The sequence below is a fragment of the Cajanus cajan genome, chromosome 9 (genome assembly GCF_000230855.2).
Source record: "Cajanus cajan strain Asha chromosome 9, NIPB_CcT2T_4, whole genome shotgun sequence".
Taxonomy (NCBI): domain Eukaryota; kingdom Viridiplantae; phylum Streptophyta; class Magnoliopsida; order Fabales; family Fabaceae; genus Cajanus; species Cajanus cajan.
This window is the reverse complement of record NC_138525.1, coordinates 6532667-6596460: the sequence shown is the minus strand read 5'-3', so window position 1 is coordinate 6596460 and position 63794 is coordinate 6532667. Positions and strand designations below refer to the sequence as shown.

General features: G+C 28.4%; 3 protein-coding genes and 1 long non-coding RNA gene across 15 annotated transcripts; 2 read left to right on the top strand and 2 right to left on the bottom strand.

Moving 5' to 3' along the window:
• The first annotated feature begins 25216 nt into the window (after window positions 1–25216).
• On the top strand, window positions 25217–30141 carry CPD (Cytochrome P450 superfamily protein). Its single transcript, XM_020350048.3, has 8 exons — window positions 25217–25879; window positions 26417–26566; window positions 27065–27310; window positions 28742–28831; window positions 29003–29081; window positions 29201–29307; window positions 29413–29543; window positions 29785–30141. The coding sequence occupies exons 1-8, from the start codon at window positions 25361–25363 to the stop codon at window positions 29897–29899; spliced, it is 1437 nt and encodes a 478-aa protein (XP_020205637.1). The 5' UTR covers window positions 25217–25360; the 3' UTR covers window positions 29900–30141.
• Window positions 30142–30267: 126 nt separating this feature from the next.
• Window positions 30268–36315, bottom strand: LOC109790812 (uncharacterized). Of its 4 annotated transcripts, none has more exons than XR_003803216.2 (4): window positions 35871–36314; window positions 35465–35724; window positions 31827–31976; window positions 30268–30989 (listed from the first exon to the last, which is right to left on the bottom strand). XR_003803216.2 is itself a non-coding variant. In XM_029269734.2 (3 exons), the coding sequence occupies exons 1-3, from the start codon at window positions 36127–36129 to the stop codon at window positions 30987–30989; spliced, it is 522 nt and encodes a 173-aa protein (XP_029125567.1). In that variant the 5' UTR covers window positions 36130–36315; the 3' UTR covers window positions 30268–30986. The 4 variants fall into 4 exon arrangements, 2 of the variants coding, with proteins under 2 accessions (XP_029125567.1, XP_020205639.1); XR_002238965.3 differs by lacking the exon at window positions 30268–30989 and adding an exon at window positions 31335–31643 and having other exon boundaries at window positions 35871–36313; XM_029269734.2 differs by lacking the exon at window positions 31827–31976 and having other exon boundaries at window positions 35871–36315.
• A 15086-nt stretch (window positions 36316–51401) lies between these two features.
• On the bottom strand, window positions 51402–57393 carry LOC109790809 (uncharacterized). Of its 7 annotated transcripts, none has more exons than XR_014429871.1 (5): window positions 56915–57393; window positions 56647–56794; window positions 55576–55635; window positions 55364–55453; window positions 51402–54587 (listed from the first exon to the last, which is right to left on the bottom strand). It is a non-coding gene; the product is annotated as an uncharacterized LOC109790809 (long non-coding RNA). The 7 variants fall into 7 exon arrangements; XR_014429869.1 differs by having other exon boundaries at window positions 55364–55481; window positions 56915–57392; XR_014429868.1 differs by having other exon boundaries at window positions 55364–55481; window positions 55576–55623; window positions 56915–57391.
• A 342-nt stretch (window positions 57394–57735) lies between these two features.
• Window positions 57736–63530, top strand: LOC109790807 (phosphoinositide phospholipase C 6). 3 transcript variants are annotated; one of them, XM_020350044.3, is made up of 10 exons: window positions 57736–57934; window positions 58021–58397; window positions 58722–58918; window positions 59061–59196; window positions 59305–59556; window positions 59800–60026; window positions 60160–60277; window positions 60580–60735; window positions 60822–60908; window positions 63130–63530. In XM_020350044.3, exons 2-10 carry the CDS (start codon window positions 58044–58046, stop codon window positions 63418–63420), a joined length of 1818 nt encoding a protein of 605 aa, XP_020205633.2. In that variant the 5' UTR covers window positions 57736–57934; window positions 58021–58043; the 3' UTR covers window positions 63421–63530. The 3 variants fall into 3 exon arrangements, with proteins under 3 accessions (XP_020205633.2, XP_020205632.2, XP_020205634.2); XM_020350043.3 differs by having other exon boundaries at window positions 57736–58397; XM_020350045.3 differs by having other exon boundaries at window positions 57740–58397; window positions 59803–60026.
• Window positions 63531–63794: the final 264 nt, after the last annotated feature.

Sequence of the window (63794 nt, the reverse complement as noted above, 5' to 3'; positions counted from 1 at the left end):
TTTTCACAAAACTAACTTCTTGTATTATATTTAATCTTACTTGGGGTCGTGTGTAGAAAATTTAAGATTTAAGATAATTCTTTTAAGATAAACTTATAACTTATTAACTTTTATATTAATTTTATAATTTTTTGAGTTACTAAATCATTCATTCTATAATAAAGTAGTTCTAACATTTTACTCTCTATAAATAAGATGAATAATGCATTCAATCTATCTTATAATATTGTTAATTTTAACAATTTATTTTCTCTAAAATTGATTTAAAAAAATTTAATCATGAAAACTTTTCTCAATAACGACAACTAATAAAGGAATTATTAATTATATTTTCATATTTTATAAGTACTACCTGTATTTGGGAAAAAGTCTATTTTTTTCTTATATAATGTAATACTTCTACTGAAATGTTAATTTCTTATTTTCATACTTTTGTTAAAATTTTTAATTTTAAAAATAAATTAAGACCATCTTGTAATTTTTTTTTAATATTAATACTATTTTTTTTAATTCATCTTTACTCAATGATTTAAACTTTTTAGATTCAAAATAAACAAAAATACATAAAGAGAATAAATTTGCAAGTATTATAAATATAGAGAATAAATTTATATTCGTTACTCTTTATTTTCTCAAAATTTAGTAAGTAGTGCAACATTTAATAAGTGGTACAATGTTTTAAAATTTAATGTTACAATTCATATAACAAATACTAACACTTAAAAAACAGTAATAATTCAACAAAAAATAGAAGAAGAAGAAATTAAGAAATAGAAATGTTAAAAAAAAAAAAAACAAACTAATGGAATTAGGCATGGCAATCTAACCCGCCCCCGTGAGTACCCGTCCGAACCCGTCCTGATTTAGATGGGGAAAACCCGTGTTTATCGGGTTCGGGTTCGGATTCGAGTTTCCTCGATTGATAAGATCGGGGGCGAGGATGTTAATACTCACCCCGCTCCCACTCCCATACCCGCCCCCGCCCCCGCCCCGCTTAATAATATAATTAAAAAATTATTTTTATATATATAAACCAAAATTATAAATATTTATATGTAAAAATTTATATTATTTTACTTTTCTTTTATTTTTTTTTAAATTATTCATATTTATTTAAAAGAAAAAAAAAAATAGAAGCGGGAACGGGAACGGGCGGGGAAACCTGAACTCTACCAGAAACAGGAATAGAGACCTAAATTTTATCCATATCAAGGACGGAGATAGGAACAATTTAAATTTACAGGGCGGGGGTGGGGAACGTAAACCCCGCGCCCGCCCCGCCGGTTGCCATCATTGGGAATGATCATATACACAAAAACTGAATTGATGGATGGTTAAGACCTCAAGGATTTTAACTCTTCTAGTTGATATTATTATAAAAATAAAAATTAACAACTAATTATTAACCAAGATTCTAAAAAGTGTCATACCAAATATATTTGTAAAATTTGGGATTAAGTCACTTGTCTTACTGGTGGCGCCTTGTACATTATTACTATTGGTGGAATCAAGACAATTTCTACTTTTATTAAAGAAAAAATAAAAATAAAAATTAAATAATAAATATATATTAATTTAATTTTAATAAAAAATATTATTTTTAAAAAAAAGTTAAAATAAAAAAATAATGATTAATAAAATAATAACTAAAATAATTATATATCTTTTTATATATTAATATAGATTAATTTATTATTTTTATTATTATTATTTATTATTTTTTTTGGGTTTTACTAGCGGGTTACGGAATCAATCAATTTGTAAGTTTTTTTTTTTTTGGAAATTAAAATAAAATTATACAATAGAATATGTAGATATGGTTTGCAACAAATATTTATTTTATTCATTAACAATTATACAAAGGATACTGGTTAGCAGTTTTCTGATGAATGTTGTTTTTATTCTATGAACATCCTACATCCTCTGTCTACAGCCAGTGAGCCGCGAATTGGAATTTGGAAATAGAGCGGGCCTTAATAATTAGTTAGATTTTTAAGCAAAAATTGAGATAGGAGGTTATATGTTGAGTTTTTTTTATATTAATATATGTGATTTTTTATTCATAAAACAAACTTTAAAAACTAGTGACAGTCGGCTATTGTGATATACTGTAAGATTAGAAAATAATAAATTATTTTAAGTTTAACATTAATTGAGATAAGAGAGAGAAAGAGAGTGAGAAGAACTAAACAATCAAAGCATTTAAAAATGGTACGTGACATTTGTAAGTTTTCGAAAGAAAGAGCTTTCACGGGTATACTCTATCCAAGAAAAAAAGATATTCCACAAAACACAAATATGTCACTGCTCGTTTGTAATTCGATTTGGATCGGATTTTATATTTTAGACATTTTTTATTTGAATATGAAATAAATTATTATTATTATTATTTGATTTAGATATAAGTGATATATGCAACATAAAATATAGTTAACAAAATCTTACTATCTAGAAATAACTAATAATTATTTTTTTGTCCCGTAATTTATTATAATTCCAACTACATGAAAAGCATTTGATGTTCTGCTTGAGTACAATGATGCACGTGTGTGGATATGTATCACGCATATTTCATGCTAACGCAAATAACTTTTTTTTTTATTAGTTTAGGATTGAAAACCCAATAAAAGTAAAATAAATTAAAATATATAAACCTTCAAGATTATTTGGATTATGAAATGCAAAGATATATATATATATATATATATATATATATATATATATATATATTTTATTTTTTTTTTATCTATACTTATATATAAAAAGATTTTTTATTTTTTTATACACACATTATTGTTGATAATTTTTTTTTTCACTAACTTATGTATATTCAAGGTCTAGATCTCATCTCTAACATCATCAATATTATGATGAGTCTCATTTGCAATAATATATATATATATATATATATATATATATATATATAAGTAATACAAAAAATGGAAAATGAAAAATATTTCACCTTAAACATAGAATAAGGTCGAATAGTCAAACACTCACAACAATAATATACCATCATCATATACATATATAATTAAATCGTAACAAGATACGGTTACCACAAATATAATTCATCACCTCAATTGTCATATCACTTATCACACAATGCATATTCACACAATATGTAATGGACATAAACTATGATTTGTGTTAGTTAAAAATATATTGTAACATCCTAAAAATTTAATATTTGATATTTATTTAATTCATAAATATTATGTTACAAATTATAAAAAAAAATTGTTTTATTTGGTATAGGAAATTCTTTGTTCTGTTTACATGTATAATTTAAATTAATTTTTAAATATCTATGAATTTAATTATTTTAAGTTGTGAATTTTATGTTTTAGGAAATGAATTTAAATGTTTTATTATGAGAAAAATTAATTTTTATTTGAAAGAATATTTTCAATAAAATTTAAAATTTAGTTTCAAACAAAAAAAATTGACAATTAATTTAGTGCCGAGTATTTTATATTTATTTTGACAATAAATATAAATTTTTCCCTCCCTTAATTATTTTAATATGGCTATGTGATTCCAAGAAGAGATAAATAAATTAAAATCAAGATAATTAATAAAGAGAAAACAAAAACAAAATAAAAAATAGGAACACTATTCATTAATGTGACTTATTTTTGTCCTTTAAGTTAACATATATTTAGAAAACTAAAACTAAAACAAATCATTCTTTTCATTCTATTTTTTGTCTAGCAATTGTCAAGGAAGGAGAAAATCTCTTTATCTTCTTTATTTCTTCTTTTTCTCTAAAGTTTTTCTCTTTGTTTTACCCAAACCTAAGGTAAACCACATAGTTTTTGAACTTCCTACTTTATCTTCCTTTGATTATATTCTTCTATTTGTCTTTTAACTTACCTCAAGCTTGTTCTCCTTGGAAGAAATTTGTGCAAAAGCTTTTTTTTTTTTTTCATTTCACATTGTGAAAAACTTCCTTGAGGTAAAGGGAGTTAATTATGACATTTGAACTCTTACTTGTTGTATTGCTATTTTAACTTGCAAATATGTACAATATATTCATCATTGTTCTGTTTTGTTCTGTCATGTTTTGGTTTTCATTTGTAGATTTTGATAATAAAAAAGGATTTTTTATGTGTGAAAACTTTGGGTTTAATTCAAGAATCACTCAATACATAGTTTTGTAGCAAGAGATATGATTAAAACAAGTTTTGAGCACTTTTGTAAAAAAAAAAAATTTCTTGACTACAAAAATTATGTAATTTTTGGGGATAAATACCCTATTTTAATACTATTTTTAGTGTTTAAAATATTCTTAATAGGTGTGCAAATGTATGTTTACACATTAATTTTTGTGAAAAAAATGATTTATGAGCAATTTAACACTTATAATCAAGCTTTGGTACCTTTGATGCACCTATTGTTTTGTTTTCTGCAAATAGTTTATAACATGATTTAATTTTACTATTTTGACCTTAAAAATGAATATAGAACATGGATAACCTTTGTGAAAGCATTAAGGTTTATTTTAAATGCTTTTTATAGAAGAACTGAAAATAATACATACCAATCAATAAAACGGTAAATTTATGAATTTTCTACGCTTTGTATAGTTTAAAGAATCACAATGTATATTGTTTTCTAATTGTGATATGAAGTATTTACTTTGAAACCTATAATAATTTTTAAGTTGATAAGACCGTGAGAGTGTGAACTTTGACAATTTAACTGCGAAGTGCAAATTTATTTCTTATATCCATATATTGCATTGTGCGATTTAGTTAAGTTCGAGGGTATCCAACCTTTGACATATTGATTGTGATGAGTTTTGTAATGAAGTGGTTGGTTGGTTGATATGAATTGTTTGATTGCATTTTCCAAGATATGTGAGTTTATATTCGTTATGTTGTTTGTGTTTGTTTTTTGAAGTGGTTTCATGATCATTTATGGCATGGAAAATTAATAATAAGTTAAAAAGTTTGGTGCTATTACGTTTAGTGAGGTAAATGTTAGGTGGATATGTGGTTGCTTATATAGATACTATGGGGTACAAGAAAATTGAGGTGTGGTGACCTTGGAGAGTTGGAAACTGATGAATCTAACCGACATTTGATGTACACATTTAACGTGTTAGAAATCACGTCACATGATCCACTATGCTGATGCAAAACTATACTTTTAGCCAAGGGGTCGTATGTGCTAGCATTGTATTTGTCTGTAGTGTTGACCAACCAACGATCATCCACATGTGTGTAAGACCATCATAACTAAGGGGTTTTTTGATGGCAGTGATTGGGCCCAGGTATAGAGACCAGTATGTTAATGTTTCATTTAAGACATTTGTGAGTAATTTGTTAGAAAATCATGAGTAATTGTTAAGTAATTGTGTCTTTGTTGTATATTTGTATTTGTTTGGGGAATTTGAGGGATGGGGGAAACTCACCCTTACAAACCATATTTTAGGAGATGACAACACCCTTACGGGTCCTTTGTCTCGTCGAGTTTCATTGCAACTAAGAGGAAGCCTTTGAAGTAAGAAGCCATGTACAATTTAGTTATTATAATTTTTTAGTAAATACCATAGCAAAACAACCCCAACTGCTAGTCACCATAGAGGTGAGTGCAACTTCTATGATGCCTTTTGGGTGGAGACTATTATGTTTATGATTTAAGGATTAGTATTTAGGATTTACGATTCTATCACGTTTACTATGACACATAGAGACCTGCAAATGCATTGAGGTTTCTTCAGGAGCTCTTCAACCATGGTGCTTTTAGCAAACTTACTTGCCAGACTTTCCAACAACGCACTGGAGTTCAGGTGTATGTTGATAAGGGAGACTTTGACCTCAAAGACGTAGCTTTGGAAGAATGAGATTTATGTGATAGGTTGTTTGAGGAGGATTAGTCTGTATAGATTATTTGTTTTCCTATCTTATTTTGGGTAGATCGTTCTGAGTATAAGTTATTTTCTTTTTATCATATATTTGGGATGATAAATTTTCTATACTTTGTACATTATTACTTGGTGATGTAATTAACATATAACTACACCTCATATTTTGTTGAGAATTACATCTTCTACTTCTTTTTTGAGAAATAATTATGGATGTATATAACATATTTTATATGTATAAAGATATGACTTATCTTAGATTCATGTATATAAAGTTATATCTCTTTTAAATTATCATACTTCTTTAATTACACTTATTTCTTCAATAAAGATTCTATCTATCACTATATTTTGGAAAATGTAATTGAAACAATTTTATTTACATGCTTTAATATGCACTAATTTAAATACCATTGTGTTTATACATTTTTTTAAAAAATTTAATATTGATTTTCTTTTGCCAAAATTATTTTATTTAAATAAATCAAATATAAAAATATAAATATTTTAGTATTGATTTTGAGTGTCACATATATAACGTATATATGTATCGATTTTTTGATTAGCATGCATATGATGCATGTCATACAAGACTCAATGCAAATTATGTTATCTCTTATGACAATTTGTCAACATCAATTCGTTTGTTACACTTATCCATTACATCACAATTTCATATTCTAATTATCATATCAAGTTATATTCACCTATTAGCATTACAACTAATCAAGTCAATAACCATTAGCATACAAAATGAAGAAGTATCAAATTTGGAATGGCCCCCAACGACAATCATTTTGTGTTTGATGAGGTGCTCCCAAAGAATACACCTAACTCTTTAGATGACTTGCGTGACTCATCTCACACCAAGCGAGATAATAATTGAGAACTCTTTGGAACTCTCACACCAAATAATAAGTGACATAAAGAACAATTTTTACTCTTGACCATAACAACGTCTAATATTGTATCAGATATTAACAATTTGCAGAAAACACGAGTATAGGCGTATAAAATAAAAGAATGAAAGACTACCATAACCCTTTCCTAAACCCTAAAATAATTTATCCGTAGTTCTCATTTTCTTCCATCAAATAATTTAATAAAATAACTAATATAAAACCATATAATTATACACATATATCAATAATTAAAACATTTATTGAAAACTAATCCAATTTAATTATTAAAATAAATAATATAATGAATATTATTAGTAGAAACTTGGGTGTTACAAGAACAATTATCGATTTGCTCATTGCTTCTACTTTCTAATTTGTTATAGATCTGTATATGATAGTTTGGGTTTTCAGTTTATAATTTTCTGCCTAGTAATTGATTAATTGGTGTATCTACAGATCTACCAATAAAATGTTATACTCTACATGCCTCTAATCGCCATTCACCCGTCAAATTACATACTTTCATTCTTCATCTACTCATTGATCACGAAAATTATATTCTGTGCATAATAATGGCCCATTGAGCCCATTTGCCATGTAGCTAAACCATCGACAAGGTCAGAAAGATAGTCAATTAAATTTTATCTAACATAAAAGTCGTTCATGTATAATTTTTTTAACTATTTTATTAATGCAAAGTGTTCACCAACAAAACTAATAATATTTCACGCTATAATTACTAAAAAAATATTTATTACAAAAATCTAAATATTTAGCAAGATATATATATATTTTTTATGAAAGACGGACATTAATAAACAATCATACTCAAACTGAATAAAACAATTATAACAACGAAACTCTTTTAATGCAGTTAGTTAATTCGGTAGTATTATCTTACTATATCACATCACATTATATTAATTAATAAAATAAAATGATATTATAAAATAATTAAATCTTATTCATGTGTGTGTAAAAGTATTTTACATTTACAATATATATAAATTATAAGCCATGATAGATAACACGGAGCACAAAAGCAATGGTCTGAAATAAAACCGAAAGATGCAGTTATGATGGCATTGGCACATGTAATAGAATAGAGGTTAGCATCGCCATGTCCTGTTATGGCCCATTAGCATGTGTTTATTTGGATCATAGGATTGGGATATTATAAAAAGTTGATATGGATTGAATTATTAAAGGTAAACCACTTTCCAAACCCATTATTGTGCCCCCTAATAGGCTGTAAAGAGAGTAAGATGGTATTACTATTAGGCTCGAGTGAATTAGAAATTGCTTCTCATCAAGTGGGAACTGTGAGAGAGAAAAACCATTATTAACACATGTTGATGTTGGGGTATGTCCCTACAAATTTAAGGTCCCAAGGTTACGCCCAAATGGAATACTCCTATATAAGGCCGTCAATCATTATCATCAAACATGCAAAAGTCAATTGGAAAAGCTTCCCATAATACTTACACTACACATTAACTATCCTAATTTCCCAGGTGTAAGTGTGTGCATCTAATAATGATTTAACCTTGTAGCAAATCCCATAGTCCCCCACATTAATCATTACCAATATCTTCCAATTTATCACTACTTAGTTCTTGGAAATATATTTCCTCTATTTTTTATTATAAGATTTTTTTAAAATATAAATAAATTTAAGTATTTTTTTTATCATTTAATAATATTTTCTCTAAAATATTTCTCATTACTTTTTATGACATTTAAAATAAGAATAATTTTTAAAAAAAATCATAGAAATGATCAATTTAATACAAATAGTTAACTTTTTTAATATGTCTAAAATCATTTTTTTTACTTATAACTGAAAATATAGGAAGTATGTAAGTTCCAATTACCTTATTTACCTATGTTAAGGAAAGTAGTTAATTTAGTTGATAATAATAAACTTGTCCAATTTATATATATATATATATATATATATATTTATTCTTATATTATTATTCTTTTTTTATTAACACTCATATCTTTTCATCAATTAGAATATATGATTTATATTATTTTTCGTTCCTAATTAATATTTACTTTTCTCTTAACTAATTAGAATGTTAACTAATTAGAATGTGTGTTCTTTAAAGAGTTTACAATTAATGCATCTTATTAAATTAAGATAACACATTTTAATTAGAGGTATTTTAGATACAAAATTTAGGTACAATTTCTTAAGTACAATTATTTTTGTTCTTCAATCAAATTTAGAGTTTTAAGTACTCAATAGTATGCATAAATATATAGTAAGAAAACCTAGATTAAATGCAAATGTGAACTACTAAAGTAAAACTCCAACTTTAATTAGAGAACAACACTAACTATACCTAAAAAATTGTATCTAAATTTTATTCATATTTTAATCTAAAAATAATTAATATATAACACAATATGTATTAGATCTTATATATATGAACAAACAAATGTTTTAAGTTAGATCTTATAAATATGAATGGAAGTAGTAGTTTTTTTTCTCTCTATTATAAAAAAAAAAATTAGTTTCACACAAATTAAGAAAGTTAGTTATTTATACTAAATTTTACTAATTTTATAATATTTATTTTAAATTATTTTGTTATAAATGTCAAATAAAGTAGTATAATTAAAAGACTACATATTAAAGAAAAGATATTCTAGAAATTAAATAATTTAAAAATAATTAAAAATTATTTATATTTAATTTTTTTTCTTTTATTATGATATATAATGGTGGAAGTGCCCATTTTCCCTCATTAGGGTTAATCTTTTTGGCAATTGGAAATGTCGGATTTGCTTGTCGTCATTGCACGTGTGATATTCTTTGCTTGGCTCACACCGAAATCATAATCCAAATTCATTCAATTCCCTATTTCTACACTTAACTCTTCTCATTTTTCTTAATGTTAATAAAGATGTTTTTATTTGGTGTTAATTATATTACAGTGTCTGTGATTTGTCATTAATCAAATTGAGGGGCGTTGGCATTAATTTTAATCCACAAAGCTTAACTTTTCAATCCCTTATGAACCTAAGTCAGAGGATAACTAGTAAAAGTGTAAGCTTTTACCTTTTCTACTTTCAATCACTTTCTATCAATGAAAGGGAAATTAGAGAACCCACTTGATTCATTGGAGAGGAGAATAGTAAAGAGCTCGTCAAAAAGTGATTAGAAGTGGAAGAACATTTCAATGATTTGCAATGCTGTATCACTGGAGGAGAATTGGGAAATGTGTACATCATATTCTTTAATACAGTTTTTTTTTTCAAATTTAATTTATCAAAAATTACAAAAATACAAATATGATCTACAACATGTTTATATGTTAATGTTCCAAAAAACCATCTTCCCTAAAAACATAATCATAGAAAGGAGCTAATGGATGCCATAAAAATAGTGTCGTATCTAAAAGTAAAAGCTGAAGTGAAATGTGAAGGTAATTTCACCCAACAATGTTAACATGATAAGAATTAGGCTTATACATATTTTCATTCTCTACAAAATTATAAAATAACAAGTTTTGATTTTTTATTTTTATAATTTCTTAATTATTTTTCTCTAAAATTTAAAATTATTATTTTTGGTGTTTATTTTTATATGTAAAACAAAACTTATGTATAAATATAAATTGGACCCGATATTGTTGTTCTCTAGAGTATTACATTAAGAAATAAATATACAGAACTAAGAAGAAGAAATAATAATTTGAACTTCTTTGAATATATTTTATAGAATTTTTCATATAGAAACTTGAAAAAAAAAAAAGTTTGCAACCTTAAATTTATGTAGGAAGAGAGAAATGCATGAGATGTATGTGAATGAAATAAAGGCAATGAAAAGAAGTCGGAAGGTGTGACTCAGAAGATGAAGACAGGTGCAGAGGGATTATTGGAAGATGAAAGGGTTGCGAAAGAGCGAAAGAAGAAGATGATAAATAGTGGAAGGAAAATGTGGTTGCACGTGAACTGCTTTAGAAGGTGGGGCCCAATAGAGGAGAATATTTTGTTGAAAAATGAAAAAGAAAAAGAGGCACACGTGCAGCCACTGACATACCCATTCGTGCGGACAAATGGGTAGACATGGGAATGTGTGAGATCATACGTTTGGAGCAGACCTCGTGTTTCGTACCTCACCACTCACAATTATATTGACTTTTCTCCCACTCATCTCAAACCCCCAAAAAATTTAAATTTCTCTATAAAAAAAAATCATCTCAATGAATTTAAGACTGATGGATTATTCTAGGGTAGTTTTTAAAATTATTTATGTAAATTGGGTTGTTTTGAAACTATTTATATATTTGGGGTTGTTTTGTAAGTGTTGTTATGGATCAAAACGACATCCTTGTCACATGGCAATTTTTTTTAAATTGAGAATGACTTAAACTTAATCACGTAGAAATTGTTATAGTCTATAGTGACTTAACTAGTGTCGCTATAGGCTCCGAAACCATTTTAAATGGCTAAGTTTTATAATAAAAAAATAATTTTTTATAGAAATAAAATATTATTTAAAATATAATTCATTTAAATTTTGATGTTTAAAAATATATTAATAATTTTTGTACAAAAAAAAAATTAAAAAAAATTTATATATTTGTTAGAGGCGCTATGACCCATAACGACACAAAGTCGCTATGGGCCATAATGACCTCCTTTTTTTATTTTTATTTTTATTTTTTTAAATTTTTTCTAGATTTATTTTATATATTATTTTGAAAAATTATATTTTATTGTTATTTTTTTATGCATTTTTTTTTTGTTTTGTTTGTTCAGTTAATTTGATATTTGATATTTTTTCTTTTATTTTTTCCTTTTACAGATGTATTTTAATTAACTGAAGGAAAAAAAACACACAAAAAAAATATTTAAAAAAAATGCACACTAAAAAATAAAATTGAGGAAAGAAATATAAATAAAAAACGCACACACAAAAAGTGAAGGGAAAAAATGTAGAAAAATACAAAAAAAATAAATTACAAAATAAATTTTTTAAAAAAATTGGTAAAATAAATCTAGAGAAAAAAATGACCCAATAACCCAAAAAAAAATTTGAAGAAAAAAAAACTGAGGTCGCTATGAGCCATAACGACTTTTTGTCGTTATAGCCCATAGCGACTTTAGGTAGACCAAAAAAAATGAAAAACTAAAAAAAAAAGAAAGGCCATAGCAACACAAGCTTGCTATATCCCACAGCGACATCAATTTTTTTTTATTTATGTTTTTTTTTGTTTTTTTGGGTTATTGGATCATTTTTTTTTTCATATTTATTGTACTAGTTTTTTTTAAATTATTTTGTAATTCATGTTTTTTGTATTTTTTATTATTTCCATTTATATAAATAAATTTTGTCCCTAAATTTTTTTTTTCATTTTTTCTTATACACTATACACAATTTTTAAATAAAATATATCTGTTAAAAATTATTATATACTAAACGTTCCAGTAAATTATTTTACAAAAATTTATTTAATTTCAGTAAATTATTTATTTTATTTTATTTTATTCCTATTTATATTATCAAATTTTTTCAAATTGTAATTTTAAATTTCTGTTTTATTCCATTTTTTTATAAAATTTTTAATTTTATTTTATTTATTATATTTGTTACAAATTATTTTATAAAAAGTTATTTAATAAGTGGCACTATAGGCCATAGCGACAGTGTATCGCTATAGGCCATAGCACAGTGTGTCGCTATAGGCCATAGTGACTACCTTTTAAATTTTTTTTATTTTCTTTTATTTCATTTTATATTATTAATTTTTTTCATATTTTAATTTTAAATTTCTGTTTTATTCGTTTAATAATTTGAATTACTTTTAAATTTATTTTTTTATTAAAATTGTTACAAATTATTTTATAAAAAATTATTTAATAAGTGACGCTATAGGTCATAGCGACAGTGTGTCGCTATAGACCATAGTAACCACCTTTTAAATTTTTTTATTATTATTTTCTTTTATTTCATTTTATATTATTAATTTTTTTTTCATATTTTAATTTTAAATTTCTGTTTTATTCGTTTAATAATTTTAGATATTTTTAGTTTTATTTTTTTAAATTATATTTGTTAAAAATTTATTTTATAAATAAATATTTAATGGTTGGCGCTAATGATTACAGCGACTTCTCATGGCTTCAAAAAATACATGTGACATGTATGTCACTATGATCCATAACGACATTGTACAAAAGAGCCCTAAAGGTGTAAATAGTTTGAAAATAGTCCCATTTACGTAAATAATTTTAAAAATTACCCCAAATTAGTCAATCAGCCTGAACTTAAATATATTTTAAACTTTTATATAGATAACTAAATTTAATTATACATTTAGTAGATGTAGATATATGAACTGTTAAGTCTACCAAGGATGTGGATAACATATATATCTATATCTTAAAAATATTTATATCACTATAGCAATTTTTTTTATTCAACACATAAAACTTGCAAATTTTGTAAATTTAATTAATTCATGAACAGTACACAAGTTAGGTCGTTTAACAATGTTTCATGTTTGTTTTTAAAACATTTAAACACATTGATATTTAGATTTTTGATTTTTTAAGGTATAATTTTTTTGATATTTAGTTGGTGTATTTAGACTTTTGAATTTTTAAGATTCAGATTTTAATTTTTCTATTAGAATGTATAAATATTGATACGTTAAGAATTTGATATTTTGTTTAGAATTTTTGATTTTGTTACAAAAGTATTTATTTTTTATATTTTCATAACTTAATATAATAAAGAAAAAAGAAAAAGAAATAGCCTTGAATTTAATAATTTTTTTAAAATAATTTTTTATTGGAATCATAGATTGATCTATTTATTCACAAGTTTTAGAAGGTAGATAAGATAACAAATTTTAGACCTTTTTTACTAGATCAAACTTATTTGACTGATTAAGAATACAAATTTCACGATTTAGATCTTGAATGAATCAAATTAACTTGTATATCCACCCCTAATATTTTGAATAAGTACTATTAGTTAAATGTATAAAAAAACTAAATAGGTCAAATTATAGACTTTCATTTAAGATGTGATTTATTCTCATTTAAATTTTTGTAAGATTATTCAATTTACACTTTTACCTATCCCAAACCATAGTTATTAATTTTTTTCTCTCAAAATTTTAGTTATTTTAGTTTTCTTTTCTTTTGTCTCAAAATAATTGACCTTTTCCTATTTTAAAGTCAAGTTAATATTTTTTTAATTATATTTTTAATTAACACTTTCTCTACCACCTATTCACTTTTTTTTACAAAAATATTATAATGAGATAATTAACAATAACTTTTAGTCTGAATATATATATAATATTTCTCAATTCATATATATTATCATAGGGGCTAAAGATTCGGAATCTCCCGTGGAAAACAATTTGTATGTGTTTATGATAAATAAAAAAAAGAAGAAATTAATACAATACAAATTATATTTTTAACTTTATTTTTACAGTCATCTATAACAGTTAATGTGTAAAGAAAATGTGTTTTTGTTTCGTGCTCAGTTTCTTTTAGTCATATATACCTTTTTAATATATCTCAATCATTTTTCACTTGTGTGTACTAACTACTCATTTAGTTGCTTTGTTTCAACAAAAAGTAGGAAGTTTCTTTATTCATAAATCATAACAGGGTATTATAAATTAAATATAAATGGTACGAAGTTGCTGGATGAAATTCAGTGGTGGAATACTCTTGTTTAATTTAAAAGTTTTTTTTTTCTTTTCAATCTTTGTTTATCAAATTATGAAAGGAGGAGAGGGATGCAAATTAAAAAATTATACATGGTCCTCTCAGTACAATAAGATTTTACAGGTGCAAGATGAAATAAAATGGATGAAAGAATATTGCTTCCCCATAAATTAAAAAATGTGAGATTTTGATAAGATTGCGTGGTCCTTGTAAGGTTGAAAGACGCAAGTGCAATAACGTTGTGGTGCCACCCATGGAAATAAAAAGTAACAATGGGGAGTGGGGAGTGGGGACCTCACACATTGTTTTCTCATTAATAGAACAAACGAAACATGTTCATAAATTTTAGAAATGTACGTGTCCTACTACACACTTTCTTCTTTCACACTCATTTCTACGGAGAGGGGAGGAAAAACATAAATGTCTGCGCACAAATTATTTTCTCCACAGTTCTAAATTATTTTTTTTCAGCATTTCTTTTTATGGACATTACGCAGAACGAGGTGTGGTTTGTGGTTATTATACCATGTGTTTTTGGTCACAATGTGCTGTGGACTGTGGACTGTGGACTGTGGACTGTGGTGGACCTCATTACAGATATAGGGAACGAGTTTCGGTAACTCGAGAAGCTCAATTAATCTGAATTCATTCAAATATTATAATTTAGATTTTATTCTTGTTTCAAACCAATTTGTTATTGATTAGGTTTGTTCAGTTTAGTTTTGTTCACAAAAAACACGAGTAAATTCAACTCAACTGAAACCAAAATAAGTAAAATATTTTGATCGATTGAAAATAATGGGCAAGAGTTTTGTTCATATATAATGCAATAGTTATTGTTTCACCTTTCGGACACCACTAGTTTAGGATACAGCTTTTTGCGGATAGGGTGGTCTTATTTTTCGTAGGCATTGAATTTATTATACATGCTTATTAATTTCGTAGAGCTCGTTGCAAGTTGCTTACCTGATTAAGATTTTTCTATTCTGCACCACAAAAAAAATGTGTAGATAAAAAAAAAATCAGATTAATCTTATATTTTATGACATGTCTTACAATTACTAAATCAAATGACTTAATTATACTACATAAATTAGAAAAATAATGTATAGACACTTTTCATTTCTTATGGAGTATTTTACTTTTGAGTAATAATGTATTTTTGAGCGTGCTTCCATACTATATAAAATAAATTATGTATTAACGTACGGTTTGGTATTTTTTGATGAATTAAGGGTTTAGTATTAAGATAACCTTTATTAATATCAATTTTATCAAATAAAAACTATTACTATTGTGAAGTTATATTAATTAATAATATAATATGCCGTATAAATAAATGATTATTGATATGAAATTAACATGTATTATCAAAACATGAAATATTACCGATTAGGATTTGGTAAAAGTGTTAATATTTTACATAAGTTTTATCATTGTTAAATAAATGAAATATTTACAAAATGAACCATATTATTAATGTAAATTCATATTTTCTTTTATATTTATCTTTTTTTTTAGTCACGTCACTTATTATTTAATCTCATATATATATATATTTTCCTTTTAATATTTATTAACTTGCGAGTTTTAAGATCTTTTTAAATAAACTTATGTAGAAATAATTTTTTAAAATAATAAGAAAAAATTTAAATAAACCTTACTATGAATTAAAATTAACTAATGTATAAGTTAAAAAAAATATTTTGAAAATTTTAATAGAATAAAAATTCTACAAATTGATTTATGTTTAAGTTAATTTTAGTTTATAGATATATTTATTTAATTTTTTTCTCTTAAAAGTATTTATAAAAAAAAATCATTTAAACAGACCCTTAATTACATGTTTGATAAATATATACGATAAAGGAAATATATATTAATTAAGAATAATATTATTCTTCATATAAAATTAATATTATTCATCAACATGATATAATATAATTGACAGATAATTACGTTACTTAAAGATGTAAGTAATGAAGGTTTTAATCTAAAAATATTTATTAAATGAAATTATCTCCTCCAATGAATTTTTATAAGTTGAAGATCAATCTCTTAATAATAATAATAATAATAATAAATTAAAGTCAGTCGATAAAAAAGTTGAAATAATATGCACAACATTTTTAAGTCAAAAGTCTAATGTTGAAATTATAAATAACATTCTTTTACAAATCTTGTTGATACTTTAAAAAAAAAATATATATAATTCATGTACTAAAATATAAAAAATTAATTAATAATTATTATTTTTGTACTTTATATAAAACTTAGTTATTTAGTTTATTAGGATTAAGGAAGCCAACTAACTTAACTAATAATATTAATTTTTTGTATTTTTTAAATTATTCCTAAAATTAGTAACATTTTTACTCTATCAATTATTTATTAAATAAAATAATAACATTACTTAATGATATTTTGGCGAGTTTTTTTACTCAAATAATACTATTTTAATTTTTTTTTACCCAAATAGCAACTGTGCAAATTAATTTCCCCAACTAACACCAATTACTATTCACGTTTCGGAACGGGCCGTTCTGAAATCAGAATGGACCATTCTAAAATCAAAATTAGAACAAAAAAAGTGAAACCAGAACAGCCTATTCTACTTTCAGAACGGGCCGTTCTGACCTTTTTTTTATTTTAATTTTCACTTATCAAATACTAAAACTCAGAAACTAATATCAAATAATTAAATTTATTGAATATTAACATTATAAATATATCTAAATAAATTTATTAAAATTCAATACAACAATAAAGATCAATGGTGGTAGAAACTGATTATGTTGTTCTTTAATGTCCATCTCTGTTTTAATCCTGCTGAACTTTGGCCGACCCTTGAAAGTTCGCTTGAGTTCTGGATTTGGCCACAAAGTTGGACCAGTGTAAGTAGGCCAATAATCTTCATATCGGAGTTCTCCAAATGAAATGTTTGACCCGCTGGGAGATTTATAGTAAGGCTAAATGAAATGTGGTATGATTGCGACAAGTTCCAAAAAGGTATACGAAGGACAGTTTGGAGAGCTCCGACATGAAGATTACATCCAAGAAAAGTTTGACTCGCTGGGAGATTTACAGTAAGGCTAAATGAAATGTGATATGATTGCGGCAAGTTTCAGAAAGGTATACGAAGGATAGTTTGGAGAGCTCCGACATGAAGATTACATTCGAGAAAAGTTTGACCCATTGGAAGATTTATAGTAAGACTAAATGAAATGTGGTATGATTGCGACAAGTTCCAAAAAGGTATACGAAGGACAGTTTGGAGAGATTCGACATGAAGATTACATCCGAAAAAAGTTTGACCTGCTAGGAGATTTACAGTAAGGCTAAATGAAATATGGTATGATTGCGACAAGTTCCAAAAAGGTATACGAAGGACAGTTTGGAGAGCTCCGACATGAAGATTATTGACCTACTTACACTGGTCCAACTTTGTGGCCAAATCCAGAACTCAAGCGAACTTTCAAGGGTCGGTCAAAGTCTAGCAGGATTAAAACAGAGATGGACATTAGATAACAACATAATCAGTTTCTGCCACCATTGATCTTTATTGTTGTATTAAATTTTAATAAATTTATTTAGATATATTTATAATGTTAATATTCAATAAATTTAATTATTTGATGTTAGTTTCTGAGTTTTGGTATTTGATAAGTGAAAATCGAAAAAAAAATTATTTGTAGGTCAGAACGGGCCATTCTGGTTCCACTTTTTATGTGCTAATTTTAATTTTGGAATGACCCGTTTTGATTTATTTTCCATGTATTATTTTTTAATCCGGAACGGCCCGTTCTGAAACGTGAAAAGTAAATAGTGCTAGTTGGGGAAATAAATTTGCATAGTTACTATTTGAGTAAATTTTTTTTAAAATAGTATTATTTGAGTAAAAAACTCTATTTTGGCAGAAAAATAATGTAAAGATATTTTCAGTTAATTTTTTTAATAAAATAAATAATACTTTATAAAATGATTAAGTAAAAAAATTGAAAAGATGATGACATAGAGAGTAATTACCATACTAAAGGGTGACATTAAATATAGATGTATTTTTTTTATATAGAATTATTATTAATTATTGTAAAGCCTGTTTAATAACACGGGAATTCACTTGGTATTTTTATATTTTATTTTTATTTGTGTTAAAATAATATTTGTTTGATAAAAATTACATTTAAAAATATAAATAATTGATCAACCAAAGTCAATTTATAAACACAGATTAATTTTTTTTGTTATTTTTAAAATATTATGAAAAATATGTTTATTAAAAAATTTATTGATTAATTAATATAATGTAATTAAAACATCATTTCCAACATAAATGAGCCGGAATCCTAAATGGGGGCAGCATCGAAATGAGAGAACATCGTCCTAAACTCATAAAACAATGCGTGTTATTATTTCAAAATAATTTGTTAAAAATATTGTTCATAAAAATATATTGTTTCCGTTTTGAAATATTTGTCTTAAAAAAATTGTTGTAAAATATTCATCATTTTAAATTTTCATCTATTTATTACTTTTAATATTAAATTTTTTCTCATATATTCATTACTTTTTGTAATATTAAATAAGATTAATTTTATAAAACTATCATTCTCTCATATATTTATTTTATTTTATTTTAAATGCGTATAAAATATTTAAAATTTTAAATTATCTTGAGACAAAGGAAGTACTTTTTAATACTTCAATCTTATATCATGCTATTAATAAGAGAGAAAAAAAAAACTCAAGAAGTTTGTGTACCGAACATATTTTGTAATATCATTCAATTGTAAAATATGATTTATAATAGTCTGTTAATTTTTATATTAATTATCTTATAATCTCTTCAATCTCTTTTTATAAAAATAAAGATTTTTTTTTTATCAAAATAAATAAAGAAAATACTAAAATCAGTTAATCAAATTAATAATATTATAAATTTAAATTTTATTTTAAAATATCTACGGTCTTCTCTTTTTTTACTAAAATATGCATAATCTTAAATGACCTAAGTTGCATGTTATATATCTAATGACAGTAATTAATCACTCAAAGCAAAGATAGAGATAGGAGGGATTCAGTCCAAAAATTTGTAAATCCTCTGAGATTTATATATAAAAATATTTTGTAGCCTTGAAAAAAATAAATAAGATAAGATTTGGGTAAGATGATGTCTTGTCTTCGTGCTGATTCTAAGCCACCATTTTTTGCCCTCATGTAAAATTTGTTTCAATAATTGGTCTTAAAGACATAATTATGTTTAGTATGAGGAAAGGCACAAACCCATATATATATATCACATGATGAGGGTCTTATTATGAATAAAAAAGGTTTTAACATAGGGATATATGTGGGTTACGTTTGATGATGAAAAATTGCGTGGTTTGTCCAGTGGGTAGAGAGCTTCATGTCCCTTCATGGGGGCCATGTGGACGTGGTTCAAGTAATATGTCATTTTGCACTTCATTATACTCTCTTGCACCTGCTTCACTCTTACTCTTTTAAGAACCTTCCCTTAACTCTCACTTCTTTTAAATTACTGTGCCTCTCATTCAACTCACAACCCAATTCAAATGTTTTTTTTTTAATTTAATAATATGATATTTGAAAAATAAAAACTAAAAAAAATCATATAAAGAAAATTTATTAATAAAATAAATATTCATCACATGTAAAAATATATATAAACAAAAAAATTTAAAAGTTTTATTCATATATATTACATCATTAAAAATTATGTTACTTAAATAATACAAATTATTAAAAATATCAAAATTTAATAATTAAAAAAACAGTAAATTGATTAACAAATAGTAAATTGATGATAGAGCTAAGATTTTTTTTAAAAAAATAAAGAGTTCAAATATCTTTATTTAAAAATAGAAAGAATATATAAAATTATAAAATTAACAAAAATAGAAAATCACTGTTTTGTGTATGACGTAGGTGATCCCAAATCTATTAGCAACATAAATAAAGTAAATTTTATAATTTTTGTCTAATAAATTAATTTCGTATGATTAAATTAAATTTAAAATTCATTTTCTTAAAATGCACCGGTACAAAAAAGACTATTACACATTAGGCTTTTTTACATTGATTATGTAATCACATGAGTACGGAACAATAGAGAATAGCAGGAAAACATTTTTCTTTATTTAACCATAATATACGCTCATTGGATCTCAAGTTTTATACTTTCTCTACGTTAGAAATTACTTTTTTTTTTATCGTGTTCTTTACTTTATATTTTCAATTTAAGTAGAGTTTAAAAATAAATTTTCTTCATTTTTTTTAAATAATGTAAATTATATATATGAAATTGTAATAGATTTAATATTTTTTAATCAAATCATAGACGACACCAAACGTGATTTATATATAAATTTAACCTTTTAATATCACACAGTGTGTGTGTGAAAACGTATTAAATTCTTGATTTGTGTATAAAACATTTAAATAAACATTCATACGTTATTGTATTTTAAACTGTAACAACATAATAAATTACTATACTTATTATGGTATGGTTATTATTACGGAAAGAAAAGTATATTGTTATATGTACAAAGAGGAAAGATAAAAACATGTCATGTATTCATATATAATATACACAAAATATAGCAAGGTATATATATAACCTTACTTGTCCATTAAGTGATTATACAATGTCTTAGTCACCACAAAAAGATATCACAAAAGGAGTCATTTCCTACATGACACGCCAACAATCATCATAGTAAAGTTTTGTTAATCTTGATCTATTTTCATATCAAAGTATGATCATAGTAGTTTCTACCATAAGAAAAATACACGGTAAACTTGTGAAATAAAAATAACATGCAATCACAACATTAATGTCAACATGAACAACATAAACAACAACATCAATCTAAACATGCACCTTCAACTTGTTACTGATACTATTCATACATCTTACAACATAAAACGACTTAAACAACTTCATCTTAACAACATGGTCATCATACAACAATATACAAGTAATGTATCATCACATATTAACTAAAAAAATCTCCTACAACAAAGATAAGCAATTTAAGTAGTTAGACCCTATCAAACCACAAAGTTTGACTTATTGTAGTTAGGTCAAGTATAAACAACTTTAGGTCTCATGAAGATCCTATTTAATAACCTAATTTGATTTCTCAATCTTGTCCATATACAAATATCACATAAAATTTAGAGAAGACATCTTAAAGCAAATACCCATTCAAAATCTAACTTACTCACTAGAGGATTTCAATTGGGTCCTTGAATAGCATCGCAATGTATATCCACATACTGAGATATTATAATTTATAAAACATCTCTTACTCTCATTTAGTTTTCACGTATCTTATCAAAGATATGTATGTATCTTTACCACATGTCTAACAACTTTAACCACATGAACAACTATAGAATCATACAACTACACAATCTCATCATTTTAACAACCTACAACTTAACAATTTAAATATTATCATATAATATATCAACTTACAACACATAGATTCGTCATCATACATCATCATCCATATGACTTATTCATCATTCAACTATAAAACAACTTAAAACAAAAAATTTTCATCATGCAACTAGTGTTTAATTTCACTTAGAAGATGTCTAACACTATTGGGGCAGAGAGCTCCTTATCTCACCCATTCTTGACGTTAAACTACCCACGCTCAGTCCCAACGTGTAGAGATTTCCACACAATTCATGTCCGACACCATTCCATTGGCGTCCAATGTGATTTCAACTCAAGATGATCGTCTCTCCTTATGCTCGACACCATTCAAATAACGTTCGACGTGATTTCAATCTGAGATCTCCTCATACTCGGTACCACCAATCTTGTTCCCAAAGTGGGTGAAACAATACCACTAGTTGAAATCATGCCCAACACCCTAAAGGCGTGCTTGACACGATGTTAGTTATGCATTTATGTATAACTTGAGTTCAGGCCAATCCATATGAAACTCAACCAATTTCAAACATGCAATGCACAAAACAACTCAAAACAATTTCATTTATAGCATGCGACCACTCTAAAGCAAGAATCACCATATTCAACATATAATCATTTCAAGAGAAATCCCAACTCCATAAATCATCATCCTAATAAATTCAACACCAACATCATGAATCTAGTAATTATAAGTAACATTAATCAACATGCATTCGACACAATTAGCACAAGCTTCCCTTACCTCTTGGAGAACTGAATCAACAAGAGGGGAAGAGAAAAACCAACTCTATACGTCTTCGACCTTGCATTCTCAACTACACAATTGCGAATCTCCTACTCAACTAAACTTCATTAGCTACAAAGAAGGAAAAGGAAAATATTTCTCAAAAAAAGTAGAAGGGAAAGATTTCTCAGAAAAAGAAGAAAAAGATTTTGAGTTCTAGAGAGTCCTTAACTAACTTTTCTCTAGAATTCTTAAAACTTAAACTCATGAGATTTTAATTTTAAAAAAAATCTTATATACTTTTCTTGAGGTGACCCAATTTATCTCTAGTCCAATTATCTATAGAGACTAAATTAACTCTCAAAGTCTCCAGACTTTAAAGTTCTTAAATAACACTATTAACAACAACTAATGACTGGACAACAAAACTCATACGATTAACTTAAAACATCATAAAATCAACACTATTACATAAACAACCTAAATTATCCATGTAATTTATATGGTGCCATGTATATATACCATCGACCGAGTAAGAAAAAATAAAAATGATAGCCAAGTTTACTTACTCAAACTAAAAATGTTTGTCTTCGATTTTTCCAGCTTAGCAAAACCATATAGATCCGGGAGCATATCAAGAACATATCAAAGTATATATGAGGTGATACACTTACATATTCAAACTTGAAGATCCTGTTTGACAAATTAATCTATTTTTGTTACATAAGTATTCACTTGATGATTTTTCTAGCAGTCATTTTTTCTAACAGTCATTTTAGTCATAAAATTGAAGTATTTAAAAAATACAAGGTCAAAAGGCAAAACATTAAAAACATAGGAAAAAAAGCGATAATTGACACCATTAACCCTTATACATATATATCCACTATAGGTCACATACTCTACTCTAGTATGTATATGTCAGATCTTCCATAGTTAAACTTTTTACCATTTTTTTATAAATTATTTTATACTGTGGGGCAAAACAAGACACATGCACATCACTTGAAAGAATGGAGAGACAGAAGTATGGCTGCATACTTTTCCTTCTGTCACCCTGTTTAGGTAGTATGCTATGCTAGAGGTTTATGTATAGCATCATAAATATGCTTAATTTGAATCCTCTCATGTAATATTCTCTCTTTAACTTCTTTTCTGCAATATTAATAGCCATTAGATATATCTAATGACTTAAATTTAATCTTATAATTAATATAATTTTTTAAATAATTAAATTTGAACCATTAAATATATTTAATAATTATTAATGTTGCAAGAAAGAGACTGGAGAGAGAATATTGCAGAAAAGGATCCAAATTAAACGAGTGCTATGCGCGTCTTGAGGACTTTCTATATTTGCTCGTCAAGAATCCTCTCTCTCTCAAGTTTGGGAGCACATGTGTCATGTGTGTGGCTTGTATCATAGTCTCCAAGATAATGCGCATAAATTTTGACTCCCATTAATAATAATATGGATCATAGATCTAACTTGTCGGAACATAAAGTAGTGGGTTATTAAATTGTTGTTTTTAAGTAAAAAATAACGCACAATCTTCTCTGATTAACAGATTTTTGTGTCACTATCTTTATCTTGCCAACTTGGGTTAATGTTTATAAAAAACATTAAAATATTCCAGAAATCTCCAAAGTTGAATGCACACTAATCTATTCCGTTTTGCAATTTTCGTTCCCCTCTTTTTGTTTTCCAAACAAATTTAGTCAGGGACTCTATGAGGAAATTACTGTTAATTTTTTTTCTATATTTGGTTTGGTGTACTTTTTTTCATGTTAAAATATGGTTTGAGTGCCCAATTTTATTAAGTGATTCAATTTGAGTTTTGGGAATTAATCACCATGTGTTCATATGTTTATTGAGATAAGCCCAACAAGCAAGTGTAGTGAAGATATGTGTAAGATCTAACGAGCCTAATATTTATGATGGTTTGTTATAAGGTTAGTTATCTATAAAAAAAATAATAGGACTTCTACTCGAGTATAATGCTCTATGGTAGTTTCCCTTTTTTAAAATTTTTTTATTATTATATTGTAATACTCCTTTCATTTTTTTTAGATGATATGTACAAGAATTAAGATAATTATTGATATTTTAATTTTTAAAGTATTTATTATATATTTTCCTGTTATACCTTTTGAGTTAGATAAGAAATAAATACATTAAAAAATAATAGACATATTGATTAGTAAACATGCATTAATTATTAAGGATAAAAATAAAAAATAAAATTAATAAGTTATTAGTTTTAGAAAAGCGATAATATAAAAAAAAAATTGACAAAAATGACTATATAAAAAAAACGGATGGAGTAGTAAATGTTGTGGTTTTTTGGGAGAGATGTGTTGCGTATATATATATAAAAACTTTGGTTAAAAGTAAATATCGGAAAGTGGGCCAGGCAAAAGTGTTATCCTGATAGTATTTGGCGAGATACGAAAATAAATAAATATGGGCATTTATTATTTCTCTTCCCCAGTAGGAGTATTATGAATTATGAATTATGAATTATGAATTATGAATTATGAATTATGATAGATACCCCCGCGTGTGTTCCCTCTTCCCCCTCCATTAATGCATCCATCACACTCTCTCTCTATATAATACTCACTTCAAACTTCACTACACACACATGACATAACATAAACATTCGTATATACTATATACATACATGGCCTCCATGCTGCCACTCTTGCTCCTCCTCATCATCGGCGCCGTCCTCCTCCTCCTCCTCCACCGGCGCTCCCGGCAACGGCGCCTCCGCGTTCCGCCGGGGAGCCTGGGCCTGCCCTTCGTGGGCGAGACCCTGCAGCTGGTGTCGGCCTACAAGAGCGAGAACCCGGAGCCCTTCATCGACGAGCGCGTGAAGCGGTACGGCCCAATCTTCACAACCCACGTGCTGGGCGAGCCCACGGTGTTCTCCACCGACCCCGAAGTGAACCGTTTCGTTCTGATGAACGAAGGGAAACTGTTCGAGTGCAGCTACCCAGCCTCCATATGCAACCTCCTCGGCAAACACTCCCTGGTCCTCATGAAAGGGTCCCTCCACAAGCGAATGCATTCCCTCACCATGAGCTTCGCCAACTCCGCCATCATCAAGGACCATTTGTTGCTCGACATCGACCGCCTCATTCGCCTCAACTTCGATTCCTGGTCCCACCGGGTTCTCCTCTTGGAAGAAGCCAAAAAGGTTACCTTATTCTCATCTTTTTTCACTTCCCTCTCTCTCTCTCTCTCTCTCTATGTCTATGCTTTTCTAACTTGTATTTTCCTCCATTAATTTTCCCTTCATTAGTGCTCTAACCTTTGATTTATTAATACTTCCTGGATGGATGTGTTTACCATGTGACTCTCATTTACGTGATGGAAATGCAACTCCAGTTCGTGACTCAGATTCCATGCTTTACTATAATGTGTCCAGTTCCGTGCGGACCAGGCCCCACCTTAACTAAGATGGGTTTATCGCTGCAAAAGAATAATAATCATTCCCTATATATACTATAGGCTAACATGCACATGTATCATTTTGTTCTTCATGTGACATGTTGTCAAATATATATATTTTATTCTTTTCTCTATCGGCACATATATGTGGATAATTAAAAACGTTTTTTTTAAATGCTAAATTAATATTTATTTCCTATTAAATATGTATCTTTTAACTTCATATTTAAAAGAGGATTACTTTATCTTTTATTATAATTTTGCTTTGTTGGGTTACTCGCAGATAACTTTTGAGTTGACACTGAAGCAGCTCATAAGCTTTGATCCAAATGAATGGACTGAGAGTCTAAGGAAAGAGTACGTTCTTGTGATCGAAGGATTTTTCACACTCCCCTTCCCCCTATTCTCCTCTACCTACCGTAGAGCCATCAAGGTGCATGCTCTTTAATTTCTTTTTGTTTAATTGAATCCTTAAGGTAGTTCTTGAAAAACATATTCTTTTTGGGTATTTTATGCAATCAAAAACTAATTATAGGATTTACTTTTTAGTTTAAAGACCATTTTGAAAAGTTTTGAAATAATTTTTTTTTAAAAATAGGAAAAATTATAAAAATGATCGTATTGAGGATTGAACCTAGGTTCTCATGCTTCTAATTATCTCAACCCTTCTCACCCAACCACTAGGTTAAGTGGTTGGTTTTCAAATAATTCACGACCTACTTAATTATTTACCTTTACTTTTAAAGTAATACATATATACTTTGAAAAAAATAATTATGTAGGTTGTAAAGATAAAACGAATTTTTAAATCTTTATTAATTAAAAAGATTAAAAGTCATTTAAGTAGTTAAATAAAATACTAATAAATTGAAAAATGATGAATATATTTTGAGAGAAATTGAATTATTGAAAGATTTAATTCTATATGTAGGCTAGAACGAAGGTGGCAGAGGCATTAACGTTGATAGTGAGGCAAAGAAGAAAAGAAAGCATGGTTGGGGAGAAAAAGAATGACATGCTAGGGGCATTGTTGGCCTCCGGCTACCACTTTTCCGACGAGGAAATAGTGGATTTCATGTTGGCGTTGCTCGTGGCCGGCTACGAAACCACCTCTACCACCATGACTTTTGCCGTCAAGTTCCTCACCGAGAATCCTCTAGCATTGGCACACCTCAAGGTACGTTACATCTCTTTCCCATACATATAACTTCTTTTTTTTTTTTTTGCGATATTTCTTAATATATATGTAATAGCAAATGAATAGGAACATGTATGTGTAGCTAAGGTAGTGGACCATTTAGTAGATGTAGCTCCTTCCTTAGAATTACCCCACCACCGTGTGCATGTCCATGTCCATGACCATCGTTCATGTGGTGTGGTCTCCTTCCAAACCTCATTTTCGTTATCTTTATGCTCTCCACTTCCCCCACTCTAGATTGACCTATATTTTTGTGTCTGCCGTCACATTTATAAAAATGCATAGTTAAAATAACAAAGAAAGAAATTAATATCTTAATATATAAATAGAAAATCTAAATTACTATTTATAATAAAATAAAGTTTTAGACACGGGTTTCATTTTAACGGTGAGAGACGCAAGACAAAGAAAGCAAAAGGTTTGATGAATATTGGTTTTGTTGTTTTGTGCATGTCTAATAGTTTTCAATTGAGATTGCAACTTGCGATTAAAGCATGTCCCCCTAAACTTTCCAAAGCAGTTAATAAAACTCATGTATTGGCTTGGACAGGTAGAAGTAGAACAATCATCAATGAGGACGAAGTGGAGCTTCATAAAACAATACGATTACAGAAAAATTCATTCATAAACTTACACATTACTCAAAATTAATATGAATAAGGGAGTTTGTCTTTAAATTGTCGGAAGTCTTGTATTGATACCGTGGCATAACATTTTAATCGATTAGAGTCATTTAGAAACCACCTTATGGAAGATATATGGTGACATGGTCAAAGTTAAAAGTGGTTCTGCCTCTAGTCAAATTCGTGGAACCAACGGACAAAATAATTAGATCCGAATTGCACGCTTTGTAGTTTTGTTGCCAATTGTCAATTTGTCATCACCAAATTCAGAGAAAAATAGCCAAAAGAATATTAAAAAGAAAAGTGACAAAAAATAATCTCATCTCACTTTGACGTTTTGACCGGATCGGATCGGACTTCAGGGGCTTATGCGTCATTTCATGTGTACTTTGTATGTTTAAAACTGGTTCTGTTCTGCTGCAGCGCTGCGCAGAGTTATGTCTCTGGTCCCTCCCATGCTACGAGAATCGCGTAATGCTGATTTCGAGGATCAATTCTGATCCAATGGTCCAAATAAAGCGAAAGATAATGATATCACTGTTTAGGTCCCACTGTTAGCACAGCATAGCTTAGTCCCCGCCCTTCACTAACATTATTCCTTGGACCTGTTTTTCAGTTTGGGTTATGCACAATTTCAATTACAGTTACGCCATAAAACAACTAAATACGATCATTATTTTTGTGTAATTAACTGATCATTGCATTGTGTTGTCAATTATTATGAAGTAGGATTCATAATCCAAACTAGAGAGTTTGATGGGAGGAATTGTTTGTGTTGTTTGGGCAGGAAGAGCATGATCAAATCAGAGCCAAGAAGAGTTCCTCTGACGCACCACTGGAGTGGACAGATTATAAGTCAATGGCATTTACTCAATGCGTAAGAATATTTAAATTCTACTAAGTTTATTATTGTTCGATTAAGTTACACTAGCACTATTGATGTTTTGTGAAATTTTACATAACGTACTTGCATGCTTTTTTAAGGTTTACGGCAACATTCTTTCTATGGGAACATGTTATAATAATGTTTTTCATTAATGTAATATAGGTTGTGAATGAGACCTTGAGGATCGCTAACATAATTGGTGGGATATTTAGGAAAACAATGACTGACATCAACATAAAAGGTAACTAATCAATGGCCGAAGAAGAAATCGTATCAACTGCTACCAATTCTACTTATATGAAAATTAGATCACGATTTAATATACAACTGAGTTTTATTAATGCCCTTGTAATAATATAGGTTACACTATTCCAAAGGGATGGAGGATCATTGCTTCATTTCGTGCTGTACATCTAAACCCTGACCATTACGAAGATGCACGCACCTTCAATCCATGGAGATGGCAGGTAATTCACTCTCTCATTTCATCTTTATTATTGATTTATGCTCAAGTTCAATCACCCTTATTAGATATCTGTGAATTAATTGCTTACTTATGACTGAAATTGCAGAGTAACTCAGAAGCAACTAGCCCTGGAAATCTTTATACCCCGTTTGGAGGAGGGCCACGGTTATGCCCTGGCTATGAGCTTGCCAGAGTGGTTCTCTCTGTCTTCCTTCACCGCATTGTCACCCGTTATAGGTACAACACAAAATTAAAATATTGGTACACATTTCATTTTCAATTTAATGGTAAATAAACTTGATGGGTTCATATAGTAGTTAGGCACCGTTGTATCAAGGACAATCTATTAGGCAAAAAATAAATACCATGTACAAAAATCCTTCGGGACAACAATTGTCACAGTATTGTAAATGTGATTAATTTTTACCATAATAGACTCATGTTTTCTATCATTAATGTTGTTTCAATTTTATGGCAGTTGGATTCCTGCAGAAGAAGATAAGTTGGTGTTTTTCCCAACCACTAGGACGCAGAAGAGGTACCCTATCATAGTGAAACGTAGAGAGGAGCCCATACCAAGTAAATTGCCATGAGAGCATTTACTCAGAGAAGCGCAAAGAGGAGGAAGCAGAGATTGTAGACGAGTTAATCAGTTTAATGTCCACATTATGTTAAATGTTAAGCAATAAAAGTTATATCCACTAGTTTAGCAGTTTATATGTTATTTATTTTAGGGTTATAGGAAGTAATGTCATAGTGTTAGAGGGGGATGGGAAATGAGGATGTGAAAGATCAAACCCCTCATCACCCTTAATAAAACAGTTGAGTTAATTAATCCACCGTGTATATGATCTTAGTTAATTCCTACAAATCCTTTCACCTATATCATAACAAATCTTTATGATTGTTCGAACTTATAGCATAATGATCCAAAAATAATAATAAATCATTATAAAATCCAGGTCGCAAATTTTCTATTAACGGTTTTTCAGTTCTGCATTAGAAATGAATATGAATCTGCCGAAGTTTCAAATGAATGCTTAGAAACAAATTAGAGGCCTAAAAGTAAGATATGGTAGGCTATGTCAAAGAATTTTTGTTACTATTGCTGTACCTGAAATTCTTTTGCAGGGGTAATAAAAGAAGGCCTTAGCAGTTTAGTTCTCTCGCACTGAATGAAACATTAAGATTAGTCATGGATATAAAGTTTAATTTGACAAAATATGAGGTATGAAGTCAAATTGAACATTATACAAGGAAGCCTTTTTCTGAATTCTGATGTAAAACAGTGAAAGGAAAGAATAAGAATGTATACAGAGACAGAGTATCTTAGGAATCATTTTAACAGAATCAAGTAAGCAGAATTGCTTAAAATCAGGGACACCCAAGCAACCAGGAGAGTGCTGTTGGTTGTAAGTACTTTGTATGATCATAAATTTAAACTTCAACGTCAAATTATGGAAATTTAGTAACTGAATAATCTTTGTCCAGAGTTTTCATTTTTTTTTTTTTGATAAACCAAGATATATCTTAGGAAAAAGTTAAGGAATAATCTTTCGAATTACTGACATCCATATAAGGGGGGTATTTTTCTATACACACCTTAGCCAAAAGTTTCCATATCTTCTGAGCATTCTTTATGTTACTCACTAAAAATCGAATCAAATGACAGCCATTGAATCACTGAAAAAATTGTTCATAATCGTCAACAAAACAGTGTAGAACCGAGAGTTTTAAAGCATGAATATTTTGAATTTATGCAAATTAAATTTATATGAAAAACTTTTTGCTTGATCCACTCATATTCATTTTCTTTTTAATGAAAGCATTCATATTGATTATAGCTGTTGGATTAAGCATTTTGGGCCTCGTGTAATGGACCTCCAATATTTTTAGGCCCAACTAACAGTTAAGTTTCTATAATATTTTAATTTATAAAATATATACAAAATATCATATAAACCTATTCATTTTTATTATTTTATATTTACAAAAATTTCAATAAATAATTTTATTAAACACTTATAATTTAATGAAGTCGTGTGCATATTTCATAAGGCCTTTAGCCAATGAAGAAAATAAGATTCATTCACTTTTTATTTGTACAAGAAGTATATTCAATAAATACGGGGAAAAGAAACAATAGAAAAACAATGATAATTGATAAACAAAGAAAATGGATGTTACATAGTGGCCGCCAAAGACATAGCTCTATATAGTATATATACACCTATACATCTATACCATACATAACAAGTTAAAGAAACCTTGTGGGTTTAAGATAAACTGTCTCTATCCAGTGTTAAGAGTCAGGGTTATTATGTGCACTAGACAAACCTGTATATATCAAAAAGAAGAATAACAACGCTCATCAGGTTCCGGTTGAAAAAATCGCTGTTTATTTTACAATAAAAATAGTACTTTTTAAAGAAGTTTAATTGAGATGCAGTTTCAGTGAACCTCCTCATATTACAGTAATATTGCATTTAAATTAAATTATTTCTTAAAAAAGTAAATTACCTAAGTTCGATGAGGAAAAAATGAATAGTTGTCTGAAGTTGATGGCAGAAAATATCTGTTAGATTGATATAATATAGAGTGGGTTCATTTGACTCTTTCTTCTTGAAGAATCTTCGGATACCTAGGATACCCATTCTTGCAGGCTGAAATCTGCACGCATGTACATCATGGCGATCTTTTTAAGACTAATATATGTATATTATTTTCCACCTTAATTTTACAATACTTTTCTTTGCAAAATAAAATGAGATGTTTACTAATACATTTTTTTTATAAAAAAAAAAAAAGAAGAGACAAGCAAAAATTGAAAAAAAAAATGGTGAAAAAATAAGTTTTCATTTTTTTTCTTCTCTTTTTTCTTTGTTTAAATAATAAACATGTAGTGATATGTAAAAGTTAAAATTCTTATTTAGTTTTTATATTTTCACTTCTTTTATCTTTTAGTTTTTATAATTTAAAATAAATTTTTTAGTTTTTATATTTATCTTTTCAATTCTTTTTAGTTCTTGTAATTTAAGATATATTTTTTAGTCTTTATAATTATAATTTCTTAAATTTTTTAATTTATATTATTTAAAAATTATAACATTATCTAATTTATATTGATGTTATAGAAGTCTTCTAATTCTGATGATAAAAAAAAAAGAGTGCTGCACATTAAGTTAAAAGGTGACATGAAGAATAGAAAAATATAATTTAAAATAATTTTAATAAAATAAATTTGATATCAAACACACATAATAAAATTAACACCCTATCACGTTAATATGAAAGAGATAATATTATAAAAAAATTAACAATAATAATTAAAAAAATTACAAATATAAAAGCTAAAATTAAAAACTTATCTTAAACTATAGAGACTAAAAATAATTAAAAGAATAAGTATAAAGATTAAAAATTATTTTTTAAATCTAAAAACTAAAATCTTAAAGTATATAAAATTATAGAAACTAATTTTTTTAAAACGTATTTTAACATATTTGAAGAAGGCTGAAAATTGATTTGTGTATGGCTTCATTATGTAAGTTTCCAATCACAACATCCTAAGGCACAAGTTCTCCAAGTAAAAGAAAAAAATGATTAATGCTAGAAGTAAAGTAACTTATACAATATATAATTTATATAATTTTACTTTTATATTTATCTCTCTTCATCATTTTATTCATTATATAAAGAGATATTATCAATAATGAAAAGAAATAAACACAACAATAATATTATACAAATTGTTGTAGATATAACATTACTAAAAAAAAAATTGATGTCAAACGAAGTTAACATGCATGGATATACATATAACAATTATTTGGATAAGTTTTTTTAAAAAATATTCTTAAAAGATTAAAAAAAAAGTAAAACAATTTTTATAGATTAATTTGTAAAAGGTTTTTTTATTAAATTTTTCATAATTGTATTTTTAATTTATGTATAAGTTAGTTAATTTATTAAAAAAAATATTTTAATTTTTTCTTAAAATTACATCCAAAAAATATTTATCAAACAGACATAATTATATGGTTGGTCGTGACCATCAATTAAAGGTGTTCGTACTCATTGTGAGTTTTCGTTGAAAACAAGGCAGGTATGACTTTTATTTCACGAAAAATATCATGATTTTCGGGTGAAAGGAATTAGACAGGGACTTATGATATATAAAAAAAAATTTAAGTGTAATTGATGTTATTTTTTAGTTAAAGTTAAAATTTTACTTTAATATTATATAATTATATTTAATATAAGTCTCAATAATATATATTTATGCGTGTTATTAAGATAAAATTTTAGTTTTAATTAAAAAATAATACTAATTATATCTTATAAATTGTATCTAAATTTTCCTATATAATTAATCCTTAATTTAATCGCATTCTATATGTTTTTTTTTTGAAAAAAAAAAATATTATCTTTGATGCATTCATAAAATATACTATTTTATTTCTTTTATAATAGTCATTTAAGATTCTTTTATACATATTAATAAACGTAATAAGTTTTCTATTTTTTATATAATAATTTTAATATTTCTTATTATATCCTCTTTTATTTTTGTTTTATAATAAATGGTTATTAATTGTCATATATAAATTAATTAAAAGTTAAGTGAAAAATAAAAATATAATTGGTAATATAATAATTAATATTTTCTTAAAACTTAAAAATGATAAATAAATAGAAATAAAGTTTTATTAAAAATATGACAAATAAAAACAAACAGAAGGATTTTTTTTTTATTTTCTAAAATTTATTAAAAATCATAAAATTTTGTAAATTTCACTTTTTATTTAATAAATTTTCACCTAACAATATGAAGTGTATTAGAGAAAGAGCGCCAAAAAATATATCGTTAATACTTTTCTTTTAAAATATTTTTGCTTCAAAATATTTGTCACTTTCTAATATATAGTACTACAACGGTTTTCTGTATCAATAGTTTAACAATCAACGTAGAAAGTAAAACTAGCATTTTTGTATATTTTATTTTGTAAAATGAATTTTTTATATCAGTTCAAATTAAAATCAATCTAAAAATTTGTAAACCATAAAGATAGGGTGCTAAAAACCAATGTAGAAAGTGACCTAAATATTGTTATTACTCCTCTTTTGAGAATATTTTTTTCTAAAAATATTTGTCACTTTATAATATACAGGATTACAATCATTTTCTACATCAATTGTTTAACAGTCAATATAGAAAGTAGTACTGACATTTTTAGTTTATTACATTTTTAAAAAAAGAGTTATTTATTTATTTTTGTATATAAGTTCAAATTAAAGTCAATGTAAAAATTTGTAAACTATAAATAAACAATAAATACAAAATTTTCGAATAAAAATATCATGTGCAAGGTATGAAATGATAATTTTCGCCCTTCCACTAGCCATGTACCATTAAAACAAGAAGAAAAGTGTTGAATTTGAAGGAGAAAAAGCTAGAGAGTTGAGGTATGAAGTGATGGTGATTGATCAGAGCTGATTTATGGGAGGGTAAGATATGTAAAAGAATGGAAAAATGGTGATTTTCATCTTAAATTTAAGGCGACGTTAATATTTTAGTTCTTAAAATTTTAAAATATTTAATAATTTTTAAAAGCATAATTTAATAATTATATTAGTCTAAAATAAAAAAAAATATGTGACAAAAGTGATAATATTAATATATGTTTATATATCAAAATGATAATAAGTAATAAAATTTATAAACTTGTTTAATATTTTAAAGTTTTATTTAATATCTTAGTTTTAAGACTAATGTTGCTATATTTATTATTTTTAGAAATCAAAATGACCATTTATTTATAAAAGAATCTATCTATGATACGTTCAATGTCACAATAATATCAATACCTATTTAATATTTTATTTTATTTTTATTACTATGATATTATCATTATTTAATTTATTTTTCTCATATAGACCAACATTTGTAGTATCCACGAATCATTATTTAAAAGAATTTAATTAAATACATTGAAAGCTTAAAACATTTACACAGCTATCCAATTATATATTATCATATGATATTTTATATTAATAATAGATCAAAATTAATATCTTTTAAAACAAAACAAGCAAGTATGTTTTTGTTGTTCAATATTTTGTCTAGTTAGGAAATAAAGGGTGAAGAAGAATCTTACAGCTTCGATGTCAATCTTGTAAACAAGAAGCTTCCTTCTTTCTTTGCAACTTGTTCTATAGGCAACGACGACATGCCCCACCGCCAAACAACAAGACCACACAAACAGAGCTATTTCATCGTACCTTGTCCCTCTCTCGTACCCAAACACATAAACACCTTTCAAGCAAACAAACATTAGCGACATCACCGAGCACACCGTGGTAACCCCCAAATAAGGCCCATGTGAAAGCCTTGGCCCATCACAAAAACTATAAACACCTACACAAAACAAATCCCATTCAAAAAGGGTACTCAATAACCACTTCAAAATTGAAAATTGATTAATTGACGTGCTTACAGAATATGAATAAAAGGGTACTCAATAATCACTTAAAAATTGAAAATTGATTAATTGACATGCTTACAAAATATGACTAGGGACCGTATGATGGATACTAGGGGTATGTCAATTAGAGAGCATCCAAAGTCGTAGTTCTCAAAATGGGACAAGAGAGAAGAGGTGGAAGAGGCTGAGAGAATAGCAGAAGGAACAACTGCATCAGCAATAACCAAGAGAATTGGAGCGGAGAATAGAAGAAATGACATAACCATGGTGATCAAGAAGAACACAATCTTCACACCCCTCAATATCCTTTTCGATTTCTCCTCCTTTGGAAAACCCATCTTTGCATCTAGCTATGTTAATTTCCTTAACTATGTTTTATAATGTTGTGTGGAAGGCAATAAGAAGCATGTACGTACAAAGGCAATTCACAAGAAAAATGAAGGCTTAATAGAGAAAGGCATGGAAGGTGCAACGTTTTTGACCGTAATTGTCTACATAAAATCAGTGACGACTACAAATGTTTGGAACTTTACGCGCATATAAAGCTTTAGACTCTTTCTCCCTAACGCGCCAAACATCACACCTAAACGCCTTAAACCATAATCAACTGTATTTTGTTTAGTTAATGTGTTTTATAGAACTAGGTTATAGGTTAATCCAGATTTATAAGTTAGAAACTTAAAATTGAAAACTTTTAAATTAACTGATTGAATTAAAAAATGTTTGATAAAAATAACTGATAAGTTAATTAATAAATATAAAATATAAAAAAAAATATTTAATTATTAAAATAAAATTGAAAATCACCAAAAAAGCCTCACATAATAAACTTATTTTGGTTGCACTAGTTTTATAAATATCTCACAGTAAATCAACTAGTGCAATGCTAATTTCAATCTAACTAATAATTTTTAATTTTGATTTTAAATATGTAATTATGTTAGATGTTTTGATAGAGTCCAATTTAGATTGACATGAATGTTTATCTATTTAGTGCTTAATTAAATAGTTAGGATTCGAAATTTCAGAAAATATGCTTATTTATTTAGTGTTTATAAAATCTTCGAAAGAGATTATCTTTAAGTATATCTAGAGATACTCTTTTAAAATGAACAATTTTTTTTTGGATAGTGTTTTAACATTTATAGTAATATCGCATTATGTAGAAGTTACATTAATTTGTTCCCTAAAAAGAATTGACATTGTTTCAACGTTTGTTACAAGGGGAAGTAGGAGGTTGATTCTCTGGGAACCCACCATCTAGTGGAATTTGGACCTTTGTTGAGATTTAGACACGTGTCCCTGGAGTGGTCAACGAGATCTAACATCGAACAAATGAAAAGTCGATAGGGTGATTTTAATTTTCAATATTTGTGTCCATAAGCGCGCATGGTGGAACCGAAAGATCGAAAGCACGTGATCTCACATGCATCATATTGTCTTCATGAGACACATAAATAATTAATTTTGTTTTCTTCTATTTATAGCAAGTAGCAAGGTCTAAAAACTAAAACCTTTCTATGGCTGTAATGTTGTTGTGGCTCAGTTACGGCATTGCTTGTTACTGCTGCATAATTGAATTCACCATAGCAAAATGCCAAAATAAGTAGAACACTTGGTATGAGTCCATGTCCTTGTTGGTGGGCTACCATAATTTCTTCTAATAAACTACATAAATCATGATTTACGGCAAGAGAGAATTGAATTTTCAGCACAAAAGTTACGTGACCTTTAAAACGTCAAATAAAATTCAAAAATATTAAATGGGGCACGTGTTTTTTTTATTAGAGGATACTTTTGGACCAAATGAAAACAGAAAAATTGAATTGGGGATATTTAAAAATATATATATATATTTAGACTAATGAAAATAATTTATGATTTAAATAAGTTTTTCAAGTTATTTTATTTAACTCTTTAAAAGTTTGACCTTTTAAATTTATGTTAGTAATTTTTGTAATCAAAGGTATAACTTAAGCATAACTTAATTAAATTATGCTCTTAAATATAGCCTTAAGTCAATATGATGAAGATGGTTAATATTGCATCCAAGGACGGAGCCAAGGGGGGACCTACGGGTGCCACGGCCCCCCCAACAATTTTAATTTTTTTTTATATACATATATATTACTATATGGCACCCCCTATTTTTAATATAAACTCATATTTTTAATATAAACTCATATGTATATTACTATATGGCACCCCCTATATGGCACCCCCAGTATTGAAATCCTGGCTCCGTCCCTGATTGCATCCTCAGTAGAATCACATGTACATATACGTGCCATTGATCAGAGCATGGTAGTTAATTAAAACTGGTATTCAAATCGTACAATTCCACGATCAATTCATATATCTAAAACTATGTTAATAAAAGTTTTATTCCATATTAGTGTAAGTAATAATTCTAACATAGATTAGATTGTTAAACTATCGTATTAGATAACTTAAGGAGAAAATTTGAATAAATTGAGTTTGTATTGAGTATAGCTTTACTCTACAATTTTTTTTTAAGAACAACTTTGCTATAGAGTTATTATGTTTTAATTTTATATATTATAATTAACATTTCAATAACTAATATGGGCGAATATATACTATATAAAATAATTATATTAGTTAATGATAGTACGTTAAGGAACAAATTAAATTAATATTTAAACTATTAAATTAGATTGTAAGAACTTAAATGAGCAAATATCAATATAAATATAAAAAAAAAGAAGGTATATATATCATCATTCGTCTCTTTATTAATGTTGTAGGCCTGGACTGTTTTTCAAGAGTTTGCCATTCGCATTTAAGTTTTTGCTATTAGGATTTAACATCACTTACAGATTTTTTTTGTGGGCCCGGGCTATTTTTCAAGGGTTTGCTATTCACATCTACATTTTTTCTATTAGCATTTAACATCACTTACATATTTGACCGACATCCTAAATAATAATATAGAAGCACTAGTAAATTATTATCTATAAGTTATCCTCACTATTTACTATCTAGAATTACTATATATATTACACATGATCCAGAATTACTGTTAAGGGAGTACATATAAAAACAAGCGAAAGAGGTATGTAAAAAAGTGTTAAATTAAATGTTAAGAGTGTAAAATTAAAAAATTAAAAATATTTTAAAATTTTAATTATTTTTTTAGAAAAAAGGAGTGTACCTATAAAAAAAGAAGGTATATATATCATCATCCATCTCCTTATTAAAGTTGTAGGCATGGGTTGTTTTTTAATGGATTGCTATTCACATCTACGTTTTTGCTATTAGCATTTAACATCACTTACAGATTTTTTTTTTGGACCTAGACTGTTTTTCAAGGGTTTGCTATTCGCATCTATGTTTTTGCTATTAGCATCTAACATCACTTATAGATTGGACAGACATCCAAAATAATAATATAGAAGTGCTAGTAAATTACTATCTATAAGTTATTCTCACTATTTACTATCTAGAATTACTATATATATTGACACATGATCCAGAATTACTGTTAAGAGAGTCAATATAAAAACAAGGGAAAAAGATATGTAAAAACATGTTAAATTAAATGTTAAGAGTGTAAAATTAAAAAATTAAAAATATTTTAAAAATTCAATTATTTTTTTAAAAAGGAATGTACCTATAAAAAAAAGAAGGTATATAGATCATCATCTGTCTCCTTATTAATGTTGTAGGCCTGGACAGTTTTTCAAGGGTTTGCTATTCACATCTACGTTTTTGCTATTAGCATTTAACATCACTTATAGATTTTTTTTTGTGGGCCTGGGCTGTTTTTGAAGGATTTGTTATTCGCATACACGTTTTTGCTATTAGCATTTAACACCACTTACAGATTGGACCGACATCCTAAATAATAATATAGAAGTGCTAGTAAATTACTATCTATAAGTTATCCTAACTATTTACTATCTAGAATTACTATATATTTTGACACATGATAAAGAATTACTGTTAAGGGAGTACATATAAAAATAAGGGAAAGAGGTATGTAAAAAAGTGTAATTTAAATGTTAATAGTGTAAAATTAAAAAATTAAAAATATTTTAATTATTTTTTAAAAAAAATAAGTGTACCTATAAAAAAGAAGGTAATATATATCATCATCTCTCTCCTTATTAATGTTGTAGGCCTGCACAATTTTTCAAGGATTTTGCTATTTGCATCTACGTTTTTACTATTAACATTTAACATTACTTACAGATTGGACAGACATCCTAAATAATAATAAAGAAGTGCAAGTAAATTACTGTCTATAACTTATTCTCACTAATTACTATATATATTGACACATGATCCAGAATTACATTTAAGGGAGTACATATAAAAACAAGGAAAAAAGTTATGTAAAAAAGTGTTAAATTAAATGTTAAGAATGTAAAAATAAAAAATAAAAAATATTTTAAAAATTTAATTATTTTTTTTAAAAAGAAGTGTACCTATAAAAAAAGAAGGTATATATATCACCATCTGCCTCCTTATTAATGTTGTAGGCCTGGGCTATTTTTTAAGGGTTTGCTATTCGCATCTACGTTTTTACTATTAGCATTTAACATCACTTACAGGTTTTTTGTGTGCGCCTGAGCTATTTTTCAAGGATTTGCTATTCGTATCTACGTTTTTACTATTAGCATTTAACATCACTTAAAATTGAATCGACATCCTAAATAATAATATAGAAGTGCTAGTAAATTACTATCTATAAAATATCCTCACTATTTACTATCCAGAATTACTATATATATTGACACATGATCCAAAATTACTGTTAAGGGAGTACATATAAAAACAAGGGAAAGAGATATGTAAAAACGTGTTAAATTAAATGTTAAGAGTGTAAAATTAAAAAATTAAAAATATTTTAAAATTTTAATTATTATTTTTTTAAAAAGGAGTGTACCTATAAAAAAATAAGGTATATATATTATCATTCGTCTCCTTATTAATGATGTAGGTCTGAACTGTTTTTCAGAGGTTTGTCATTCGTATCTACGTTTTTACTATTAACATTTAACCACTTATAAAAAAAAATTTTGTGGGCCTGGGCTATTTTTCAAGAGTTTGCTATTTGCATCTACGTTTTTGCTATTAGCATTTAACATCACTTAAAGATTGGATCGACATCCTCAACAATAATATAGAAGTGCTAGTAAATTACTATCTATAAGTTATCCTCACTATTTACTATATAGAATTACTATATATATAGAAACATGATCCAGAATTACATTTAAGTGACTACATATAAAAACAAGGAAAAGAGGTATGTAAAAAATTGTTAAATTAAATGTTAAGAGTGTAAAATTAAAAAACTAAAAATATTTTAAAATTTAATTATTTTTTCTAAAAAAAAGGAATGTACCTATAAAGAAAGTAGGTATATATATTACCATCCGTTTTCTTATTAATGTTGTATGCCTGAGCTATTTTTTAAGGGTTTGACATTCGCATCTACGTTTTTGATATTAGCATTTAACATCATTTATAGATTTTTTTTGTGGGCCGGGGCTGTTTTTCAAGGGTTTGCTATTCGCATCTACGTTTTTGCTATTAGCATTTAACATTAGTTAGAGATTGGACCGACATCCTAAATAATAATATAGAAGTGATAGTAAATTACTATCTATTAGTTATCCTCACTATTTACAATCTAGAATTACTATATATATTGACACATGATCCAGAATTACTGTTAAGGGAGTACATATAAAAACACGTGAAAGAGGTACGTAAAAAAATATTAAATTAATTGTTAAGAGTGTAAAATTAAAAAATTAAAAATATTTAAAAAATTTAACTACTTTTTTTCAAAAAAGAGTGTACCTATAAAAAAGAAGGTATATATATCATCATCCGTCTCCTTATTAATGTTGTAGGCCTGTGTTGTTTTTCAATGGTTTGCTATTCACATATACGTTTTTGCTATTAGCATTTAACATCACTTACAAATTTTTATTTTTTGGCCAGGGCTGTTTTTGAAAGGTTTGCTATATGCATCTACGTTTTTGCTATTAACATTTAACATCACTTACTGATTGGACCGACATCATAAATAATAATATAGAAGTGCTAGTAAATTACTATCTATAAGTTATCCTCACTATTTACTATCTAGAATTACTATATATATTGACACATGATCCAGAATTACATTTAAGGGAGTACATATAAAAACAAGAGAAAGAGGTATGTAAAAAAGTTTTAAATTAAATGTTAAGAGTGCAAAATTAAAAAACTAAAAATATTTTAAAAATTTAATTATTTTTATAAAAAAAAAGAGTATACCTATAAAAAAAGAAGGTATATATATCATCATTCATCTCCTTATAAATGTTGTAGCTTGGGCTATTTCTAAAGGGTTTGTTATTCGCAACTACGTTTTTTGCTATTTGCATTTAACAATATTTACATTTTTGTGTGGGTCTGGGGTGTTTTTCAAGGATTTGCTATTTGCATCTACGTTTTTACTATTAAAATTTAACATCACTTATAGATTCGACCGACATACTAAATAATAATATAGAAGTGCTAGTAAATTACTATCTATAAGTTATCCTCACTATTACTATATAGAATTACTGTATATATTGACAAATGATCCAGAACTACATTTAATGGAGCACATATAAAAACAAGGGAAAAAAGTATGTTAAAAAGTGTTAAATTAAATGTTAAGAGTGTAAAATTAAAATATTAAAAATATTTTAAAATTTTAATTATTTTTTTTTTTAAAAATAGTGTACCTATAAAAAAAGATGGTATATATATGATCATCCGTCTCCTTACTAATGTTGTAGGCCTGAGCTGTTTTTCAGGGATTTGTAATTCGCATCTAAGTTTTTGCTATTAGCATTTAACATCAGTTACAAATTTTTTTTTGTGAGCTTGGGCTGTTTTTCATGGGTTTGCTATTTTTATCTACGTTTTTACTATTAGCATTTAACAACATTTACAGATTGGACTGACATCCTAAATAATAATATAGAAGTGCTAGTAAATTATTATCTATAAGTTATCCTCACTATTTACTATCTAGAATTACTATATATATTGACACATGATCCAGAATTACTGTTAAAGGAGTATATATAAAAACAAGGAAAAGAGGTATGTAAAAAAATGTTAAATATAATGTTAAGAGTGTAAAATTAAAAAATTAAAAAAATTTAAAAATTTAATTATTTTTTTTAAAAAAGGAGTGTACCTATAAAAAAAAGGTATATATATCATCATCCGTCTCCTTATAAATGTTGTAGGCCTGAACTATTTTTCAAGGGTTTACTATTCGCATCTACGTTCTTGCTATAAGAATTTAACATCACTTACAAATTTTTTTTTGTAGGCCTGGGTTATTTTTCAAGGGTTTGTTATTTACATCTACATTTTTACTATTAAAATTTAACATCACTTACAGATTAGACCGACATCCTAAATAATAATATAAAAGTGCTAGTAAATTACTATCTGTAAGTTATCCTCACTATTTATTATCTAGAATTACTATATATATATATTGACACATGATCCAAAATTACTTTTAAGGGAGTACATATAAAAACAAGGGAAAGAGGTATGTAAAAAAATGTTAAATTAAATGTTAAGTGTGTAAAATTAAAAATTTAATTATTTTTTTAAAAGGAGTGTACCTATAAGAAAAGAAGGTATATATATCATCATTCGTCTCCTTATTAATGTTGTAGGTCTGGACAGTTTTTCAAGGGTTTGCTATTCGCATCTACGTTTTTGTTATTAACATTTAACATCATTTATAGATTGGACCAACATCCTAAATAATAATATAGAAGTGCTAGTAAATTAATATCCATAAGTTATCCTCACTATTTACTATCTAGAATTACTATATATATTGACAGATGATAAAAAATTACTGTTAAGTGAGTACATATAAAAATAAGGGAAAGAAGTATGTAAAAAAGTGTTAAATTAAATATTAAGAGTGTAAAATTAAAAAATTAAAAATATTTTAAATTTTTAATTATTTTTTTTTCTTAAAATGAGTGTACCTATAAAAAAAAGAAGGTATATATATCATCATCCGTCTCCTTATTAAAGTTGTAGGCCTGAGTTGTTTTTCAAGGGTTTGCTATTCGCATCTACGTTTTTGCTATTAACATTTAACATCACTTACAGATTTTTTTTGTAGGCTTGGGCTGTTTGACAAAGGTTTGCTATTTGCATCTACGTTTTTGCTATTAGCACTTAACATCACTTATAAATTGGATTGACATCCTAAATAATAATATAGATGTGCTAGTAAATTACTATATATAAGTTATCCTCGCTATTTACTATCTAGAATTATTATATATATTAACACATGATCTAGAGTTACATTTAAGGGAGTACATATAAAAACAAGGGAAAAAGGTATATAAAAAAGTGTTAAATTAAATGTTAAGAGTGTAAAACTAAAAAATTAAAAAAATTAAAAAAATTTAATTATTTTTTTTAAATGAGTGTACCTATAAAAAAAGAAGGTATATATATCATCATCCGTCTCCTTATTAATGTTGTAGGCCTGGGCTGTTTTTCAAGGGTTTTCTATTCGCATCTACGTTTTTGCTATTATCATTTAATATCACTTACACATTTTTTTTTGTGGGCTTAGGCTATTTTTCAAGGGTTTGCTATTCGCATCTACGTTTTTGTTATTAGCATTTAACATCACTTATAAATTGGGCCGACATCCTAAATAATAATATGGATGTGCTAGTAAATTTCTATCTATAAGTTATCCTCACTATTTACTATCTAGAATTACTATATATATTGACACATGATCCAAAATTACTGTTAAGGGAGTACATATAAAAACAAGGGAAAGAGGTACGTAAAAAGTGTTAAATTAAATGTTAAGAGTGTAAAATTAAAAAATTAATTTTTTTTAAAAAAAAAGGAGTGTACCTATAAGAAAAAAGGTATATATATCATCATCCGTCTCCTTATTAATGTTGTAGGGTTGAGCTATTTTTTAAGGGTTTGCTATTCGCATTTACGTTTTTGCTATTAGCATTTAATATCACTTACAAATTTTTTTTTGTGGGCCTGGGCTGTTTTTCAAGGGTTTGCTATTTGCATCTACGTTTTTGCTAATAGCATTTAACATTACTTACAGACTGGACCAATATCCTAAATAATAATATAGAAATGCTAGTAAATTACTATCTATAAGTTATCCTCACTATTTACTATCTAGAATTACTATATATATATATTGACACATGATCTCGAATTATATTTAAGGGAGTACATATAAAAACAAAGGAAAGAGATATGTGAAAAAGTGTTAAATTAAATGTTAAGAGTATAAAATTAAAAAATTAAAAATATTTTAAAAATATAATTATTTCTTTTAAAAAAAGGAGTGTACCTATAAAAAAAGAAGGTATATATATCATCATCCGTGTCCTTATTTATTTTGTAGGCCTGGACTATTTTTCAAGGATTTGTATTCATATCAATGTTTTTGCTATTAGCATTTAACATCACTTACAAAATGGACCAACATCCTAAATAATAATATAGAAGTGCTAATAAATTACTATCTATAACTCATCTCACTATTTATTTACTATCTAGAATTGAGAAGCACTACTCACTGCAGGAAGAGTGTGCTTATTGTGCATTGCTTTAATTTCCTGACCAATTTCTTCTAAGACAGCATATTTTATGAAACAACAATCTGCATGATAAAGATATTTTATACCAGTTTCATAAAAATAATACAACCCCCAATATGTATCAACATAAAACATCTGATTTTAAAAATATGATGGAGCAAAAAACTATATGTGATTCTATATTAAAACCTTTTCTGACAACTATTTGGGGGAAGACAAGATTATGGGGAATTCATAAAGGATAAACACAACAACCACATTATATTGGAGCACCTAGCTTTTCATAAGGCATCAAAGCTAGAACAAAAAGATTAAGATCTCATAAAATTTTCAACTGACATCCAAGATAATTTCATAACAAGCGTTGATACAAAAATCTACCAAGCATCAAGTGATCACATGATAGCTCCACAATAATCTTATTAGAGTATACCTTTTATTCTTTATTTTTCACAAACATTTCTAAAAACAACTATAGCTACTTGAATTTCTCACTTAATGACCAATATCATGCTGATTTATCAACATTAGATAGGGCAGTTGAAAAAGAATGTTTGGAAGAGAAGTAATAGTAAACTGGTGTAGACATGCAGTGTCATGGCTTAATTATAACCCCTTTAATAATGAAAGCATCCCCTAAACCTTCAATAAACAGTGCCTCTCAAAGAAAACTAAATCAATTTCCAACACAAAATGACCTTTAGGCTTTGCCTCCCAAGTTTGAATTCTTTCTTTGACCAATACCTTTTTTCCTTACATTCTTGAATCTGTTCTCATGTAATTCTCATAGTTCAAAAATTTTATTTGGGGATCAAATCCAACAGATTTAAAATTTAACAACAACTATTGGATATTAGTATTGTTTAGTGGTTATTATTATAATTATAATTGGCAAACTAGTGTTGATATTTTTGCCTTAAAAATATATTTCTAACATTTTGCATTAAAATTTGACATTTAAAAGTATGATAAAATATATACACATTAAAAATACTAGGGGTGGGCAAAAAAAACTGAACTGAACTGAACTGTTTGATAGTTAACTGTATTGAACTATAAAACTGAACTGAATTATAAAAATTAAACTATTTTTATAAAAGGATAAAAATTAAATGTGTCTAACATGTTATGTCTTAATGGATTAACTCGATAGTCTAATAACCAAAACTTAAAAAAAAAAAAAGTGATCCAAAAAAAATTGTATCAATTTTGTCGAATCTAACGGATCAATTGAGCTATGTTGGACTACTTATTTTTAGGCTTAAAATTCAATGAGTTTGTTTGACTTAATTATATATATATTTTTTTTGAAAAATTTAAATAAAATGGAAAATAAAGTAATATTGGCAAATGTGTCTTATTTTGATAGATCAATGAGTCAAAATTGTTTAATTCAAAATATCATAACAGTTCAGTGCAGTTTAAACTGCAGTTCAGTTCAAGTTTTTATAGTATAGTTCAGTTCAGTTCAATGACACAAAAAAATAGTTCAGTTCAGTTAGTCTGAACTAATATTTAGTTTAGTTCAGTTCATAAGAACTATTTTTAAGTTCAGTATAGTTTTTATAAGTTCAGTTCAGTTCAATTCATTTTGCCCACCCCTAAAAAATACTATGAATTTGTTCAAAATCTTTTAATTTTTAACTAAATTTTGTAACATCGTGTTTTTTTTTACTGGTTTACTTACTTGGTAAGAAAATAATTTTTTATGTCTTACTTGAAATTTGAAATGTCTACATAATGTCCATATTGTCCAACATAGTCGATACATACTTATATTCTTTAAATATGTTAATACAAGTTTGATTAGTTGATCATATGTATAGATAAATTTTATTAGTAACGATAAAATTTATTTCAATGATATATACTTCTAAAAAGAAATTAATATTCAATTGTTAGTCGAGAGATATTTCTTTTATGTAAACTAAAAAAGATTGTTGATTAGGACAAGTATTATATTGTTTTCAAGACAAGAAATGAATAATTTTCTAGAAAACGAAAACATAAGATAAGATTAGTCATATTCTTTTAAATGCGTGTTGACTAAATACGAAAGATTTGATAAAATGTGGATAATAAAATATAAAAGGATCTTGCATGTAATTCAAAAACTTGTATCGTATATGGATGATGATTGTAACTTGTAAGAGAGAAGGAGTCAAGCATTTGCAAAAATTAGATGCCTTTCATATCTGCTACGAGTTTTCCTTCCTGACCAAATATTCATATAGTCAAATGATCCAATTGATTTATTAATGAAAAAACTTGATTTAACTTAACGGCACACACGGATATGCATGCATGCATGCATGAAAGAAGAAATACTTATTCAAGAGATAAGTGTTATTTAACTTAATTAGCTATGCTTAATTTATACAAGGCTTCGAGTACAACTTTATATTCATTGACTCAACGAAGTTGACAAAGGAATTTCAGCTGAATCATTTATTGAATATGATCAAATGCATTTTATAATTGAACCTAAATAAGCCTAATTGTTATTCAAACAGTTTTATTTCTGTAGGCCCAATTTCGTCAGTATATGAATTGACTAAGTGGACTCAAATCGATTTAAAGCCCATTAATATTAGATCAGTTTTAGTGTTTAAGATGTAGACATAAAAGTGACACCATTCACAGCCCATGTTTTAACATCTTTGTGTTAATGTTTGCAATGGTTGGCCATAACAATAAAATAATGACTAATATGATAAAAACTTAATACATGCGCATCTAGAAACTGCGACTTACCCTTTCTTTTATAGAAAAAAAATTAATAAGATAGAAAGTTGTAAGACTAAAATACCTATTAGACCCAAATTTGTTAACTAAATATTTAGTTAAACTTCCTTAATTAAATACAATGAAAGAAAGGTTAGATTACAATAATAGTTATGTTTTCACGTTAAGAAGTTTCAAATATCCCTAAAATTCAAAGCTACAACATTTATAAATTAAATTAATCGGACATTGAAAAGTGTACTAATATTAAAATAAATATATACTAAATATATAAAAACTTAAATTATCTTTAGTGTTTATTGTTATATGACATTTTTTTAAATCACTTCTTTTCAACATTGAAAATGAGTAATGTGAATAGTAAGTGTCAATGAATTCCTCTACAAGAATTTATTAAAAAAATAATTAATCAAGATCAACACATCAAAACTCATAAAAAATTTAATTCTTTAATAAATATAAAAAATAATAAAAATGATCCTAATATAATTGAATTTAAATTTTCATACTTCTAATTATTCTAATTTTTAGGGTGTAAGTGAGTACGAGTAATCTGCGAATCCAAATTGATCTAAACTAATCCAATGAATTCTGATTAGTTTTTTTCAGTGTTTGGGTCAGATTCAACTCAACCCGATCAAAACTTGATATTATATGGGTCGAGTGACGAATTTTGTGCTTTTAACCCGTTATTGACCCAACCCAATTCGATCATATAATAATAATAATAATAATAATAATAATAATAATAATAATAATAATAATAATAATAATAATAATAATAATAATAATAATAATAATAATAATAATAATAATGATTTTTGAATGATCATTTGTTTATGATAATACTCATGAGTCATGATTACTCTTATTTAGTAATAAGTTTTGTATTTTAAGTTGATAGTATTGTAACAATATAATAAATTTATTTTAAATTTTATTTTGTATTAATTAATGTTGGTTTTTTGAGTTGATAATAATGTAACAAATTAATAAATTTATTTTAAAATTTAATTTGCATTATCATTTGCTTTATAGGTTGATAACATAAAATTTGTAATAATGTATCAAATAATTTATATCTATTTTAAAATATTTAAAATTTTATAATAAATAAATAAATATAATTATATTGACTTGGTTAACCCAATCTAACCTAACCTGTTTGTGATTAAGTTGAGTTAGATTGAATTTTTTAAAAAAATTATACAAATCCAATCCAACCCAACCTGTTAAATTTTGATCAAGTTGAATAACGAACTTATCCAAACTAGTAAGGTCGAGACACTTTGTGTCTCTATTAAAGATAAAATAAAATAAAAATTAAGTAATAAATATATGTTGATTTAATGTTATAATTAGTTAATTAATTTTAGAGTCTTGATTTTGATAAAAATATTATTTTTTTAATTTTTTAAAATGAAAAGATATAATGAGTAACAAAAATACGAAGACCAAGGTAATTATTAGAAAAAATATTCCCTTTATATATTAGTATAGATTCAGTTCAACCCAACTGTTAACACTCCTACTAACTTAACCGTAATTGTTCAAATAATTTAAATTAAATTAAAAATTAAAGGAGACTCTAACATAAAAGAAAATTAACAAATTTTTAAATATAAAAAATCCATTAAGAATTTAAAATAAATATATCATTAGATGTTCTTACGTTGGATTCTTATCGTTGTTGTCATAATTATTTTTTTAATAAAAAAAATAATTTTGAAAAATCGTGATATTTTCTTATAATATTTAAAAAATAATTATTGTAAGTTGAAGCAAAACAGGGAATCCGAATCCAGTTTCACCCTAATTTTTTTCCTCTTTTGGTGGCAATGACCTCCTTCTATTCGACCGCCAAATCCAGAACGGAAGAAGACCCATCCGTCAGCGAAGACGACGGTGAGGATGGCGGCGACACCGCAGTGTGGGGAGCGTTCAGCGAAAGCCTCCGCGAGGTGCAGTCGGTGCTGGACCGTAACCGGTTCCTGATCAAGCAGGTGAACGAGAACCAACACTCTAGGCTCCGCGACAACATGCTGAAGAACGTCTCCCTCATTCAGGAACTCAACGGTAACATCTCCAAAGTTCTCTCTCTCTATTCCCATATCAACTCCAATTTCTCCACCGCCTTCCAACAACATCCCGCCACCGACGCCGCACGTGACAAATCGTGACGCGTCACGTCACTTCGCTCGCTCTCTCATTCGTTAGTTTCAGATTCTAGGGATGTTCTGTGTTACTTGTAATCTTTTGTGACATTGTTTTGAATCACTGCTCAACTTTCATACCCTTCACAGTTTATTTGGAATTTGGCTTATCAGTAAACTTGATATTCAATGGGACAAACAAGGAAAAAAGGAAGGCTTTTGATATTTGATCTGTTCATTTTTGTGGCATTTGCTATATTTTGATTGTGATTGGACATGTTTAACTTAGTTCCCATGTATAGAAAAAAATTATAGCGATTCATATGCACCTTTCAACCATATAAGCTAGATTGTTTGGTTTGAGTAAAGATAACTAGGGAATAGGGATACAGGCTACGAGAGCCTATTGCTAAACTGAATTGGATGTGATGTTGATATGGAAGGTTTCATGCTATATATTCATGTATGTCAAATATATATATATTTTTTTCCATCGACATGGTACATGATTACATACAGATCTAAAAATTGAAATCGACAATTAAATACATATTATTGTGGTTCAAATATTATTTTAATATAGACGATAAAAGTGTAACGACTCGCCGTGACCTTCACACTATGAAATAACATTACACACTACTGGAATATATATACTAAAATAGTATAATATAACATTTACAATACAAGTTGCTAATCAAGCAACCAACAGCAACTAGTTATATATAACCAAAATATGCTACTATAAGGTAGCCTACAAAAAAATATTCATCTCCAGGCACCTCATGTGGCCTCTAGCAGCTATCTCCCAGCCTATTCCTACCCTGCTCTCATATAACATATGATCATCGCAGTTCAAACTACATGGAAATATGCAAGGGTAAACTAGAAATAATAAATAACTCATAATAATTTAATATGCAATACAACAACTATAAAATCATCTTCGCATCCGACACATAAGACAAACAACATATATATTATACATCTTAATATCATTTCAACTTGATTCCCCATATCAACACAACTACTGTACAAACCATTTGAATAGTTATCATATTCATCATAACAACAATCAACACATGTATTATACATCTCTCAACAACACATATTTAAAAGTAACTTACAACATAGCAACACTATCATCATCTTCAAAAGGATCAACATACAACACAATCACAACTTAATAACACAATAACATATGTACAACTCATATCAACAACAAATCAACTCATCAACAATTTATGCGTCGTCATGCATTTCAACTTGGAGATCTCCAACAATTGAGGTTGAGTAGTCTAGGTGGCATAAACCCTACCGAATCCAGCGTTTGACCTATCTCAACTAGGTCAGGTATAGGACATCGTTAGGAACTCTGAAGAAAATCAGGAATAGACAATAATAGGCAATTGCTCAGGTGTGCCACTTAGACTCAGAGGTCCAGTACTACTGTCAGGACATAAGGGTTTGGGTATGAGCCTACCACGGCCTTGGCTAGCATCACCAATCCATATATGGAGTTACCCACCCACTGTCCTCCAAGTACCATGTATCTCAACTTTAAAACAACTTTCAATTTATCTCCTTAGTACTATGTATCTCAACATAGAACATATATCTTCACCATATGTCTCTAACTTTTCAACTTTACAATAATGCGACAATAGACATCTTACAACAATAGACAACTTTCAACAATATAACAATAGACATCTTACAACAATAAACAACTTACAACAATACAACAATACAACAATAGATATCTTACAACAATAGGCAACTTATAACAATACAACAATAGACATCTTACAACAATAGGTACCATAACAACTTTACAACATTAAACATCTAGCTGCTTATAATCGGTATAGCTCGGCCTGACCCCTATACCGTGGTCGCTTTGTAATCGGTATAGCTCGACCTTGCCCCTATACCGTGGTTGCTTTGTAATCGGTATAGCTCGACCTTGCTCCTATACCGTGGTTGTTTTGTACACGTGTGCCTCGACCTTGCCCACACACGGGATCAATTAAGTCCTAGAGGAGAACAACACAATGTCTACTCCAAGGGACAATTTCCCAAGGAGGGTTTTTAACAAATTGGGCTCTCAGAGCACCACAACTATCTCAATCCGCACAATGGGATGAGCAACTTCGAAAATATCTCCTCTAGTCATAGTGATCAACAACTTATCAACATAACTGAATCAACTTACAACTGAACAACACAACTCAACTTAACAACTTAAACAACGTACAACTTTTCAACTCATCATTTCAATCAACTTTCAACTTAAACAACATGATATATCAGCACAACAACTCATCAACGATGTTTAAAGTTGAATTTGGAAATACCATATCAACCCATTGTATCTTTTTATAACTACTAGAACAAAACACTTTGTTATATCAAATACTTTGTTAACATCTATGATTACTTATTTCTATTTTTATCATTGTCTTTTTATAACATAAGTGGCATCTAGTAATAGGTGTCTATGGATAGTTTTCCTAATAATGATTATGATTGAATAGAAACATCTCAGTACCCTACTTAACATGACTTTTATTAGTTTGTACAAAAGGTTAATATCATAATATCTATAATTTTATTAGAGAAAATTATAGATATTATAGGTGTAACAAGAAGAGGGAATATAGAAAAATAAAAACTGTCAAAATAAGTTTGTAATATGGCAGTGTCCATATATCATTGTTCTAAATATACATCCCTCTCTTCTCCCTCTCTCTGTTTACCTTAAAGACCTGTTTGCCAACTTTCGATGCTTATAAAATATAAATCTCGTGGTTTATAAGGTTGATGATGTATGGGAGAAATATTAAATTCTTGAAAAACTTGTTAAAGCCATTGACAGGCATTATTATATTCTGCTCGTTCTTCGTTGTGGTCTTCGTTGTCTTTTGGAGTATTAGAGAGATCTGATGGTAAATAAATACTCTCTCTTTTAAAAGGATAATGCGCTGGAATTCAGTGTCGTATTTATTTAAAATCTGAACATTGTTGTTAGCAGGGATGTGCACTTTGTGGAAGATGAAGAATTGAAATGCGGTGTTCCAAATAAGACAGATCAAGCTTCTAAATATATGGACTTAAATTTTTCTGCATCAAGTTCAGAAGAAAATAAAGATAAAATTTGGCCAATTAGTTATTTGATGATGATCCGGTAATTAGTACTAGACTGCTCTTTGATATTTATGACAGATGCAACGTTTGTTGTATATGTGCGAGCGAGCCTGAGATTATTAATGATAGAAAGAAATCATTAAGCAAGGAAAGATAAATTTAAGTCGCTGCAATGAAGGAGGAACTATTAATGATAGAAAGAAACCAAACCTGGATATAGGGGTCAAATGGGTACGCAGAACTAAGCTTAATGTTGACGGTTCTATTAATAAACATAAGTCAAGATTCGTGATGAAGGGCTATGCTCTAGTTTTTGGTGTGGATTACTAAGGTACGTTTGCATCAGTTGCTCAATTGGGCATTATCATGTCACTACTTGCTGGAGTCGCTCAAAAGAATCGGAGAGTTTATCAACTTGATGTTAAATCAGTATTTTTAAATGGTTTCTTACAAGGAAAAAATTATGTTAAGTAACCCCAAAACTTTGTACGGTATGACAAAATGATGTTTATCTTCTCAAGAAGGTTCCTTAAGGGTTGAAATCATCTTGAAAAGCTTGGTACAGTGGAATTGATGAACATTAGCTGAACTTCAGGTTTTCTAAAAGTTTGTCAAGGTCAAGATTATGTCAAGAAATATGGAGCTAATGTTCTTGTCATCTTTTTTTTTTTTTTTTTGGGTGATAATGTTCTTTTCATCTCATTGTATGTGGATGATCTCCTTGCGACAAGAAGCAACTCAAGTCTTGTGGAACCTTCATTTGTCAAAAAGTAGCCAAGGAAATTTTGAAGAAATTTAAACATGAAGAATGCAAAGAAATGAGAGTACTTTGAATAAAAAAAAAAAGCTGTACATTTATGGCATTTACATACACTGATTTACAGTCTGCATTCTAGAAGACAGCGTAAGAGACCACTTTATTGTTAAATTATTCTTTAAGTTATTATAGTTTCCTTAAAATTTTAAATAAATTGTCACGTTTATGACATGAATTGAATACCCAGTAAACTAAAGTACATAGGCTCACCTGATCCACTTTGCTTGAGCTCACCATATATTGATTCTTCCCTTCCCGATTCTTCCACCGCGATCTGATCACTAGATCAAGCAAGGGGAGTTAAAGTATCATAAATATAAAGTAGCAGGGAAATTCATTATTGTTTGGTATATCTACAGTTTACAAAAGGTTTAAAATAGAAATCCTTAAGACGAAGCGAATTTATAATTGTAAAATGAACGGCCCAAGTAGGGCATCTTTGAAGCCCTATGGCATGTTGAAGAATGCTAAACTATGTACACTGACATAAATCCGAAATCCCATCCATTAGAAAATGCAACGGTATCACTATTTATTCGGTCTCATCAATTGATCCTTTCTTTCCCACCATATATGTTCAGAATTTTGTTATCTCACTGGTCATTCCCTTTCGCATCCAAAATAAATAAATAAATAAAATGAACAAGGTCGCATAATTCCTGAAGCAGTACATTTTGGGTTTAGGACTATAAGTATCTTATCTTGCGATATAAAACATCTATATCAATAATATGACCAAACTAACTTTTTCAACACAGAATTTTTCTTCTATATATAAGATTCTAACTTAAGACTATTCTTAAAAGAAATCAACATAAATCACTTCAATCAACCACTGGTTGCTACTTTCCATAACAAGTTAACATCAATGCATAAAATTCAATATACCATCTGAAATTCCTTCAAACACTTGATATGAAATTCCATACCAAATTAATTTCCATACTGATGGCTAAGATTTAGCAGAAGCAAAATCAGGTGGATGAAAATAACAAGCCAAGGTTCTGCAGGGAGATATTTAATGAGTTTTTCAACTTTCTAATGGTTGAAAGCTAACCTTTAAATTCTCAATCAATCTTTATGTGAAGATACACTATTTGGACCACTCCCTCCAAAATCCAAGCCTATGGTTTTTCCTGGGAGGGGCCTGGATGAGGGGAAAAAGAGAGTTGAGACTGTAGAAGAAAGAGGCTGAGTTTGAGAATTAACTAAATAGCAGTGTAGACTGTAGAGTTTAGAGTCGTTGACATGAATCCTTAACCTTCATACCTGTTGTTGCTGGTTGTTATCAACTTGTTCCTAGTGGACTTGCCTTTCCTGACAATTTAGCTGAAACAATGTTACTGTTGCCCCCAGCAGGATTAAAAATTTTCATTAGTGGTTATGTTTGATTTCCCACCTTTTAGAAGGGGATCATGATCATGGTTTTAAAATATTTTCACATAAATACCTAACTCATGTTTGTAAATTATTGTAAACTACTTAGATTTATAAAATTTAAAAGTTGGGACTTCAATATTTTGTAGCTGTTGGTGTATATACAGCATCAATCCAGGGGAGATATTTTATATGTGAAATTTGATTTTATCTAAGTTGGAGTTGGTTATATATGTAGAAATTTTATTCCCACCAACGATTTTAGAGTTGCCAGTCAAAAACTAATTTTTATCACATACTTTAAGAGCAAATTTTGTCTTTTTTCAAGAAAATCTTGTTAGAATTAGAAATCAACACGCTGATAATTTATAATAAAAAAACTACATTCTATTTTGTCTTTGTTTATTTAAAGAAGATGGAGTGGAATAAGGAAGATAATAAGATAGAAATACTAAAATCTTTGCTGTTTGCTTGGAAGGGTGGGAAGGAGTTGAAAATTTTGTTTAGTTAAGAGGAGAGATAACTCTATTTTTGTCTGAGTTATAAAGAAAAGAGATAAATTTTAAAAATTAATTTAATTTTAAAATCTCTCACCTCCCTTTCAAATTCCATGATATTAGAGGAAAACTAAAATTGAATTAGAAGAAATTTAGCTCCTCTACTTCTAAAAATTAAACCAAATTATAAAAGTTTTTAACAAAGTCTTCCCTCCCCTTCATTTTTCTTTAAACAAACACTGAAAAAGTTAGATTTTTAATTATTACTAAAATATTTTTCGTATAATTCATTTATTTTTTTTTACACTTATCCAGGCAAGCAGAAAGAGTTTTTCTCCTTCATTTCTTCTTAATTGTATCATTCTTATTTCTAGCATTTTTGTTTCTTTTTATCTGTTTCATTCCTAATCCAAACAAATAATCAAGTGAAATGGGTCAATTGTTGTTGACTTGTTGAATGTATTACCTTGTTGGGAAGATAAAAATTCTTGTTAGGTGGAAGTACAGCACATGAGAGCAATCTTTGTTGAACGCGTGCGAGATGGGTTGAAAATGGAGCAACAGCAAGATTAATCTGATTACCAGAATAGTGCATGAGATCCATTGTCCAAGTTCTGCAAGGAAATTAAGCGATAACAATTGGAAATAAAGACAAATTAAAAATCTCCTTAAAAAAGGACAAAACAAAAATGGTCGTTAGATAAATAAAACGACATAAAGTCATCCATCCTCACCTTGGGAAGAGAATCTGATAAAGGCAGTGGAATATGAACAATGTTAGTGGACTACGACTGTAGGATATATCACACGCATAAACAGCACAAATCTACAAAAGACCTATCCATATCAATTACAATATATGTTAATTTATGACAAAAGAGCTCCATAAGGAAGATGCCAAGTAGAAAGCCTCGTTTACTTTTCGGGAAAAAAACAATATAAAAAAGAGCTGATAATGAAAGTAAAGCAAAGTGAACCAACTAAAGAGAAAATAATTGAAACTTTAAACAAAAATGAATCCACTGCTACTATTTAATACATTTCTAGGGAACACATGTGGTCGTGTGTACAAATATATATTTATTAACTGAAAAGAGAAACATGTGCACAATACTTGGAAGTTAAAACCTCCTTTCAATTGACCTGAAGTCCTAAACCAATGGGTCTTTCTTTTCTTAAGTCAATGTTGTTGTGTTTACTTTTTCCACAACTTAATATTACTCAATGTTAAAGTTAGTCATAGAACCAGATGCTACACGCACTACCTTTTATTTTAATTGAACAGCGTAACGTATTGGATAATTGTCTTTTGGGTTTTGGGTAAGTGACTCTTAGACAAAGAAGTACAATTGTAAGAAAATCGTTAAATTTTATATGAATCTGCGAAAAAACAATATTTTGATGTAAATCTAGCAGATACATGGTTAAATTCTAATTCAGTTTCATTATGACATATGCTAAAGTGAGATTTTATTGGATAGTAAATCTCATAATGCATAAATAAGATGTATAACTATTCTGTGCGTGATATATATATCTACCCTCAGTTTGGCTGAACGCAGAACAAGGCAACTTGTGGCTTGACTTTTTTGTAATGCTTTGTAAAATCGCTGATTAAAAGTTACTGGTCTTAAATTCTTAAACAGTATGAACATTTTATTCTGTTAGTTACCTACTTTGATTAGCATGAATGATGGAACAAACATACTTTAAGAGACATAAAAGGAGCGATTAGAAGAGAAGATTCTTCGAAGGTTCTTGCTTTTCTCTCACTCTGATCCAAAGTCCACACATTATAAATGCATGCTTTGTTCCTTAATCTCCATGTCTGAAACGCTAGAGGGACACTGAGAGGAAGAAAGGATGGGAAATAACATGGCAACCTACAACAAATACAAAAGTTTCTTGTTCATCATCAGAAAGTTCAAGGTCACCGAGCCAGTTCCACCTCAGGACCTCGAGGAGGAGTTTTCAAAGTTCACTGGAGGAGGATCTTACATGTCTGTTGAGCAGCTTCACCGTTTTCTGGTAGAGCACCAGGGTGAAGAGAACCACACCTTATCGGATTCAGACAAAGTTGTTGAGAAGATTTTGCAAAAGAGAAAGACAGGTCAAGAATCTTTTAACTTAGATCAAAAGAGAGAACAGGAAATCACCCTTGATGAGCTCTTCTGTTTTTTGCTTCATGATGACTTTAACGGCCCCTTGAAAACTGAGGTAAGCTCTCTTAATTTCCATGCATATTTGGTCACCATGGGGAAGAGAACTCTTTCCAAGTCTAAGGGTTGTATAGAATGAGCCTGTTTGTATATGAACTTAGAAGAGCTTTAAGAGCTTTTCCACTAAAAAAAAAAACTATTTTTCAGAAAGGAAGCTCTTAGAAACTCTTCTAAACCTATCTAAACAAATTTTATATATCTAAATCAAAAGTCAAAACCATTAGTAGAACTTCACCTTTAAGAGTTTCATCTTTGCTACCTTCCCTCCTTGTGTTTGGTTTTAGCCTTATTTTGCTAAAAGAAGAAAATAATATGATTCCAGGTACATCATGATATGGGTGCTCCATTGTCACATTATTTCATATATACAGGCCATAACTCCTATTTGAAAGGGAATCAACTCAGCAGTGACTGCAGTGAAGAGCCAATCATAAAGGCTTTGAAACGAGGTGTGCGTGTCATTGAACTTGATTTATGGCCAACTTACAATAAGGGTGACATTAAAGTAGATCATGGATGGTAAGAAGCTGATGCTCAAATTCAGTTCAGAGTTTATTTTGACTACGGGGACCTTAAAAGAAATTTCACTTTCTTTCCACAATCTTAAAGACAAAGCATGCTTATTTGAGTTTTCTTTTTCTCTTCAATGGAATCAATGTAGGACTCTTACCAACCCTGTCTCAGTTATCAAATGTCTGCAGTCCATCAAGAAATTTAGTTTTGTTGCATCTGAGTACCCAGTGATCATAACCATAGAAGACCATCTTACAAAAGATCTTCGAGCTAAATTTGCAGATGTGAGTATGGCCTTTCCTCTCCCCCAAAAGATATAGCTAACCAAGTTGGCATAAATCACTATTGTGTTTTCTTTTTTCCTTTTCTAACAATGGTTTCGTGTCTTGCAGATGGCAACTGAAATATTTGGGGAAATGCTTTATTACCCCGAGACAGATTGTTTAACAGAATTCCCTTCACCAGAATCACTGAAAAATCGAGTGATTATATCAACCAAACCCCCGAAAGAATGTTTTGACTCCAACCATATCAAGGAGAGTGACAATTGTCCTATGCTAAATGAAAGTGAATCATCTGATGAAGAATCATGGGGAAAGAGGTCTTCAGACTCTAGTAGGAACGAAGTGGAGACTGAGGGCACGGTGAGACAAAGATATATTATATATGCTATATGCATTATATATTTACAGTATAACTAACTTAATTAGAATATTCATACAGATTTTTATACTGTCATTCAATTATAGACTGCCACATAATTGAAAATTGTTAAATTTTGTAACGGTTACTTTAAAAGTCATTTAGTATGATTTTTAATTGATTGATAGTTTAAGAATCTTTATTTTAACCTTTGTGTGCTTATGTTACTTCTTTTCATATATTAGCAGAATGGAAGTGATCGTGATGAGAGAGAAGTAAGTGCATGTGAATGTGGCAACAAATCATATCAGGGGTGTTCACCTGATTACAAACGCATAATTACTATCCATAATACGAAGCTTAAGGGTTGCCTTAAGGATAAATTGAGAACTGACGGTGAACTAAGACGCCTAAGTTGGAGTGAGACGACCCTTGAAAAGGCTTCAGAATCTTATGGAACAGATATTCTTAGGTACTTGTTTAGCTTAACTGGTGCATTGTGATAGTATTTGCAAAAAGGGCCACAAATTCCTAAATAAAGTCATCACTCTAACACTAAGTAGTTATCCCATGACTTATCTGATTCAAGCAATTACTCTTGCCAGGTTCACACAGAAAAATATACTCAGGGTATATCCAAGGGCAATGCGGGTCAAATCCACAAATTTCAAGCCACATATTGGGTGGATGTACGGTGCTCAGATGGTTGCATTCAATATGCAGGTTAGGGAACTATGCCCAAGGATAAGTTTTTCATTTAATATTAGTTGTGAATACATCTTTCAGCTGTTTTCTGTTGTGGACCAACCCAATATGCTTGTTGAAAATTGATTAAGGGTTTATAATTATCGCTAGTACAAAGTGTCAATATTCAAATGGATCAAATCTTGTACCCTTCTACTAGCAAGAGTATTGGTGATAGTGATACTTTGTTCTATTAAGTGCATTAAGTTCATTTGCAAGTTACTATGTCCTTGCCTGGAATTCTAACCTTCCACAGTTCTACCATTTGTCTTCTCCAACAGGGTCATGGCAAATCGCTCTGGTTGATGCAGGGGATGTTCAGGGCAAATGGAGGATGTGGTTATGTCAAAAAGCCTCAAATTCTAATGCAGGAATATCAATGTGACAATGAGTTTGATCCTACAAGGATACAGTCAGTGAAGAAGAAGACATTAAAGGTAAGCATATATCATTCAATAATATAATGCAATGTACTTTCATTTCATTTGTTTAGTGACATTTGAATGTTATGTTCCAATAACAGGTAAACTTATACATGGGACATGGGTGGAGCCTAGATTTCAGTCCTACACACTTCGACAAGTGCTCTCCGCCAGACTTCTATGCCAAGGTCAGTTGGAAAATTCTTGGTATAAACAACAATTATCGGTAAACTTAGGAGGACTGATCTTTCACCAATTACCACAGAACTTGATGTTCGACACAGTTATTAGGCTTCATTATTAATCATAAATGTTGTGAACTCTACGACTACAACATATATCTCTAGCTTATTTATCACTCCCTTGCAACTCCCTTTCAAGAATAATGAGCAATACAACAACAATAAAAAACCTTATCCCACTAAATAAAGTCAGCTATATAAATCACACAACATTATTCGACTCGACTAAAGACCAAAACATCAAAGGTATTATATTTAACATAATATCTCTCTTAATAACTTTTCCTAATTTCATTCTTAGTCTTTCACCTCTTCTTCACAAGACTAAAAATCATGCTTCCAAATGAACTTTGTAGGTATAATGTATCCAAAACTACCTTAAACCTATTTTTTATTATCTTTTCTTTAATCGTTGCTGCACCAATATTGTTGGGGACTAGAGGGAAAAGAAAACTTCATAGCAGAAGCACACACAACGAGAGAAACAAAAATAGAAAAACAAACTCAGAAATTAACGTGGTTCGACACTTCTTGCCTACATCCACAAACACACTCAACAAATTATTTTATTTCTCCACTTACAATTTTTACAAGGATAAAATTGCAAACCCTCTCACACAATTTTTGCACAAAAAATTACAAACCCTCTCACACAATTTTTGCACGGAAAAATTGTAAACCCTCTCTCGACACACAACTACCCAAGTCCCCAATACACCCAAAGACTAGGGTTGTTGTGGTAAGTAGACCCAAACTATCACCCCTTATTTATAGTAGTAGTCTACCACTTCCCTTCTTCAAAACTACCCGACGTGGGACTTTGGAGGATACCCACACACTTTGGGCACAACATATCCTCCCTTCATCTAAAGTCTCACATTAATCCATAATCATTCACAAGTTTTCTGGCGAAACTTGGAAACCTCTTCCTCACAAGTTTTATGGGTGAAACTTGGAAACCCCTTCCTCACAAGTTTTTTTCTGTCGAAACAAACCCCTTTATCACAAGTTTTTCTGGCGAAACTTGGAAATCCCTTCTTCCATATAACCTCCTTGGTACACTGCTTCTCTTCCTCCCAGGGTCAAAACCTCAATTCTTTTTCTGATGTGGAAGATCAGACAATGCTACAACCACAGAGCATACTAAGAATTAAGAATCTCATAGAGTCCCACCACACCAACCTAGCTCTGATACCACTTGTTGGGGACCAGAGGGAAAAGAAAACTTCATAGCGGAAGCACACACAACGAGAGAAACAAAAATAGAGAAATAAACTCATAAATTAACGTGGTTCGACACTTCTTGCCTACTTCCACAAACACACTCAATAAATTATTTTATTTCTCCGCTTGCAATTTTCACAAGGATAAAATTACAAACCCTCTCACACAATTTTTGCACGGAAAAATTGCAAACTCTCTCACACAATTTTTGCACGGAAAAATTGCAAATCCTCTCTCGACACACAACTACCCAAGTCCCCAATACACCCAAAGACTAGTGTTGTTGTGGTAAGTAGACCCAAACCAGTGGCGGATCTTCTTGGGGTGGCTCCCCCAAATTTTTCTAAAAAAAAAATTATATATATTTAATATTATATTTATATAATTATTTTATAAAATAATTAGTGAATGATAATAAATTTTTGAGATTTTATTATCATGTATATTCAATTTGAGTAAAAAAAAGATGAGGAATATTTTTTTAATTAATAAAAAATTTAATTTATATATAAAAATTAATTTGGCACCTCCAAAATTTTAATCTAAGTTCCGCCACTGACTCAAATTATCACCTCTTATTTATATAGTAGTAGTCTACCACTTCCCTTCTTCAAAATTACCCGATGTTAGACTTTGGAGGATACCCATACACTTTGGGCATAACAAATATCTCTTCGTAAACGATCATTATATATCTGTCTTTTTGTTGTGTGGCCATGTATTCACCTTAATCTCATTTATGCTGATCTCACCTTTTATCTCTTATGTCCCTTAAAGTCCAACATCCACCACCATAAAAATCAAACTTTTGATTTATCCTATGCACTCCTCTTAAGTCTTAACTAGGAATCTTGAAGGGTTATTTTCACAAGTTAAAATGAAGAAAATGACAAATGTTGTTTTATTTGTATCTTATTGATTGATTGGCGAGTTTGTGTGACAGATCCGTATTGTTGGAATGCCTGGTGATATTGCAAAGAGGAAAACAAAGGTTATCATGGACAACTGGTTTCCTGTTTGGGATGAAGAATTTGAATTCTCATTAAGTGTTCCAGAGCTTGCATTGCTTCTGATACAAGTAAAGGATAAAGATCAGGGAAAGGATGACTTTGCTGGACAAACATGTTTGCCACTGTCAGAGCTAAAACTTGGATTTCGTTCAGTCCCTTTATATAACAGAAAGGGAGAGAAATTTAAGTCTGTAAAGCTATTGATGCGGTTTCAGTTTGAATGAATAGCACAAAATAGAGATCAACCTCTAACATTACATGGTTTCACCACATGAATGCTACACTTGTCATAATTAATCAATGAAAAATTTATACTGCATGTTGCTAATTTGAATTTAATTGCGTACAGTTTTTAAACAAGTTTTGGAATTCCACAAAACAAAACAAACTGGCTTCTTTACTTCTTACTCTTGTTCTTTCTAATTGTCTAAGTGGACTAAATGGTTATTGACAATTCTTTATGACAATGATGCAAGAAAAATGAAATATATATTCGAAATATAGCAACATAGACGCATGCATGCACCTAGACTAAAGCATTCAGCAAGTATCCCTGACCTGGCATTTGAAATTAAATTTGGTGAAGGAAAAAAAACCT

What these genes read in the sequence shown, in the direction of transcription:
- LOC109790807 (XM_020350044.3), top strand. Translation starts at nt 58,044, where the DNA reads ATGGGAAATAACATGGCAACCTACAACAAATACAAAAGTTTCTTGTTC. An exon ending in TTCGAGCTAAATTTGCAGAT is followed by an intron (nt 59,197 to 59,304) that starts GTGAGTATGGCC and finishes CGTGTCTTGCAG; the next exon opens with ATGGCAACTGAAATATTTGG. An exon ending in TGGTTGCATTCAATATGCAG is followed by an intron (nt 60,278 to 60,579) that starts GTTAGGGAACTA and finishes CTTCTCCAACAG; the next exon opens with GGTCATGGCAAATCGCTCTG.
- CPD (XM_020350048.3), top strand. Translation starts at nt 25,361, where the DNA reads ATGGCCTCCATGCTGCCACTCTTGCTCCTCCTCATCATCGGCGCCGTC. An exon ending in CCTACCGTAGAGCCATCAAG is followed by an intron (nt 26,567 to 27,064) that starts GTGCATGCTCTT and finishes TTCTATATGTAG; the next exon opens with GCTAGAACGAAGGTGGCAGA. An exon ending in GACTGACATCAACATAAAAG is followed by an intron (nt 29,082 to 29,200) that starts GTAACTAATCAA and finishes GTAATAATATAG; the next exon opens with GTTACACTATTCCAAAGGGA.
- LOC109790812 (XM_020350050.3), bottom strand. Translation starts at nt 36,129, where the DNA reads ATGGGTTTTCCAAAGGAGGAGAAATCGAAAAGGATATTGAGGGGTGTG. An exon ending in ACGGTCCCTAGTCATATTTT is followed by an intron (nt 35,725 to 35,870) that starts GTAAGCATGTCA and finishes TGTTTTGTGTAG; the next exon opens with GTGTTTATAGTTTTTGTGAT. An exon ending in ACAAGATTGACATCGAAGCT is followed by an intron (nt 31,644 to 35,464) that starts GTAAGATTCTTC and finishes TGATATATACAG; the next exon opens with GTTTGTCTAGTGCACATAAT.